This window comes from Panthera onca, chromosome B1 (genome assembly GCF_046562875.1).
Source record: "Panthera onca isolate mPanOnc1 chromosome B1, mPanOnc1 haplotype 2, whole genome shotgun sequence".
NCBI lineage: Eukaryota > Metazoa > Chordata > Mammalia > Carnivora > Felidae > Panthera > Panthera onca.
In genome coordinates, this window is record NC_138342.1 from 47198557 (window position 1) to 47270645 (window position 72089).

The 72089-nt window shown below is 34.9% G+C and overlaps 1 pseudogene; it reads right to left on the reverse strand.

Moving 5' to 3' along the window:
- Nucleotides 1-24773: 24773 nt before the first annotated feature.
- On the reverse strand, nt 24774-25174 carry LOC132693101 (small ribosomal subunit protein uS12 pseudogene; annotated as a pseudogene).
- Nucleotides 25175-72089: the final 46915 nt, after the last annotated feature.

The following is a 72089-nucleotide window of genomic DNA, read 5'->3' on the forward strand; positions in this document are numbered from 1 at the left end:
ATATTATATAAAAGTAACTTAATATTTGTTTTCAACTTAAGGTAGAAATCCTCCTAAAGACCAAAATATTTGCTTTTTTTCATATCCTGGCTCATATTTTAACACTATCACAATTACTTCATTTCTTCAAATAAAGACTAATCTTATCTAATTGGTTTATGAAGAAGGAAGCCAGTGAAGTAAATTGCCTCGACTGACTCAGTGCTTGGCATTTTGAAGACAGTAACTAGATCATGGTAAAAGTAAAGGACATCAGTTGTATATTTAAACAGTATTCTTTGGTCTAGAGAAAAAACTCTTATCATCTGCATTGCATCAGGTTTGATGGCAGCAAGATTTCTTGGCCATTGAAATTTAAGTAAAACATGTGTTACTCCATTTTAGCTTCCATCCGTTGCTTAGCTATAATGAGTTTTTATATACTGTGGAAGATACCAGATATAGATTTCGAATCTGGCACTTACAGTACCTACTGGTTTGACTTTCATGGGAATAATTTCTATATCAACTTATACTTCCCTTTTTTCATTTTGTGTTCACTTGAAAAATACTCTCACTCTGCTCCTAAGTCACAAGAAAATACGAACATGTAAGAAACAGTGGTATTACACTATAAAGCCTTCTACGTAATATGAAATTAGAAACTTCTACCAAACTTCAAGAAATTATCAGGGGCTCCTGGGTGGCTCAGTCACTTAAGCGTCGGACTTCAGTTCACATCATGATCTGGTCCGTGAGTTCCAGCCCTGTGTTGGGTTCTGTGCTGACAGCTCAGAGCCTGGAGCCTGCTTGAGATTCTGTGTCTCCCTCTCTCTCTGTCCCTCCCCGGCTTGTGCTCTTTCTCTGTCTCAAAGATAATGATAATAAAGAAATGAGCAAACAATATAATTTTAAAATATTGATGAAAATGACCATTCAACACAATATTATTAAGAGAAAACATTTATACATTAAGAAATGCAAAGCCAAGGACAAATGTGAGACGATGCCACTCTAGACTCAAAATTATAAACACAAGATTTTTCTGTGCCACCTACATGCCAAAATACAGTGGTGAATTGATACCTGGGGAAATATTTGCAAAATGATAGACTCTGCCAAATGGAGACTCATTTTCTATCAAAACTGGCTGGTTGGCAGAAGAAAGGTGGTTGGGGGGATAGATGAAATAGGGAGGGCACTTGTCACGATGAGCATTAGGTGATGTATGGAATTGCTGGATCACTGTATTGCACACTGGAAACTAATATAACACCTTATGCTAATTCTACCGAAATTAAAACAAAAACTTCTTTTAAAAAACTGGCACGTTTATAACATTTAAATACTAACACACTATCATTGAGTATTCAATGTTATTTAGCCACTGACACTATTTTTACCTACACCACTTATTCCTGACTACAGAAAGAAATGGAATATTTGACAGTGGTTCCTTTAAAGGTGGGGTGTGGGAGTGCTGACAACATGGACTCCATCTTTGGACCTCCATCTTGTTCTCCCCTCTGGCACACAGATGGAGTGCTTTACATAAGTAGTAGGGATCTTCTGGCGCACAGATGGCACCACTTTAGATAACTATCCTGCGACCTCATCACCACACCCCTCCCTCCATAAAAGCTGGGGATTAAGGTCTGGAGGGTGGGAGTGGAGAAGGGCTGTGTCATATGGTTGCTGTAGTACCCTGTGGGTCACCCACCTGATTGCCCCCACAGTAAGTTACCCTGAGTTAAAACTCTGTAAATGGTATGGAGTGGCTCACTTCATTTTTCAGTATTCAAGTACCTGCTCAGGAGGGAGGATACATTACTGACCCTCAACCTTCTACCAGTGCGGGGAGGGAGAACAGATGTTAAATTCAGTGATCACCTGTTCCATTATAAATAGAAGCCATATGACATATAATGAGTACAGTTGTTTTGTTTGTTTTTTAATGATTACTTCTTGACATCATTTATCTGAAGTTTTTGAATGTTACCTCTCTCCAGGAAACTGCCAGTATGGTTAAGCTTCTCGAAAGGAGAATATTTTATAAGCTCAGTAGGCTTATTACACTGTAACTCTCTTAACTCAACATACAATGTGAAGTTTAAAAAGACACTGAACATTCCTAGAACCATACATCACATAAATATTTCACAAATACTTTTTCTAAAAAAATATGGTTAGGCTGTTGAATATGTATATTTGTGCATCCTTTTAGATAGGAGATTGAATTCTTGCATTAGATATTGCAATTTTCATGTGTACTTACTATGTATGTTTGATGCATTCTGATTTTGACATAAGTTGATACTTGAAATTCATTTTAATGTGAATTTCTGTCCCTGGAAAAGCTCAGCATTTAGTGAAATCCTATCTACTTGTTTTCCAGGCATTTCTTTGTGTACCACTCCATTAAATAGACCATGATAATTTGATAGCAAAGATCACACTTAAGTTATTCACTTTTGTATCCCTAACGCCTAGCAGTTTTCTTGACTAGGTAGTAAATAAACATTTATGAATGTAATTGATTTTGTAACTAATTATTTGAAGGAAAATATACCTAAACTCTTATAGTATTATATTTTATCAAGGATACATATTAATTAGTAAATTTTTAAACTGAGTTTTTAAGATAAATGCAGAAACTTCAAGATTGTTGCATGAGAATCATGATTTGCCATTTGGAATAATAACATAGCCAAATTGGAGGTTTAAGTAATTCCTCCAGGGAATCAGGGGTATGTGTTGGGGTGAGAATTTATTTCTTCTGAGATGCTATGTGGCACATAAGTTAACTTTTAGCCTTGAAGGAGATAAAAGCTCCTCTTAAGTATCACTCTGCATATCATAATTCTGAAAGGATAAATCAGAAGCAAGAAGGTATTTTGCTTTTAAGAAAGAGGAATATAATGAATTGATCTAAGATGGTATAATTACATCACAGGGCAAGATGAATTGTCTGTATCTTACTGAGATAACTTGCTTTCTTCCAGAAGCTGGAAGAGGTAAGAAGGGGACCTTACCTACTTTTAAGCAAGTGCTTGGTCATCTGGCACTGTGGCACTCTTCTTTCCTTCCCCCATCTCTAGTATTCACCCCACTTAAATAAACACTCTTCTCTCACATTGATAAGACAGGCTAAAGAGAACACTCCTAGGAGCTTCTTCTTTTATGAGACCTTAAGATGTCATCTTTTACACAGATATGGTATATAGAGGCAATCTCCATACCCTCCATATACATGTTTTCTTACTTGGTTACTTAGCACATAAACCAAATACATAAGTATATTTGCAATGGGGTTAGGGAGAGAGGAGGGGTCAGCATATATGTAAAAAAATGTTTGGTCCTACATTTTCAAGACTAACCATTGAAGTTCCTAGAAATATTCCATATAAGGATATAAACATTTTTTCTAGCCCACCATAAGGGTGTTTAATGTGAACTGAGATAAACTTTCAGTGTTCTGAGTGTGTTATTGTGGTTGTCTTCAAGAATTTCATTGGAATAGACACCTATGCCCTTGTTTAACTTTATTCACAACTGAGATTAGGCATCTACATAAAAGACATTAGAAGAGAGATGAAACAATCTGACAGGTTAGAACAATAACAGCTACCATTAGATCCCTAATCTAGTATTCTTGTAAAAGTCTGTGAATTTCCACTAAAAGTTTAGGGGGAATTCTTTAAGTAAACACTTGTACCCAGGTAATATATTACCAATATAACATAGTCTCTTTTCCTTGAAGTTTGCAATTTATATAGATGTTATAAAGATGACATAACATGATATTTACAAATGATATAAACAAAAAAAAATCATAGAATTGTCAGAAAACATAATAAAATCCTCTTTACCTCATTGAACAAAAATATAATTAAAACAAGGTATCATTCAATATCCATCATGAAAAGAAAAATTTCAAATTGTGAGACTAGTATTGGGATGCAAAAAAGCAGAAGCATGTACACTGTTGGGAGTGTAACCTGTTATATCAGTTTTAGAGAGAATTGGGCAATATTCAATAGAATTGAATATTTGTATACACTATGGGTTTCTAAAGCCTACAGAAAGTCTCACAAATATAAACTGCACTATGATCCATGAACACGTGTTGTCACGACACAATTTCTGGTAATAGACAATAGACTCAACCTCAATATTCATCAATAGGGGAAAACGGATAAATGGTGGTATTTTATGTAATGGAATACTATTCACAATTAATTTGAATATACCAGCTCTGTTGGAATGGATGGATTCAAATGGGTGGATCTTGAAACAGGTTGAGTGAATAAAGCAGGCTGAAAAAGAATTTTCAAGCTATGATATGATTTATGTATATGATTTATATATAATATACATAAATTTAATTTTTAACATATGCATATTTAGTAGAAATATACATGGACTGGAGAGGTATGCACCAACTTGGAGAATAGAAAGAGAAGCAATATGATATAGGCTAGGTGATTCCAATTTTATAATCATACTTTTGAAAATAGTATTTGGATTAAATATGGGAATATATTTATGCTTGCTAGGTATACCTGTTCTAGTTATAATGTCTCCATATATTTGTGTAGAAGGTAATATTCCATAATTACAAAAAATTGCCCTTAACAAAATGAGCTGGCTTTTTGTTTGAGAATTTGTTCATTTTCTCTCTCTCCTTAGTGTAGAGTTCAAAGAGGAGAAGGACCAAAATTCTTAGAAAAGGCAGATGGGGGGCACCTGGGTGGCTCAGTCGGTTAAGCGTCCGACTTCGGCTCAGGTCATGATCTCACGGTCCGTGGGTTCGAGCCCCGCGTCGGGCTCTGTGCTGACAGCTCGGTGCCTGGAGCCTGTTTCGGATTCTGTGTCTCCCTCTCTCTCTGACCCTCCCTTGTTCATGCTCTGTCTCTGTCTCAAAAATAAATAAACGTTGAAAAAAATTTAAAAAAAAGGCAGATGGATAGCTTATACATTGTTTGATGTTTGTTTTGTATTTTTTAGGAACAGGGATATTTCACATTACCATTTGTTTCTTGACCTGCTGTAATATAAACATGCTTCAGTAAATTTGCTACAAAAATGTGTGTACGAATGTGTGTGTGCTGATACTAGGGTGTATTAGAGTTGAGGGGAGAGCTTGACTTTTGTATCTACATGTGTGCAATGCAAAAGGGGGACACAGGATTCCCAGAAGGAAGAGAGGCTCCAAATCAATAGGAACAGTGGCTCAGAGGTGGAGATCACCATGCAAATATAAACCTCTCATGAATTATTTCAATTTATAACTTGATTCAAGACATGGGTTTTATCACTTAGCCAAGCATACCTATATTTTCAGGTATAGCATAACCTTGTTGCCACTTTGGTTTTACATGCAAGTCATTTTTCTAGTAACATTTATTGTGGGAAACTGATTTACTCAAAAAACTCTGCCACCATTGCTCATAAATCATGTGTGTATTTCCTGCCAAAATATAATGCATTTTTGTTTTATATTGTATAAGCACATGCTCAAGGCACAAAAACAAAGGCACACCAAACAACAAAGTCCAACATTTTATTTCTAAATACTCTGCAGGGATCTGCATATAAGAAAGCAAGACATTAAAACAAAGTCTTCTCCTACAATGTCCACTTTTCAGCTCTGAGACACCATTGGATAGTAAACTCTATTATTGTGGAATCAAAATTATTCCCTTGGTGGGAAATCTTTCTATTGGGGAAGGGAATAGAGATGTGTTTATGTTGAGGATGTCACAGTATTAAATATAAATAGCTTTTTAGGCCTCAGTTGGCAAAATACAAGAAAAATGTTTTATGCCAGGATAGGTGTCATGTCATATGTTGGCAAGTATTTAATCAAGTACCTGTATCCACCCCAGAATATCCTTTTAATGGATGTGTTACACTTACTGTGAAGAAACTCAACTCAATGGAGGTCCATTAAAACAATTAGTAAGGTTAAGACTGATGAAAATAGCAATATTTTATTAAAATTATGTAGAAGTGATAACCATAAAAGGTAGAAATTACAATTTGAGTCAAAGGATACATGATCAACTTATAAATGTTCCCTTTGTGAGTAATAAGCCTTTGGGCTTCATTTTTCTTAGTTTATTTGAGAATTATTTAACTGTACAAATTCAATTATAAGTTGGATAGCTCTTGATTACTTCAGCAAATTTCTCATTTTCCCCATATTATCCTTGATAAACTGAGAAATTTTTTGTCATGGAACACAATAATAGTTTTGTTTATTTTTTTAACTGACCAGTGATAAGGATTCACTGACTGTACTTTCTACATACTGCACACACTCTCAAAGAGAGGTACTTAGAAAGTGTTTTAATTCAGCAGCTTGCTGGAGGGAAAAGCTGAACTTTTGCTTTTTGGTCTCCTTGTGATCAGTGAGGGGAAACATACTTAGGATTCCTCTATGAAGGTGCTCAAGGTAACAACATAAATATAAAAAATTGTCCATGTAGAATCTAGTAATGAGACTCTGTGGCAATAATAAGAATGTCTGGTTTACTTAAAATGTGCAGTTTTCTTAGGTTAACATGCAGAATGCTTTCGAGTGAGAACCCATGATAGGATGTGCATCACAATACTCATGTCTTAATAAAAGCACAGGATTTTCAGTCATCAGAAGTGTATGCTGTCCTAAAGTTTCTCAATTAATGTAAATCTTAATATGTTCATAGACAAATTTTAGTATAGCCGATAGATTTGGTGAGTAATAGGAAATAGGAAATACTCCTAGGAAATTAGGAAAAACTCCTAGGAGTTTTAGCCACATAAAGCTAAAAATGATATTAATTCAGATAATCTTTTTCTCATATAAAGTGACACAATCACCCCACCCAGGTCTCCTGATTAAAGATAATACTGTAGTTCCAACTGAATTAGAAATGAAGTAAACTTGGACTAAATGAATCATAAATCAATAAATACCTCAGCCTGCTGCCTCATGGTTTATTGATTCACAAGCTGTTTATCCCACACTCATTGTGCTTCAGTGCAATTATTGTTTAATTACATTTTCTGTATGTACCAAATTGTATTTTAGATGTCTTTCTAGACCAAACAATTTCAAGCTCTCTGTGTACTTACTAACCATGGGGTTTGTTTATCTTTTCTTCTTCAGTATGCTAGCCTTGATTTCTGCTTGTATACCAGACACATCTCACAATAGGACCTGTTAAAGCACATTTAACAAACTCTCCCTAATTATAATCATGTTTATTGTTCTCATTTTTTACATCAAAACTGATTTGAAATGTAACAGATGATGTGTGTTAGACAAAATATAGCATCTTATGTAACCCATAAAGCTACTCAAAATTACGAATCTAAACCATGAAATCTGTAGTTTTATTCAGCATAATATGAAATGGTCTAGGACAAGGATATAATTAGGAATTGGCTTGATGTTGACCATTTAAGATATTGTTTTTAAAAATAATGAAGTGTGGAATATTCTTCCTAATTTCATATTATCTCATATTAAAAATGTAATCTTCAGTGAGAAATCCAGGGGTAGCAAGTAATTTCTACCTTTATATTCTGAGGCAAAAAGGAAATTAATTTTTTTTCCTAATTAAAAATTTCTAAACTAAGAACCCATGAAATATGTCCTGGTTGAAGCTCTTTAAAACATCTTTCAGAAACAATAACAAATAGGCTGTGAAAGCTTAAAAATAGATTACTTTCAAAGAAGATATGGACTACACTTGATCTTGCCAAATGGGAGCAGATTTCAAAGTTATATTGGGGATGTAACATCATTTATATCATTCCTCAAAATGTTACGACCCATCTGTTACTTTTATCCCTATCAGGAGACTGAGGTCATTGAGATCTTCCATCAGAGGTTAGACCTGATTTATGTGTTAAGAGATAAATAGCACCAAGTTTACCATAAGTTCAGTAAAACAGCCTTACTGCCAGAGAAGTCTGTTTGGGAGAATATGTTCTTACATGGTCTTACACCCTAAAATTAGAGTGTATTTTTAGATTTCAAAAATTCACCAATGTCAGAAACTGTTAGAAAATGTTTGGTTGCCAATATCTTACCAAGTTCAGGGGCTCCTACCTAGATCATGAAATAAGTAAGAAATGTCCTGTTCACATTTCTTAGTACACAAAGTAACAATTTGGCATGGATATTTCTGCCACATTAGGTCCATGCTTATTTTATAAATTAATTAACAAATGGATGACTGTGCCAAGATTTAAGGATCTCTAAATGTGAATCAAAAGTAGTTTTGCATAGTATTTCATTGATTCTAATTTAATTATAAGGCAAGTAATTATAACAATTGAATGAAAGCTGATTTACTCAGTTCTAATGATTATACTTAGATTCAAGGATTATATTTGTGTGCATATGTGTTTATAGAGGTGTGTGGATGTTAAGCTAATGTAGAGAGGTGTGTTAGTTTCACTATTGGGACAGCATTATTGGATCACTTCTTTCTGTAACTGCACATGCTATAATATAGTCTATTAAGTGAAAAAAATATATACTATAAAATTCTTCTAATTCTTCATCAATTTCTGCAGATGAAGTTATTTCTTGATTTATACTTTGGGAACCATGTATCTGGGAGAGCTGTTACTTTCTGCTGAGCACAAACCACATGAAACCTCTTTCCATGTATATGTAAGTACGGAGCTATCACACATCCTACTTGATTTCCAAACTATAGGTAGTGTTGTGGCAGTTGAGTTTAAACACATACATTGAGAGCAATGTATGTGTGAGATATAAACTTGTCGACAAAATAAATTTTCACCTCTAACTGAAATGTCCTTGTTACAAGCTTGTTTCCATTTCCGATATATCCAAAATTGAGACCAGCACACTAGGTATCAACTTCTCTACCATTTCAAAGTGATGTGCTGTACTTTTAAGCAGAACTTGCAAAAAAGAAAATGGTCAAACCTGTTGTTGTTTTTGATGGTGGCCGTGTCTTAATGTTTCTAATATATTCTCTGCACTGCCATATGGGTGGTCTATATTCCAAAAATTTTATTTGGTCATACTATCTTATTTATAAACATTTTTACTCTTATAGTATTTCACTGAACGATTGGGTGTCAGTGGAGATTAAAGAAGGGGAAGAAAATTTTCAATCAAATAAATTTAAAGATGTTGCTCATTATAATACGTTCTTGAAATTTCCCAAATATATAAGTTTATAAATGAGTTGTATAAATTCCAGAATCAGGAAATTAGAATTGATTATTGCAACTATTTCCCAAGTGTATTTGATGAATAAATTTTTAATGAAAATCTATTTTTATGAAAATGAAATCCGGTTACATACAAGCTCTATAAAGTAGATAAGTATGTTTCATATTTTAATATTTAACAGAATTCTTTGAGGGATTTTGTTTCTAATATACAAAATACTACAAAGTTTAAAAAACAAATTTTAAACAGATTTTAAATCCTTAATTAAATAATTGATATCTTAATTAAATATTAAAATCAATACAAAAATATGCCAAATTACTTTCTCTTTCTTTTTTAAAATTTTTTAATGTTTGTTTATTTTTGAAAGAGAGAGAGAAACAGAGCATTAGCGAGGGAGGGGCAGAGAGAGAGGGAGACAAAGAATCTAAAGTAGGCTTCAGAATCCTAGCTGTCAGCACAGAGCCCGATGTGGGGCTCAAACTCACAATCATGACCTGAGCCGAAGTCGATGCCCAACCAACTGAGCCACACAGGCACCCCACTTTCTTGTTCTTTCTCATTCTATATAAAACATAATACAATTGAGCATTTTGAGTGAGAAAAAAATACATTAGGAAAAGTAATGACAAAATGATATTTTTTAATTTAACTGTTCTGAGCTTATGAATCTCTTATCCTTTATTTTCAACTCAAATGTTCTATAGTCTAAAACTGCATTTTGCAATCTATGTAGCAGTAGTAATATAGAATATTTTAAATGAGCCCTTTATATTAATGGTTCTTTCATCATTACATTGTTGTTTTGTAATGAGATAAAAGATGGGGTGTTTTTCAACAATATATTTTTTTAATAAAGATTCTGAATTTACTGTCATTTGTCTTTCTATAATATTCTAGAAATACTATTCTAGAGCAATCAATGCTGAAATCAAAATACTTTACATAAGATAGCTTCACTTGGTCAATGTTAAGGTTTCTCTTTCTTTTCTGGAGCCTTGGGGATCACTAGTCTGATTTTGTTTTCAAATTAAAAACATTGCCCCTAAAACCATTATTCCAAATTGGTTTTTATTAAACTAAATTGATACGGTATTTGCTAATTATCTCCTTTTTCGCATTTGAATGATGAGTGCAGCATTAGCCAGTTTTCTATGCAGAAAGTTTCAGTACTGGTATTTTTAAAAAGTAGAAGGAAAAAACTTACCTAGCTCAAATTTGATTTACACATATATCTGTGTGTTTCTGCTGAAATTAACTTTTCTTACAACCACCTTTGGGGCGCCTGGGTGGCTCAGTCGGTTAAGCGGCCCACTTCGGCTCAGGTCATGATCTCGCGGTGAGTTCAAGCCCCGCGTCGGGCTCTGTGCTGACAGCTCAGAGCCTGGAGCCTGTTTCAGATTCTGTGTCTCCCTCTCTCTGACCCTCCCCCGTTCATGCTCTGTCTCTCTCTGTCTCAAAAGTAAATAAACGTTAAAAAAAAAATTTAAAAACCCCACCTTATTTCGTATATGGGTAAGTTTATTTTTTATCAGTAAAAGTACGGTGGGGTTGTGATGATCCCAAGTCACATAATTAAGAATGAAATCATCTGTATATGGACAATCATAAGTACTTCTCATTAGCAATTAATGTAAGTAGGAATTAGTCAATCTATAATATTACAATTCAAAAACCTGAAAAATAAATATGTGAAACCTGAAAAAAACTTATGGTAAAACTGAAATTAAAAAAATATGGTTATGTGTTAAGACAGCCATCTATGAAAACAGAAAAATGACATAAAATGACCTTAGCAAGGTTTAAAGTATTAATTACAATGGTAGTGTGTTAAGACTTTAATGTGCATATTTACCCCATGTGGCCTGTTGGCCTTTGTCCATACCACTTGATGATATAATGAAACCAAATTTCACAAATGAGGTAGCAAGGGTCAGCACAAGAGGAGAAAGCTTTTAAAAGACTTGCCTGCTGCGTTTTTATTAGTGTAGGCTGCTAATTTCTTTAGCACTCATTTCCTCTCTGCCACTACTAAAGTGGTGTTTGCACCGGACATTTGTGGCACGCACTCATTAATGTATAGATGATCACCCTATTTAACAAGATAGACTTATTAACATTAAAATAGAGTAACTAAGGATCATCAATGAAAACTATAGCTGATAAACTCAATACTTTATTGGATTTGTTCTGTTATATCTACAAAATTCTCTGAAAGGCTCAGTGTGTCTGAATAGCAAACACTAATGTAAGAGTATTGGAAAGTGAATAGTCTGTAGTGATCCTAAGACACTTGTGTGGCAGTAAGACAGTGAGATGGGGAAGGGAAGGCAGCAAATATGTTAGGTTATTAGACAAGTGGACACTGTGTGCCTTTATTTTTTTATTTTTATTTTTTCAAGTTTTTATTTCAATACCAGTTACACACAGTGTTATATATCAGCTTCAGGTGTACAATATAGTCATTTAATGCTTGCATACATCACCCTGTGCTCATCACAACAAATATACTCCTTAATCCCCATCACCTATTTAACCCATCCCTCCACCTACCTCTCTGGTAACCATCAGTTTGTTCTCTGTAGTGAAGAGTCTGTTTCTTGGTTTGCCTCTCTCTCCTTTTTTTTTTTTTTTCCCTTTGCTCATTTGTTTTGTTTCTTAAATCCCACCTGAGAGTGAAATCCTGTGGTATTGTCCCTCCCCTCTTGCACTCTCTTACTCTCAAAATAAACAAACATTTAAAAAGAAACCAAGGAGATAAATATCCCTGCCTTGAAGGAGTTTATGTTGAAATAGTGGCATATAAACACTGAACAATAAAAATAAGTAAAATACGTAGTGTGTTAATGGTATGAATGCTTTGGAAAAAAGACTAGAATGTGTTGAGAAGTGGGGAACTTGCAAACTTAAGTTGGATAGCTAGTAAAAGGAGCCCTCTTTCCCAGAGTAACATTTGAGCCAAGTGTGAAAGTAATGTTGTAACTCAGCAAAGTTATGTTGATGACTGGGGGAATAGTATTCCAGGCAGTTGAAACAGCAAATTTCTAAGGATCTGAGATGGTACATGTATATGGCAAGTTCAAGAAACAGCAGAGAAGGGGCGCCTGGGTGGCTCAGTCGGTTAAGCGGCTGACTTCGGCTCGGGTCATAATCTCGTGGTCCGTGAGTTCGAGCCGCGCGTCGGCTCTGTGCTGACTGCTCAGAGCTGGAGCCTGTTTCAGATTCTGTGTCTCCCTCTCTCTCTGACCCTCCCCCGTTCGTGCTCTGTCTCTCTCTGTCTCAAAAATAAATAAACGTTAAAAAAAAAAAAATTAAAAAAAAAAAAAAAAGAAACAGCAGAGAAAACAGTGTGGGTGGAGTGGAGTGAGTAGGAGGAAAAGAGGCCAAAGTGCCTGTAAGGAGTGGGGTCGGGCCTTCCAGAAGATTGTAAATGGTTTGACTTTTAATCTGAGTGACATAGTAAGGAAGACATTGGGGGATTCTGTGAAGAGGAGTAACATGCTATGATGAGTCTTCAACAGAAAAAGACTTTGCCGCCTTGACAACAGACCACATAAAAAAGTGAGGGAGACCATGACAGTCATCTGGATGAATGATAATTATGGTGTAAACAGAGCAGAAGTGGTGGGTGGAGTTGTTGAAAAAACGTTTAGACACCAGAAATATTTTGAATACGGAAAGGCATGCTAATGAGTTGAATGAAGGGCATGAGCAAATGAGAAAATGAGAAAAGTCCAAGCTCTTTGGCCTGAATCAAAGGAAGAATAGAACTGTCATTATCTCATATGGAGACATAGCATAGCAGAGTCAAACCAGAAGTTTGCAATACAGTGGAAAGTCAGTAAAAAAATTATTTTTTGATCAATTTTGTTAAATGCTACTGATCAGTTAAATAAATGTCAGCTGAAATTTGGCCATGAGATTGAACAAGGTAGAGGTTGTTGCTAACTTTGACAGATAAACCCTTCGAGGTGGAAAGGTGAGGATAAAAGCCTGATAGGAGTAAGTTGAAGAGATAACAGAAGGATAGAAATTGGAAACAATTTCCAAAAATAATTTTTTTTTTTTATTTATTTTTTTTGGGACAGAGAGAGACAGAGCATGAACGGGGGAGGGGCAGAGAGAGAGGGAGACACAGAATCGGAAACAGGCTCCAGGCTCCGAGCCATCAGCCCAGAGCCTGACGCGGGGCTCGAACTCACGGACCGCGAGATCGTGACCTGGCTGAAGTCGGACGCTTAACCGACTGCGCCACCCAGGCGCCCCCAAAAATAATTTTTTTCTATGGAAGAGAGAAAGACAATCTACATCTTTTATTCAGCATTTTGTTTCAGAATATGGATCTGTTTTCACTATCCTAAATCCACCACCTTAATCTTAGATAATTACTCTTGTCTATGACTTTCTACACCCTCCTGAGGAAAGGCCTCACCTTTTGTTAATTCATATACATATACATATTCATATACAATTCATATACATGAATTCATATACAACTTCTCTCTGTTACTACCTCAGAATTCTCACATATGAGGAATGATTTCAGGCACCTTTGAATATTTATTTTATACATTGCTTTCTTCCAACTCATGCTGAGTTGATAGGCAACATTTTGTTACAAATCATATTCCTGGAATTCAGAACCATGTTCAATTGCTGGAAGAGATATGGAATAAATGAGTTAAGAACATGGAGAAACCCTCAAATGAAGACTCACAAAATCTGCTGACAAGGTTCCATGAGTTTCCTCTAATTCAGATCTGGCCAACAGCTCAGCTTTATCATGGACCTTCTTGAATTTATGTGGGCTTCACCTTATCTCTCTTTACAAAATAATAATAATAACAAATAATAACTGTTTAAAGGCAAAAAACCAAAACCAAACAAAAACAAAAACATGGGGAAAAAATCTCTTACAACTATCCTAAACTCATTCCTTGAATCAATCCCAACCAAAGTTAACAATGTTATTGCATTTGACTTGTCCTCTTTGCCCCTCTATCTGTATGTACTGCTATTATTATATTGTTTCTACCACTCACTATGTTTGGGGCAAAATAATTATATTGACTTACATCTTTTATTTTTAATCGTTAGCTGAATTATGCTATAGAATTATAAATTGATATTATTTTACTCTTCAAAACCTACAAACATTCACATTTGAAGAAAACATAAAAGGTATAAGTGGCTGCAGGTTCAAGCAAGTGAAAATTATTAATGGCACCTCACACTTTTGTAGCCCGACCTGTTGACCCTCAGTGTTCATTAGAAATTCATCAGTACCAGGCTATCATCTCTTCTCTGCGTCTTCCTTTTTTTCTGATCTATTGGCTTTAGGCCAAGGAGAGATTTTCTTTAAAAAAAAAAAAGCCTTTTAATTAGCTCTTCACCCTCCTGATAGTTTCAGAATAACTCATAAAAAAGAAAACTTCAGAGCATAGTTCATTTCTGAAGAAATTCATGAAAAAGTGAAGCTATCCAACAGTGCTATTCTCCTAAGAAAAGTTTTAGGCTGTGTGTGTGTGTGTGTGTGTGTGTGTGTGTGTGTAGGCTATAGGCAAAGATAATTTTTATTTTATTATATGAGACATTTAAAAAATTCTGACAACTTCAATACTTTATTTCTTCATGTAATAAAAATAATAGTATCTTTTTGAGTGTTCACTATGTGTCAGACATTAAGCTGATCCCATAAAATTGCTTTTTTTCATTTAATCCTCTGAATAACAATATTTGATAATATTCTTGTGCTCATTTTATAGATAAGAACTGAAGACATACATGGCTTAGTGGCATATCCAAAGTCACACGGTCAATAAGTATTACAGTCTGAATGTCCAAATAGTCCGTCTTATTTTAAAGCATAAATTTTAAGCGTTGATGATATTGTATAGTATCCTGTTATGAATATTCTATGTGTATTCATATAAATAGAAGTCATAAAAGTATCCTTAAATCTGTCAGTTTATAATTGATGAAAGAGAGTTTAATGTCAATGAACATATGTTGATATTTCATAAGTGAAGGAATGAAACTAATACCTCTCTTGTTTTTCATTGGCTTCTGTGTGGGAACATGTATATAGTTAGGGAAGGGAGAGGATTTGTCAGTTCAAAGGGCAGGAAGCCTATAGTTTTATCAAATTTTTTTTCTAAGCCATAAGAAACTAAATGTGAATCCTATAATAGAATTCATCTGAATTGTTAGTTCTTGGAATCACTGCTTCTTTCCCTACTGTATTGAAAGGCAGGGCAAAGAGGATCAGCCAACTGACAAGCTGGTTTACCAAGAAAAGGTAATTTGCTTTCTTTGTTTCTTCCATTCAAAGTACTGGGAGGGTGTCCTCTTTCCTGCTCCTCACCAATCCCTCCTTGCCAAACCTGTGGAGACCAGAATCAGACTCTTCATCATTTCATACCATTGTCCCATTGTCTTTTTGGTTTTTCTGGTGTGTGTGTGTGTGTGTGTGCGTGCGTGTGTGTGTGTATGTGTGTATTTAAAGAGAACATTGTTAGCTACTATAAAAGATAAACTGAGGTATAGTAAAATTTTCAAGACTTTATTTGGGCAAAATCAATTCCAATCAGGGCAGTGGCAAACTGGAAGTAGTTAAGAGTGCTCCCATGACAGGAGCTTAGGGAGAGACATTTATAAAGAAAAGGCAGAAGCAGGGCAAGGGAATTATTGATTAGCTATTGCTTAAAGTCTAGTTGTCTGTTTGTGATTGGTTGTCTTTAGTTTTGAGGTATTTACAGGCTTAAATTTTGGTTTGCTTACAAAGGCCATCAAGACATTTGCACCATCTCAGTCTGATGAACTCTATGTTTAATTAATTTAACACCAATTTAATCTAACACAAAGAGAGTAGATGTTGACGGGAATGCTTTCCTGGTTGTGTGTGAGTGGCAGTGGTGGGTTGGGGCTGTAAGAAGGTAAGGAGCTCTCTCAGCTGGCAGCCTGCTTGTAAAAAGTTGCAACACAAGGGTTGGTTTGTTGTTTTTGTTGTGCAGGGTTTTGTTTTTGTTTTTGTTTTTGTTTTGTAATTATTAAAACTTTTTTTTAGAACAGTTTAAGGTTCACAGCAGAATTTAGGGGCAGGTGCTGAAATTTTCCATATGCTCCCAGCCCTCAACACACGCATACCTTCCCCCATTATCCACACTGCCCACCAGAGTGTCACATTTGTTACAGCTAATGAACCTATACTGATACATCATAATCACCTAAAGTCCATAGTTTAAATGAGGGTTCACTCTTGGTGTTGTACATTCTGTGGGTTTGGAATCAAAAATTGTTTTATGCCTCAGACATAGACCCATTTTTACTCTATGTTCTATGTGTCTTTGGTAGTGTTAAACCGCTAAAACCTCAGTGCACCTCTCATCTAGTTGATTCTAACTCAGCAACATATGCTAATGGTCATACCCAAGCTCTTTTCTAGAATATTTCTCATTTTATTTTTTTTAAAGATTTATATCCACTTGAATACAATTCTCTCTCCTTTGCTCTCCCTCACTTTTTCTCACTCTCACATATACTTTATTTATAGATACCTTCATCTCCCAGGCTTCCATGGGAAATCCACTCATGCAGTACATTTTCTCTGTGCAGATACATGTTTCCATTTGTGAAGATACTCTGGGAATCAATTCTATCTCATTAGAGACTTTAAACAGTGAATGGATGTACACAGTCTTGACTTGATCCTTGTAATGAAACTGAGTTTTAATCAGCCTTTGTTTCCCATAGTAATTATTTATACTTTCATTGAGATATAATTGACAATAGATTACACATATTTAAAATGTATAGTTTGTTAGGTTTTTACATGTGTATACGCCTGCAAAAGCATCACCACGGTCAAGATAATGTCCATATTCATCACCTGCAACCATTTACTCAGGTTTTTTTGTATGTATCCTCCCTTCTATTACTAATCCCCAAGCAACAACTGATCTAATTTTTGTGACTATAGTAAATATTGTCTATTACTTTACATAAATCAAATTTTGTTCATTATACTTAGCGTAATTATATTTTCTATTGCTGAGTAGTATTCAATTTTATGGATGTGTAAAAATGTTTTTATTCATTTAGGGACACCTGGGTGGTTCAGCTGGTTGGGCGTCTGACTCTTGATTTCAGTTCAGGTCGTGATCTCACAGTTGGTCATGGAATCAAGCCCTGCATCAGTCTCCTTACTGGTGTGTGGAGCCTCTCTCTCCCTTTCTCTCTCTGTCCCTTCCTGGCCCCCTCTCTCAAAATTAAGAAATAAACATTTAGACATTTTTTAAAATGTTTCTATCAATTTTTCAATTTGTTTTTAAGTTTTTATTTATTTTGAGAGAGAACATGAGCCGGGGAGGGGCAGAGAAGGAGGGAGAGAGAGAATCCCAAGCAGGCTCCACACTGTCATTGTGGAGCCCCATGTGAGGCTTGAACTTGCAAACCATGAGATCATGACCTGAGCTGAAACCAAGAGTCAGTTTAACCAACTGAGCCACTGAGGTACCCCCTTAATTTTTCTACTGACAGACATTTGAGTTGTTTCTAGTTTTTGTCTATCGCTTATAAAACTGGTTTGCATATTCATTCAAAAATATCTTTATTTTCTGTTCTAAATGGTACATGTTACTATTTGTGGTTGAATAGCAGTTTCTTCTTCCAACATCTATAGGGCTCTGAATTTAAGGGTTTTATCTGTTTTCATTCATTACTGCCAGTCATTTCCTGGGTTCATCTCTCTTAATACCTTGCCAAATGTAGACAATAACAGTAAACATACATTATTAACATTTTGTATTTCAAACTGTAGCCCAGTGTTATTAGTTTATTAGATAACCTGAGTCCCAAATGGTAAAAAACAAGTTTTGCTAAAAGTTTTATTACTGTAAAATGTGAATCTGTATGATGGTGTGGGTCGAAGTTTTAGGAAGTGCTTAGAAGTCCTCTTTAAAAAAAATGGCACCAAATTGTACACACAAAATTAGGTATAAAATTGAATATTTATAGTGAGAAGATAAATCACAAAATAATTACAAATAAAATATATAATAAATACCAGAAGCATCACAAATTTTTAAAAACTTATTTATGATATACCTATAATTTTTCTGCCTTTTGACTTTTATTGCATTTTTAAAAATGTTTGTTTATTTTTGAGAGAGAGAGAGAGACAGAGCATGAGCATGGAAGGGGCAGAGAGAGAGGCAGACACAGATGCTGAAGCAAGCTCCAGGCTCTGAGCTGTCAGCACAGAGTCCAACGTGGGGCTCAAACTCACAAACCACTAGATCATGACCTGAGCAGAAGTCAGATGCTTAACTGACTAAACCACCCAGGTGCCCCTCTTTTAATGCATCCTAATATTACATTGACTTTTTATTATATTATTTTCCCTCATAGAATAGAAGAGTAAATCTATCTTTCCTTTACCATGGTAGATTCTTTTCTAAATTCTTGACAATTTGGGTACATAGAACATAAGACTTCATGCATAGAAATACTAACTGTTAGTAGTAATAGTACATCTTTTTGCCCTTCAAAATAAGGGAATTCTGATACATTCTATAATTCCACTTAAAAATGCATTGTGTGTTTATTGTTATATATATCACATTATTCCATGATACATGCAGGAGAGAACTTCAGTTTTGACTAGGCTTCTATAAAAAAAAATCTTTTGCTTACAATTTTATAATTGGAAAACTGGAAAAAATATTCCATATACTAGTTTCTAACTCCATATGTACCAATCGTATTACTCCTCCACAACTCATATTCTTCCAGTGACAGATGCTATAGGACACATTGCTATTGCATAATACCAGGTGAATTGGCACAGAGAGCGGCAGGAATATTCTGGAAAGCATTTCTCCACTGGCATGACCAACAAAACTTCGTTATAAATTTTGTTACAATCTTCTATTCTCTTTTTCTCAAACTAAATGTATCTCCAACTCAGTTTTCCCTTAGACAAATACCAGAAATGATTGTGGTAACACTCATTTCACTCAACATGAAGAATGTGATGGAGAAGTAGTTAGAGTAAAAAGAGACAGTGGTCTTAATAAAGTGAGTTTATAGTACCAAAGTTAGAACATTTTGCAAAGATGTCTGCTTGTAAAATCCATGTGAACACATTAGTAGGTTCCCTTCTATGGCTTTGGGATGGACTTATGTAGGTAGGGGGAACTGAAGTCTGTTTCATTAACTTCATATTTAACCTGTGCCTGATTCCCACTTTTCCAGCCTTTGCTAACATTTACCTTGTCAACTGCCTCACAACACCTAATTTACTGCTACACATTTTAGGCTTTTATATATGTCAGAATTTCAGATGTATGAACCAATCTCCCTAACAATCAGGATATACTAGGTTATGCTGTGGAATTAGATACATTCAAAATTTCAGTGGTTTAAAATAAACAAACCAAGTTTGTTTTTTGGGGGTTGATAGCACTGAGAAGATGTTTATTCATTTCCCCTCTTGTTTACTCAGGGACACAGTTGATGAAGCTCCATCTGACATGTGTTCCCATAATCATCCGAGCAGAGGAAAGAGAACTCAGGAGTTCATCACAGTGGGAATTAAAAGTTACAGTTTGCAAATAACGTGACATTTCCCTCTCTTACCTCAATAGCTAATGGAACAAACACCCAAACTTATGGGATTCAGCAGGTGCAGTCTTCCATATATCTAGAAAGAGTGGAAATCTGGTTGTAAGTGAGTAGCACAAAAGACTCCCACATAGTATAATAGGAATGTCAAACTTAAGAGATCAAAAATTGATCTCCTAGGCTACTCTGGACATCTCCTGCTGATTGTGCTGTTGTTTCAACATAACGTATTGTCAACCATATTTTATCATTGAAGTAAGCACGTGAAAAGAACCAAAACTGAAATGTTTCAAATTTTCTATTTATTAACTGCATTATTGTTTATGAAACTTCTTGCAACTTATGATATAGTAAAAATCAATAGCAGTCTTAACTGAAATATGATATAAACTCAGATATAATGAAGAAAGGCATATAGGAGATTTTTTTTCCATGACAGTACAGATGATGTATTATTTCCCTCATCAGAGAATTAGTTAATAGCAGATATTGGACTTCCCCGGTATTTCAAATCCCAACTCTTTCCATGCTTTTTAGTCTTTCCTCCTAGAAACTTGACCAAATAAGCAATAGTAATTCAGCCAAAAGTCCCCTTTTAGCTTGCAATACATTATTTCTTAAATTGAAATAATTCTGTGTTGTGTGTCTATTAGAATAATTTCTATCTCTTTGATGTCTTTTACTTTTTTGTTTGGTAATTTTAATAAGACACTTGATTTTAGTTAGTTAATTTGTTTAGGCTTTAAAATATGGTCTGATCTGGGAATACAGAAAGGAATGAAGCACAGCTCCTGCCATCAAGTATCTCACAAATAGAACCAAGACAAGAAAGTAACAGAGAAGAAAGAGAAGGGATTTCAGGCAGAGAAAATCAATGTATAATAGCATGAGAGTCTGAGACTACATTAGCACAGGACTGTTATTGCCAGTACACTGCATTTCAGTAAAATTGGAATGTGGGGTGTATATGCCTCGTTGTAGAGGTGGGTCACACAGCAGGATGAGGGAACTGGTGAGAGACAGAAGAGAAAAAAGTGAGCAGTGGCCAGATCATGAATGATTTTCTGGCCCCAAGGAAGTAACTAAGTTTATCTTGTGTGTGATGGGAACCATTGAAAGGAATACCATATTGGATTATCTCCCTCTTGTTCTAAAGTGCTTTAATTTTATTTTCTATTTTTATACTCAGTAAATGACTCAACCATTTTGATGATCTTTGTATAAATACCATCTTCCTGTAATGATCTTCCTTTACTTTTCTCTGTTTAACCCTATGATTCACGGTCTTTTTTTTTTCTTTATAATTTTTTTGAAATTATTTTCCTGTGATATAGAGTTTCATATTTTCCCCTTATGATTATTTTACATTAAAATGCTTTTACTTTCATTTTTTACAATTATAATTCATAAACAACAATTTTGTACTTTGTTTTTAGACAGATTAATATGGTAGTAATGTAGTAACTATACCATATTAACAACATTATATAGACATTGTGTAAAATAGAACCTTAATAAGTGTTTAATGCAGAAGTTAGCTTGTAATTCTTAGAAGAAAAATTACATCAGCAAACATGTTAATATTAATGACATTCAAACAGAGTGACTACTATGTGCGACATAGGCAGCTGGGCTTACATTTTAGGAAAACATAAGACATTTCTAATTTCAAGGCACGTTCAAAAACGCATCTTTATTATGGCACATCAGTGAAAAAAATTTAAATTGTTTTGTTTTTATTTGTAATAACTATTTTTACTTTACATTCTAACTGTTTCTTTTTTGTGGCTTATTTTCTTATTATAGAAACATGAAGGATTATCATAAAACAAAAAACACAATTCTACTTAGCCATGCTAGCATTCAGGCTCACCATAGATGCTGTAATCACTGTGAACATTTGCCAAAGTTAATAGTGGTTCTGTTCACCTTGCCTATGTGCACAGAAAAAAAATTAAATTTTGTATGACCATCTGTTATCCCTTTTCTTAATATAAGTGGTCTCAGATTTTTTTTTTCCTGGAGGACACGTAGTTTGTGAAGGGGCAACTATTTTACATATCAGCATGGATGTTCTTTTAAGGACTCATTAAAATGTGTCCTTGAGAGATGCTTGATTTTTTCCTTCTTTATGTTGTTATTTCTCCACATTAATCTAATGCTTTTTTCAAGTATACATTTCATAATGCAGCTTGAGAGTACGTAGGTGATTCCAAATTGATCATTCTCCATCTTCATAAGCTACTCTATGAGCTGAACATCCTATTAAACTCTCAAATTTTGACCTGAGATTATCTGTACACTAAGCATAATTTTAGCCTATGTGAGTGTCATAAAGTGAATGAAGAATCTTGTTCTCTAGCAATTGTGACATCAAAACTTCATTTTGGTAATCCCAAGACTTTGACTTTTCCTGCCCTGACCAAATCTCCTCTTAAATTTATTAATTATTATTTCAGAATGACTGCTTCACTAACCAGTGGTAGATCCATAGGTAACTACCCCATGCTTAACCCTGAGGAGTTAATAAATATCCATGTTTTAACTGCTGTAATATTTACAAGTAAACAGTTAAGTAATCATAACTCATCATGAGGTGTGTGAGATAAAAACGAAGCTTCTAGAATCTTTGAGGCAAAATATGTAAAATATCTAAATATTTCATAAAAATTATAAAGCTATTTATCAATTAAGGCTGAGGGGATAGAAGTAAAGAATAAAATTGCTAAATATTCTATTGTGACATTTATATTCTTTTCATTAGAATTTTGTAAGAGACATAAACACAAAATCACACCATTTTAAGAAGAACACAAAGACCTGGCGTTTTCTGGACACAGCTTTTCACATAACTATTTTAGTTATTGCATAAACACATAATACTGTCTATATATCAGGCAGCATTCTAAGTACTTTACAAATTGAAACTCATTAATTCCTACTAAGCTATGGATGAACTACTATGTACTTTATAGCTTTCATGTGAAGTAGCTACATGTTAAAAAAATGTTTTTAAGGTTTATTTTGAGAGAGGGAGGGAGAGAGAGAGTGAGTGAGAGTGAGAGACATAGAATCCAAAGCAGGATCTAGGATCTGAGCTGTCAGCACAGAGCCCAACACGGGGCTTGAACTCACAAACCACAAGGTCATGACCTGAGCCAAGTCAGTCACTTAACCAATGGGGCCACGCAGGTGCCCTGAAGTAGCTACATGTTTAGAAAGAACTTGTTAGTATTGACAGAGGGATTGTAGAAATAATGGGGTTCCTCATGATCAGTGGGTGATTTTTAGTGGTCCAGTGGGAGAACGCAAGAGCAGAGAATATTTTAATGATCATTTTGTCTTCCAGAACTAAGAACTCATTTCTCCTGCAGAAGTCTTGTGGGAAAAAGTAAATTAAAAAATATATGCTTTAAAAAGTATTATTTTATAAGAGAGTTTATTGGGTCACAATGTATTTTCATATATATTATTTCATTTGATTCATTTGATATGGGGATACTGTGAGATGACATTTTCTAACATTTACTGATGTATGAGCCAGACACTTTATTGAATCCTTACAACTTTTGATCATACCCAAGTAATAGAAGAGAAATCTGAGGCTCATATATTAAGCACTAGCAAGTGACGATACTTATAAGCCTCGTTAAACATAAATAAATAAAAGATGCTCAGGAAATAAAGCAAATAAAGGGCCAAATCAACTTTTGCCAAAATCTATGTTCTTAATCACATTGTTATTGTTATTGTTTAATCATTATTTTCATAGCCCCAAGATGAAAAAACAAATAAGAGTTATGTCTTTGCCACAATTGCATGGATAGTCACTGGAATTCAAGCCAACAGTAAAGGCAGTGTGACATAACAAAATGATATGCCATAAAGAAATAGCCTTCCACAAAAATGCAGTTAGAAGTAATAAACAAATTTAGCAAATTTGCAGAATAACAAATCAACACAGAAATCAGTTGCATTTTTGCATGTTAGCAATGAACAATCTGAATAAAAATTAAGAAACCAATTCCATTTATAATAGCATCACAGAATAAAATATTTAGGAATAAACTTAACCAAGGAGGTAAAAGACTTGTACACTGGAAAATACCAAGCGTTGCTGAAATAAGTTAAAGACAAATATAAGTGGAAAGTTTATTTCCTGTGTTCACTGACTGAGAGATGTAATATTGTTATGATGTCAACACACCCAAAGCAATCTGCAGATTCAGTGTAATTCATATAAAAATCCTGGTGGTGTTTTTTGCAAAAATATTTACAAAATTTTTTAAATTCACATGGAATCTTTTCAACTTTTCAAAGTTTATTTTTGAGAGAGAGAGAGAGAGAAGGAGAGAGAGACACAGAATCTGAAACAGACTCCAGGTTCTGAGCTGTCAGCATAGAGCCCAACGTGAGGTTTGAACTCACGAGCTGTGAGATCATGACCTGAGCTGAAGTCAGGCATTTAACTGACTGAGCCGCCCAGGCACCCTGTTTAAATTCACATGGAATCTTAAGGGACTGTTAATAGCTAAAAACAACCCTGAAAACAACAAAGTTGGAAGTATCACCCTTTCTGATTCCAAACTTAATTACAAGGTAAACAAAACAGGGTAGTACTGGCATAAAAACAGGAACAAAAACAGATGAAATAGAGATCCCAGAAATAAACTTTCTCATATATGGTCATATGATTTCTACAAGGTTGCCAAGACTATTAAATAGGGGAAAAGATAGTTCTTTCAGCAACTGGTTCTGACAAAACTGGATTATCTATATGCAAATGAATGAAGTTGGATCTGTACTTCATACCATATGCAAAAATTAACTCAAGATACATCAAAGACATAAGAGCTAAAACTGTAAGCTTCTTAAAAGAAAATAAAGACAGCTTCATGCTCTTGGATTTTTTTTTTTTTTGGCTTATGAAAATTTATTGCTGTCATGTTTTCACCATCAAAACTTATTATATTGGTCTTTCTTTCTTTCCTCTGTAGAAGTACAAAAGAGAGATATTGGCCACTTTGAGTCACCAGCATCATGACTTTTGTGACCAAATACAGCAACCAGAATTTCATCATTTTACTCAATAAAATCCAATCACATTTGGGTACAAAGGCTGTGATTTCTTCTGCCATTCTTGATCAGCAGGACCCTGACACATTTCCTGATGCCAGAATTTGGACTTTTAGCTTCAACCCCTACTTCTTCCAGTACAATTCCCTTTGCATGGCAACCACCTCCAAAAGGATTGGCCTTCAGGGCTGTGCCCAAATTGACTTTCTTGTACTGTTTATCATGCCACTTCTGATCTCATCTCCAGGATGGAGCTATCCTGGCAGCACAAAGGCTGTGACACTTGCCCATCCTTCCCGTGCCATGGGCCTGAGCAAAAGAGAGAAACAGCACAGGAAGGCTATGCTCTTGGATTTGTTAGTGATTTCTTGGGTATGATATCAAAAGCATGAGCAACAAAAGAAAAATTAGATAAATTGGATTATATCAAAATTAAAAATGTTTGTATATCAAAGGGTTTTGTCAAGAGATTAAAATGACCAATGGAATCATGAGGGAAATGCAATTCAAACCAAAATGAGACACCAGTTCGTACCTCTTAGAATGGCTATTACCAAACAAAACAAAACAACAAAAAAGCAAAGCGTTGATGAATATGTGAAGAAACTGAAACACTTGCACACTGCTAGTGGGAATGTAATATGGGATAGCCTCTGTAAAAAACTGTATGGCGTTTCCTCAAAAAATTACCATATGATCCAGGAATTCCATTTCTGGGTATATGCATAAAAGAACTGAAAGCAGTGATTGAACAGTTATGTGCACACCCATGTTCATAGCACTTTTATTCATGATAGCCAAAATGTGGAAGCAACCTAAGTGTGCAAGTCAATAAATGAATGGATAAACACAATGTGACATATATTTACCATGGAATACTATTCAGCTTTAAAAGGGAAGGAAATTCTGAAATTTACTGCAACTTGGATAAACCTTGAAGACATTATGCTGAGTGAAATAGGCCAGTAACAAAAAGACAAATATTGTATGATTGCACTTACACGAAATTTTTAAAGTAGTCAAATTTATAGAAATGGGGATGCACTTGTGTTTGTCAGGGTCCATGGAGAGGGATAATGGGTAATTATTGTTTACTGGATACAGTTTCAGTTTGGGAAGGTAGAAAAACTGTTTTAGAGATGGATAGAGGTGCTGGTTGCACAACAGTGTGAATGTACTTGATGCCACTGAACTATAAACTCAAAAATGGATAACACTGAATTTTTTATCATGGATATTTGATCACAATTATTATTATCATTTTTTTTTAAATTTTTTTAACATTTATTTATTTTTGAGACAGGGAGAGATAGAGCATGAACGGGGGAGGGTCAGAGAGAGAGGGAGACACAGAATCTGAAACAGGCTCCAGGCTCCGAGCTGCCAGCACAGAGCCCGATGCGGTGCTCGAACTCATTGACCGCGAGATCATGACCTGAGCCGAAGTCGGACGCTCAACCGACCGAGCCACCCAGGCGCCCCTATTATTATCATTTTAAATGGGAACATTGGCTAAAAAGGAAACTTAAAATCCAACTGAATTCTTAATTAAAAGCTGTGACTTTGAGCAGCTGGTCAAAATCTTCTCATTTTCAGTTTCTCTGAAAAGGAAAATGTAGATGATCTATATTCTCCAAGGTTATTGGGAGGCTTTATCATAATACTGTATGTAAAAATGTCTGACTCAAGATAGGCATGCAGTGATAGCTTCAATGTTCATCACACATCTGTGTGCTAAACACTAGTGTTTAGAAGCACTTGGGTGGCTCAGTCAGTTGAGCGTCCGACTTTGGCTCAGGTCATGATCTCATGGCTCATGAGTTTGAGCCCTACATCAGGTTCTGTGCTGACAGCTTAGAGCCTGGAGCCTGCTTTGGATTCTGTGTCTCCCTCTCTCTTTGCCTCTCCCCTGCTCATGCTCTCTCTGTCTCTCAAAAATAGACGAAAATGTTAAAAAAAATTTAAACATCAGTGTTTAGATGGGAGGTTATCTGCAAGGAAAGCTCCATTTGAGGATTTGAATAATAAGTAGATATTAATCACACAAGCATCTTGTAATGATTAAACTATTAAACAAGCATTTGTAATACAACAATGTCTTGAGAGACAAAATAAGCCCTGCTTTTAATGTCATATTTATCTTGTTCTTTTTTTAAACATCTTAAGACTGCTTCTAACACGTGTTATTCATAAGTCATATAATGCAAATGTTCAAAAGCTGGAGTTTTAGTAGAATTGTATCTCTTGCTCGGTTATTGCTATTGATATGTAAAAGACAGTAAGCAAAAGCAAAAAAAGGTCAAATTTGTAGGCTACCAATATTGGGAATCTTGGCATATCCTGAATAAAAGGAGTCTTTTAGGGCCCTGAGGTCATGGCTAAACGGCATCTAATGACTAACACTGGACTAAGACTTTTTTCCAAGGGGCAAGAATTCCTTATTTTGACAGAACTTAGAGAGATATCACAGTATACTGGTTAAAAAGCCTGGATTCTGCAATGAAATGTCCTGGGGACTAATTGTTACTCTATCTTCCCAGTTATATGCGTTTGAGTATGTTACTTCACTTTCTAGGTCTCAGTGTGATGATAAACAGAGCTGGTTCATAGATATGAGACACAACAGTAAATCATTTAACAAGGGTCATGACACTTAGTAAGTCTCCCATAACTTTTTTATTATGATGATGATAATTACCATGATTCATAAGATCTTATTATCTCAGAACATGGCTAGACACAGCCCACTTAATTAGAGTGGAATAAAGCAAACTGATCATTATTGGGCTTGAATCTATGCTGTTGAAACCAAGATATTCTGACATAGAGAAGCATCTGGATCCAATGGAGATTCTTGATAGATGTTTAATCCAGCTGGTATATCATTAATTATCAGTAGGTTATGGGACTAGACAACAGGCAAATAATCAAGCAGTTTGAAGAGAACAGTATTGGCTGAAGGTGATATTGCAAAAACATTAAGGGGCAGATGGAAAATCATAAGGACTGTAAAATCAAGTTTTTAGAAAGCCAGGCAGGCAGGCAGACAACATTAGAATACTATAAGTAACAGAAGCCCTGACACTAATGTGGGATTCAATCAAAGAACTTCAGTTCTTAGTAAAAACTGGAAAAATTAAACGTCTTTGTTTTAGTTTGAGTTCCCCCAGGATTAGACTGAGAGAGAAGAAAGCACCAATAGTATTTGGAAGAGGTAGTAAACACCAGTAGAAAAGTACCAGTAGAAAAGTCAGTTAAGCATTTGACTCTTGGTTTCTGCTCAGGTTACGATCTTGTGGTTTCGTGGGTTCGGGCCCTTGTCAGATTCTGTGCTAGCAATGTGTAGCCTGCTTGGGATTCTCACTCTCCCGATCTCTCTGCCCCTCCCACACTTGTGCTGTATCTCTCTCTCTCAAAATAAATAAATAAACAAACAAAATTTTAAAAAAAGTACAGAAGTAAAAATGGCAGTGAGGCAGCTTATAGAATATGCTATCAAGCCACCTATGCTGTGGGTAACTAGGATTTAACCCCATTGGAACATTATTAAAACCCACTTACTTCAAAAAGTAAAGGAATCAGGGGCACCTGAGTGACTCAGTCCATTAAAGAATCTGACCCTTGATTTCAGCTCAGGTCTTGAACTCAGAGACCCTAGTTCAAGCCCCATGTCAGGCTCCATGCTGGGAGTAGAGCCTATTTAAAAACAAAAACAAAAACAAAACAAAACAAAATGAAAAGAAAAGGAAAGGAATCAGAAGATTTATATAGCAAATACTGCCAGCCATCTGTGAAAGACTGGTGGTTTAAGGAGGGGTAACAACCTACCTTGGCCTCAGAGGAAACCCTAAGGCAAAACAATGTAAATACTACCAGTTGGAAGGTGTGCAGGCCTGTGGAATATATTTATATATAGTAAAGGACCATAGCTTTAAGGAAATAATCTCTAAAGTTCATATCACATACATTTGGGGGTCATATCCAACCCACCTTTGAGCACAAATCCGCTGTTCACAGAAATAGTTTCTTTCCTTTCCTATTTTGCACCACGTACACCTTGTTATGTTATCTCAAGTTCCCTAGCAAAACTTTGTTTTTCCTGCATGCTTGTAACCTTTATCTGAAACCCTGGGGCCAGATGAGTTTTGAAACTAGGAATTTTTTTGAATTTTAGAAAGGAAATTACCATTGATATTCTATATATTTAAAATATTCTAGTGACATTTGGAGCAGCACTCTGTAAGTAAATATGTTCTTTTTTTCTGGTGTCTCAGGAATGGTTCTTTACATTAAGTGGTATCAATATAGGTAGTAAATAGCCTCACATCAATTCAAGTCAGGGTTATGTTTAGTCTGATATAACTGGGCTGGACACAGTGTGGAATTAAATCTAGAAGAAGCCCCCAGCCTCCAAAATGTTCATCACTTACATGATGAAAAGTGCAGGTGGCAGGGGACATCTAGGTGACCATGAAGAAATGGAAGTTTCTGAGGTCAAGGAAGTGTCTTCACTGGCAAGAAGGAGTGGGGGCTCTGGAACTAGCATTGGATGTTATTAGTTTGTTCTTCTATTGAGTTAACTCAGGTCTGCTGAAACAGCACTTTGTAGTCTACCAAAGGAAACGTGGGAAATGAGATTTCAGGGATATCTAAATTTGTTATTTTTTAGATATCAACTTATGAAAAACTTCTAAATTTTAAAGCAGTTTTGGGATTTTGGAATTGTGGATAAGTGATAACTATACAGTAGACCGACATACTGAACCTGTCTTTTCCATTTTATAAAATTCAACAATTTAAGCAATCTCTCCCCCACAACTGACACCACCATCACCTCTATTTTTACAATACAGAACACTGAGATCTTCTCAGGTATAATCTTTAGAACTATATATCTCAACCTTTTTTTTTTTCATTATTGTCCCCTTCTCCAACTAGCCTTTTTTGACCATTTTTTCCCCTAATTGCCCATCTCTATAACACTTAATACCAAAGATGTACTGTATATATGTTGATGAACTGAGGCTATTTGGAGGACTTCACATCATTATAATATCTAACATTTTTTATACCCCAAGAACCAATTTTTGTCCCCTTGGAAGCTGTATCACTCACATTGAACATTCGTGCTTAAATTAGAGAATACAAATGTCTACCAATGTGACAATGTGAAAACAAACTTATTTGGTGTGTCATTTAAGCCATTTTGTACTACTTTTAATCAGTTTAATTGTTTTAGATCACTCTTAAGTATCCTTAAAGAATCAAATGGATTTTTTAAATATTCAATACAAATTGGAGGATGTGGGTATGGTGAATGGTCACAAACATACATTTTTAAACTAATTAATTTCTTTCTGTTGAATGAAATATCTACATGAAATTAATGCAAAGCCCTTTTGGAAGGCGTCAAGTACTTTAGAACTTTTATTTATTTTAGGTTTTATGTATTGAAAATTTCTACCCCAACTAATATTTTGAAAAGTTTAATGATAAGATGAGAAAGACTGGATAGATATTTCTGCAGAAAACTAACAGCTTATAAGGTAAAAATAAATCAAAATTAAAGTTAAATCACAAAATCTAGAACAAATATTTTGCCAGGAGCTACATAAAATGTTTTAGAAAAATCACTGAACTTGACATTAGAAGAGATGGCTCAAGGTGTGACTTAGCCAGCTTGCTATTTCTTATCTTCTTCAATCTCTGTTCTTGTTTATAGAATTGGAATTATGATTATTCCAAAGTGTATTTATGGGACTGAAATGAGGAAACCTATATTACATAGTTTTATAAATTCTAAAGTGTAAAAATATAGATATTCATTGAATTATGTCAAGTATTAATCATTAGAGCTATGTCCAGTGTAACTTGAAATAAAGAACAAATCTGAGAGGCTGAAGTGTCATGCACAAGACTTCTCCAGCTCATCTATTCCAAATCCTCCTGCTTTAATTGTTTTTTAAATATAACTTATTGTCAAATTGGCTTATATACAACACCCACTGCTCATCCCAACAAGTGCCCTCCTCAATGCCCATCGCCCATTTTCCCCTCTCCTCCACTCCCCCCTCCATCATCAGTTTGTATTCTAGAGTCTCTTATGGTTTGCGTCCCTCCCTCTCTGTTATGCTTTAATTGTTTATGCTTCTAAAATTTTGTGTTTGATTATAGTTAACATGGCTTATCCTTCTGTAGAAGTTATCTGGCAAATGTGTAAGCTTCTGTGTTTTGATTAATAGAATTTTGCTGACCAAGTAAGTTTTAGAGACAATTGAGGCTATCTTAAAAGATGAAAGTCTCTGAGAATATTTCTGCCTGAGTTTGCACTTCTCAAAGCAGTAATTCTTAGCAAAAGAACTTGTCAACATATGTACCATTTTCTGGATTCAGCCAAGTATCTAATGCAACTTTTCTCATTAAGGATCTTTAGAAGTTTTTTTGCCCCTATTATTCTAAAATCTTTAAACACAAAACCAAAAACCTGCGTTACAACAGAGTAGTGTGTGGGATGTGACTCTTTCTATTTTGAACTATTATAGCATTTTTCTATCATAGCACTTTCCTCAGTGTATCATAATGGTTTGTTTACTTTCCTGTCTCTCTCATTAGACAGAGAGCTGCTAAGAAAACATCATTTTCCACTGAGCCCGCAGCACAGTGCTTGTTAATACACTCAGTATTCCTTGAATTAAATTGAATAACACTTTGTACCTTGTTGGCCCACATTTTAAATGACATTCTGTTATAGTAATATGTACATGTTTTATTCCACTATTATATTCCAAATTCCTTGAAATATGGAGCTATACCTTTATTCCCTTATTGGCATGGAGTGAACAAAATATTTGGGGGATTGAATGCTGAATGGCACTAGAGACAATTGTCATTGCTTCTGCATGGTGCCGTGACAGCACTGTTGTTTTCTTATAATCGAGTTCCTGATAGCTCAGATCTAACAGCCACCAGAAATTCTAAGCCACGGAAGGAAAAGGAAAAGGAGACAAGAAAAGAGACAACTGGGCTAAAAATACTGAAGAACAATAGATTTTAAGATATATATACCTATTGGGTAGTGGGGCAGAGAAACATTTGTTTTGAGCACATTTTCAAATAATTGAAGTCAACAAGATAGAAGTCATTAATTGCAACATCCAAACCATCAAATATCAGAATGAAAGTTAAAAACATGTGTAATATCAGAAATCAATCCAAGTGTGAGCATGAACGTGAATGGTCTGAGGATGGACACATAGAACTCTAATCAGATTACAGAGACATAGAGTTGTGTTATAAAAAATAAATCAGTTCTGGGTCTTGGTTCAGCATTTAAGGAACTTGGAAGTCACCACTCCATCCCAACAACAAGTAAAAATCTGAACAGGCTGAAAAATCAACAACTCATCTTGGATCCATAAGAGAGGGGAGGATGCCTGACAAACTGCTCAGCCAAAGATTAGAGATTCAGATAGACCAAAAAAGGAAGGCACAACTCAACAGAACAGAGACTCAAGAGTGGACGCTGCAATGGGAACTGCCAGGTAGGGAAACCTGAACTGAAATTGATAAATTTCTGTAAGATCAATGTGGACAACTCCAGGGGGACTGTGTCATAAAAATGCCCCCACAATTTTTGTGAGATTTACCTCCAGGAGCTCAAGCAGTTTCCTTCAGTAAATATCTGAGAAAAATCCCCTCCTGCTTCTTGCAGGAGGAAGAGAAAAGGAAACATTTTGAAACATACCAGAGAATTCTGTTCATCCTAACAAGGCACGCCTTCAGGGGAAACTAGTTAACCAGAGCCTAACCTACTGGATTATTTGTTAACCAGAGCCTTACTGACCCGGGGGAATAAAACTATCCAACTCCAGTCAGCACTATCTTGCCAAGTGGGAGAAAGGAAATATCCAACTTCAGCCCACTGTAGCCATTCTGTCCTACCTGAGGCGGGGGAGAAAAACCCAACAAAGACTTGTAAAGTTTACAGTCCAGAGGCACAGGCTCACTCAAAGACCGGCACCTAATCACAGGACTATAGAACGCTTCCCCTCCTTCTATATCTTACCACCAGTTATTAAAGGCCTATTTAAAGAAGTTCATTTTTCCAAGTACTTCATGTATAGCTCTCAGAAGGAAATTACAAGACTTGATAAAAGGCAAAAAACAGAACTGGAAAGGACAGAGCAAGCTTCAGAACTAGACATGGCAGGGATACTGGAATTTTCAGACCAGGAATTGAAAATGACTGTGAATAACTTCAAAGGGCTCTGATGCATAAAGTAGATAAAATGTAAAACAGGTGGGCAACATAAGCAGAGAGATGGAAATCCTAGAAAGAACCAAACAGACATGCTAGAGGTCAAAAATCCTGTAAAAGAAATGAAGAATGCCTTTGGTGCATGTATTAGTCAGGGTTTTCCAGAGAAGCAGAACCAGCAAAATATATAGATATATGTATAAGAGTAGATTTATTATAGAAATTTACTCACCTGGGGCATATGGGTGGCTCAGTCGGTCAAATGTCCAACTTCACTCAGGTCATGATCTCCTTGTTCATGAGTTCAAGCCCCGCATCAGGTTCTGTGATGACAGCTCAGAGCCTGGAGCCTGCTTCAGATTATGTATCTCCCTCTGTCTCTGCCCCTTACCTAATCACTCTCTCTGTCTCTCTCTCAAAAATAAATAAACATTAAAAAAAAAAGAATTTTACTCACCTGATTGTGGAGGATGAGAAATCACACAATCTGTCTTCTGCAAGTTGGAGAACCAGAGAAGTTGGTGATATAATTCAGCTCATGTCAAAAGTCCTGAGAATCAGGGAAGTTGATGGTATAACTCCTTGTCCAAGGCTGAAAGTGTGAAAACTGGAAGGGACACTTGTGATGTCCTGGAGTCTGAAGGTCTGAGAAAAAGGAGTTCCAATGTCCAAGAGCAGGAAAGGATGAATTTCCCATTTCAAGAGGAGAGAGCAAGAACCAGCCCTTCCTTGGACTTTTTTCCTTTCTATTCTCTTCTCTTCTCTTCTCTTCTCTTCTCTTCTCTTCTCTCCTCTCCTCTCCTCTCCTCTCCTCTCCTCTCCTCTCCCCTCCCCTCCCCTCCCCCCTCCCCTCCCCTCCCCTTCTCTTCTCTTTTCTCTTCTCTTCTCTTCTCTTCTCTTCTCTTCTTTTTCTCCTCATTCTCTTTCTTTATCTCTCTCTCTCTCTTTCTTCTTCTTTGTCTTCTTCTGCCGCTTTCTCTTCCCCTTCTTTTTGCTCCTTAACCATTTGGATGGTTCCAGAGAGGGTAATCTTAATTACTAAGTCTACTGATGCACATGCCTCTTCTAGAGGCACTCTCACAGACACATCCAGAAAAAAACTGTTTGTCAGCCATCTGTGCATTCCTTAGCCCAATCAAGTTCACTCACAAAATTAACCATCCCAGTGGATGACTAGCAGATTGGATACTGCTGAAGAAAGAGTCTCTGAGCATGAGGATCTATCAGTTGAAACCTAAAACTGAAAAGCAAAGAGAATAAAGACAAGAAAGAAAGAAAGAAAGAAAGAAATCTAAGGACTGTGAGACAATTACTAAAGGTATAACAAACACGTAATGAGAATACCAGATATATAATAAAGAGAAGGGAACAGAAAAAAAAAATGTTGGAACAAAATAATGATAGAATTTCTCCAAATTAATGTCAGACACCAAACCATAGATTTAGGAAGCTCAGAGAACACTGAGCAGAATGAATGTCAAAAAACACTACTCCTAGGCATATTATTTTCAAATTACAGAAAATCAAAGATAAAGAAAAAATCTTGAAAGAAGCCACAGGAAAAAAGTACCTTACCCCTAGAGAAGCAAAGATAAAAATCACATCCAATATTTTCTCAAAAAACATGCAAGCAAGAAGAGAGTGGAAAGAAATATTTAAAGGGTTGAGAGGGAAAAAAAGTCCAACCTAGAATTCTGTATTCTGTGAGATTACTTCTCCTGTGAAGGTAAAATAAAGACTAACTTAGACAAACAGAAATTGAGGGAATTTGTTGCCAGTGGACATTTCTATGAGGCGAACATTACCCTAATATCAAAACTAGACAAAGACATTACAAAAAACAAAAAGTACAGAACAATATCTGTCATGAACAAAGATGCAAAAATTCTCAACAAAGTCTTAGCAAGTAAAATCAATGCTGTATAAAAATAATTATACACTATGACCAAGTGGGATTTATCCCAGGTATGAAAGGGTAGTTCAGCATTCAAAAATCAATTAATGTAGGAGTGTTTGGAAGATGGTGGTGGAGTAGGAGGACCTTAGGCTTGCCTCATCCCACAAATACCACTAAGTAACTTCAAATCATCCTAAATACCCCAGAAATTCACCTGAAGACTGGCAGAACAAACTCTACAACTATGGGTTGAGAGGAGGTCACATTGAAGAAGGTAGGAAGTGCAGAGATGCGGTTTGGGAGAGAAACAGATCCTGGGCACTGTGGTGAGGAGGGAACCCCAGTTGTGAGAAGGGCATGAGACAGAATAACATGAAGTCCAATCGCATCCCCACAATAATTGGCTTGGAAAGTGAGAGAGGGTGAATTTCGTGAGTTCTTTAAAGACTGAAGTTGTTCTCTTTTTAATTATTTTTTTAAATGTTAATTCATTTTTGAGAGGGGGGAAGGGCAGAGGGAGAGGGAGACACAGAATCTGAAGCAGGCTTCAGGCTCTGAGCTGTCAGCACAGATCCCAATGTGGGGCTCAAACCCACGGACCACAAGATCATGACCTGAGTTAAAGTCAGATGCTTAACTGACTGAGCCACTCAGGCACCCCTAAAGCCTGAAGTTTTAAAGGGCAGCAGACTTGGCTGAGATAGAGCTCACAGGGTATTGTGCTGCTCTTAGAAGACAACCAGATAACGGGCAGACATTCAGGGTAGAAACAGCAATCTGAAGAGTGCCTGGGGCTCACAGTGGGGAGGTTTTCCTTCATCTTGGAATGTGTACCAGAGAGACTGTGTCCACGGAGAAACCCCACTAAGAACAAAGGAAATGGTTGGCTCCATTTCCCTTCCCTGACCCTCAGCATAAGCACAGTACCACCAGTGAGAACTAGAACAGTGGGAACAGTCTCTAACTTGGTTTCACCAAGCCCTGCACCCTGGGTTCCAATGGAACTGCTCCTTCCAGTCAAGCTTGCCTCAGTCTCCCTCCCCCAAAAGACCAGACCAAATCCTTGCTCACATCGCGTCATCCAACTGGGGACTTTTGTGGAGTCTTGGTTCTGGTGGCAGTTGGTGATAGATCTCATTTCACAAACAGACCACAGCCCATTTAGTTAAAATATTCAGGCCAGGGGCCAAACTCTGCACACAACAGACAAAGACAGCCTTTGCAGAAGACTTGTCTGAAGGATAAAACATCCAGGACAAAGAAGCAGAGCATATACAGCACACATTGGAGACACTCTTGGAAGCTCTAGTCCCTGGGGACTGGAGGCACTACATGGCAGGGCCCTGCAGGATCTCCTCTTCATAAGACCATCCCCCTCAAGAACAAAAGACATAACTGACTTTTCTAACCCAGTAAACAAGCACAGAGGCTTAGACAAAATGAGAAGACAGAGATTTATACCAAATGAAAGAATAGGACAAGGCCATGGCAAGGGTAATGGGGATTAAGGAGTGCACTTGTGGTGATGAGCACTTGGTGATGTACAGAATTTTTGAATCACTGTCATGTACACTTGAAACTAATATAACACTGTATGTTAACTAACAAGAATTAAAATTTGTAAAAGCCAAAAAAAATCAATTAATGTGATGAATCACATCAACAGACTAAAAAAGGAATATTATTCAGTGCCAAAAATAAATGAACTATCAAGCCATGAAAAGACATGGAGGAAAGTTAAATGCATATTACTAAATTAAAGAAGCCAATCTGAAAAGACTATATACTGTATAATTGCAACTATATAATATTCTGTGAAAGACAAAACTATGGAGCCAGTAAAAAGTTCAGTGGTCGTCAGGAGTGGGATAGGGTAGGAAGGATAAACAGGTGGAGCACAGAGGATTTTTAGGACTGTGAAAAATATTCTGTATGATCCTATGATGGACTCATGCCATTATATAGCTTTCCAAATATGTAAAATGTACAACCTCAGATATAGACTCCAATGTCAACAATGGACTATGAGTGATTATGTTGTGTCAGTGCAGGTTCATCAATTGGAACAAATGTTCTCTGTGGTGGGAATGTTAAAAATGGGGAGGGCAATGTAGTTGTGGGGTCAGGAGGTGTTTGGGAAAAAAATCTGTATTTTCTTTTAAATTTTTCTCTAAGGGGCACCTGAGTGGCTCAGTTGGTTAAGTGTCTGACTCTTGATTTTGGCTTTGGTCATGATCTCATGGTTTGTGAGATTAAGCCCTGTGTCAGGCTCTGTGTTGATTGTGGAGTCTGCTTGGGATTCTCCTTCTCCCTTTCTCTCTGCCCCATTCACACTTGCTCACTCACTCTCTCTCCCTCAAAATAAACAACAAAATAAACTTAAAACTATAAATTTTGCTCTAAACCTAAAGCTACTCTAAAACATAAAATCTTTTTTTTTAATTTAAATTTCAGTTAGTTAACATACAGTGCAATATTTCTTTCACAAGTAGAAACCAGTGATTCATCACTTATATACAATACCCAGTGCTCATCACAAGTGCCCTCCTTAATGCCCATCACCTATCTAGTCCCTCTCCCACCCACCTCCCTAAGTCAACCCTGTTTGTTCTGTATTGCTAAGAGTCTCTTGTGGTTTGTTTCCCTCTATTCTCTTTTAAAATGTAAAGTATTCAAAATTAAAAAAAATAGAGACTATAGCTTTTATTTTCTCTATCTTGATATAAAAAACATACTTTGTTGTCGTAGATCACATATAGCCATGAATATTTAAAGTTATATATGTAGCTTATTTACATATTCTGTTGGTAAATCTACATGATTTTAGATGATTAGCTTTGGGGTTTATTTAGAAATCTTTTGCCTTTTGCTAAATTGTGAGTTGAGTGCCCTATATTTTCAGGCTCACTCAACTCAGCACTCAAGAATAGGCCTGTGCCTTCATTTCCGCATTGCATAATAGCCTTAACTTGTTAATAATATATTTCCTCCTTGATGTAAGCTGAAGAAGAATTAAGTATTTGTCTAAGAAAAAATCCAGACCTGAGTTGTTAAATTAGCTGCCTAGTTTTCAGTGCTATGCTGCATATAATAGTGGCACAATAGTGACTGGAATGTGAGGGTTCTTTCTTTTGAATTATTAGAGTGACAGTTAAGGTGAGGATTAATCTTTTAACCAACATGTCTCATCTGTAAAGTAAAGTGAGTGGCCTTCAGTGTTTCTGGGGGTTCTCCCGCTCAAACGTTATATAACCTATGGCAAAATGGGAGGGAAAGGACAGCTTCTAATAAGAGCGAAAGAAATGATAGTTAAGAATCCACAGGACATAGGTGTTAAATTTATATTTGTAAAGTCACTGTGTGAAGAACTAAAAAAAAATTAAGTGATTTCCTTTTTAAAACAAAAAGAAATTGAGAGGACAGGAACTCAATAGTTTGCAGTGCAGATGAGTAATTATTCAGTGAAAGAGTGATACAAACTTGTTTTCAACAGGGTCACAAACAAGAGATAGTTAACAGTTAAGAGCAGCTGGTAGGCTAGGGGAGCCTGTGTGGCTCAGTCAGTTAAGTGTCTGACTCTTGATTTTGGCTCAGGCCATTATCTCACAGTAATTGAAATTCAGCCTCATATTGGGTTCCATGCTGATAGTCCAGAGCCTGCTTGAGATTCTCTCCCCATCTCCCACCCTGCCCTTCCTGTGCTCAGGCACTCATAAGCACATTCTCTCTCTCTCTCTCAAAATAAATAAATAAACTTAAAAAAAGAGCAGCTAGTAGACTTGCAGAAAATACTAGTGAATTAAGTCAAATTTATGTAATTTTTATTTCATTGCAGACTTTTCTTTAACAAACCATAGAATCGAGGATTACTGAATCACACATCTAAACAGAATCTTAAAGGGCATCTACCATCAGGTTTACTAATCACTAGAGCCTTGGCTTTTTCCCCCCTCTATTCTACAATCAAGACTATTATTTTTTATGTACTGAGGTACTTTGACATTTTGTATTGGCTATCACTTAAACTCAAATTATCACTCAGGGCTTCCTTTTTCTTTCTCTTTGTCTTGTTTAAGAAAGCATCTTTTATTATTATTGTTATTAATTTCATACTTTAAACATTCCATTTCATTCTGAACATGAATTTTGTTATTTGTAACCACGGCTAAAAGTACTGTGCTTCCTCATTGTTTTAATTGTGACTCTCACAAGAAGTTCTATATAATGTGCTGTGTAAAGCATAGAAGATGTGTATTTATTTGTATTATTAGCACTGAATTTAGATGCAGCAGTCTTTTGTGTTTCATGCTCATTTCTTTCCACATGGTCAATTCAGAGTTTAGGACTGGACTGGCTGCCCTCCAGGACATCATTAGTAGTGACCTTGTCACTTAATGTTAACTATATACCTCATTCATACCATGGTTGAAAATGGCTGAAAGCCAGTGCAAGTGAAGCATTGAAAACCAGGGCTGAGATAGGCAGGTACAGCCCTCATTTCCCACACCTGTCAAAATAATGTTCAGATCTCCAACTTATTGGATCTATTTCATTATTTTTGGCCAAATCTGAAAGTATGCTCCAAATTCTTTCTCAAAAAATTTCTGGCCCATAAATACCAAATTTCAAAAAATGTGAAATGTGTAACATTTTAAGGATCATTAATCTTTACATAATTAGAAAATTGTAGGGGTGCCTGGGTGGCTAGTCAGTTAAGTGTCTGACTTTGGTTCAGGTCATGATCTCACAGTTGGTGGGTTCGAACCCCTCGTTGGGCTCTGTGCTGAACTCTTCCTCAGAGCCTGGAGCGTGCTTCAGATTCTGTGTCTCCTTCTCTCTCTGCCCCTCGCCTGCTCGTGCTCTGTCTCATTCTGTCTCTCAAAAATAAATAAATGTAATTAAAAAAAAAAAAGGAAAATTCTACATCAGTAACATAAGTTTAATATTGTTCACCATGTAAAGAAAAAAAAGGAAAGGAATAAAGAAATGAGTGTCAATGAGCAAGCCTCTAACTCTTATTTAATAAGACTATCTAACTATCTTATTTAATAAATATCTAACTCTTATTTAATAAATATTCACCAAATTGGTACATTTAATTCTGTTATCTAAGTATTGAGTCAAATCTCTTTATGATTATTATTTTATTTTGTTCATTTACTTCAAATATATGGTCACTGGTGTGTATTCTTTTGTGCCTGTGCATATTTCCATTTTATCCTTAACACTGTCCAATGTAACCATCTTTATTGTATTTCATTTTATATCATGTTTAAAAGAGAAATGCCATATGAAAAAAAAATCACTAACATTCTATTTCTCCCAGTAGTTATTGTTAAAGCCAAAGATAAATGGAAATATTTTTTATCTATACCACAAATCAAAGATTAAATCATTCTCAGGCCATTAGAAAGCTAAAACTTTTTAAGAAAAAGTACAAGGAACTCCAACCCTTCTAACAAGTTAGCTACCAATGTTGATTATCAGAAGACCTGAAGTTTATAGCAAGTTTTTCAAATGCCTAGGAAAGAGAGAAAATCTCTTTTGAGACATGTCCGCTGAGTTTCAATTTAATCTGCACTTAACTGAAAAGTTATATAACTAAAGTACACAAATGTTTTGGCATCTAGAGATAACACATTTCTTCATGTACTTTCAAACTGATATCTCATAAATAGGTTCTGAATACTTCCATGACGAATATCATTTAAAAGCCAATATATAAATGTAAAAAAAAATGGCTTACATTCAATGAGGTGGTTGCAAAGAAAATCAAATATTTAGAGAAAGATATCTAACGGAGACATGGAGAGATAATAACAATTAATATTAATTATTTGTAGTTGATTTCTTCACTTATTCTAGTTGGGAAAGAAGATATTAAACAAATACACAAATGAATCTCATGTAAAAATTCTTCTGTTGGGTACAAAATGGACTCACATCCAAATTTTTATTGCAAGTAAGGCTTTAGTCTGTTTTGTTATTGCCAATTTCAAAATTTCAGCATATACAGAATACCAAGACCAAAAATATCTACATGTCTAACTTGAATTGATAGTAAAAATATTTTATATATATGCATATACATACATAAATATGTCCATGTGTAGTATGGTATGTGTGTGCATGTGTGGCTATTTAAAGCAAAGAGGAATTTATTCCATGAAATTTATAAGGAATGACAGTTGTTCACTGAACATCTAGAATTCTTACTCTCTAAAGGTTGAGAACTATTGGACTGATTCTGGATTCAGCCAGTAAATAGGTTTTGTTTGATCACATTAATTATACAAAATGAATTTGCCCGTTGTTGGACCTAACATCCTTTAGATGGCCACCATTAGTACCACACCTTATAAAGTTATTTTTTTAAACATTAAAACTATTTTTCTGTCCCTGAAGGCATTTATGACTTAGAACAGAAGCAAAACCATTTCTAAAAATTTGCAAAAAATAACTCTTTTTTTAGGAATACAATGAAATATACAAATAATCTGCTTTAAAGAGCTAAAATTTGTCTATAAAATTATGAGTGGAGAATCCAGAGCTGAATTACAATTTAGGATATTATGACTATATAATATCTACACTGTGATGACAATGCATATTAATAATAAGCCATATTTCATGGTGTAATTAACTGTCAAAAGTTCATAGAATGATGGTCATTGTAGCAAGAAAATCAGATATTAACCAATGAATTTTTAGAATTATGCATGTTTAATTCTTTTTTTTGATGTTTATTTATTTTTGAGAGAGAGAGAGAGTAAGGAAGGAGGAGAGAGAGAGGGAGGGAGGTACAGAATCTGAAGTAGGCTCCAGACTCTGAGATGTTAGCACAGGGTCTGATGCAGGACTCGAACTCATGAACCACAAGGTCATGATCTGAGCCGAAGTCAGACGCTTAACTGACTGAGTCACCCAGGTGCCCCTGTGTGTTTAATTCTTATTTAACACAGATGAAAGTATGTATGTGTGTATATTTATAAATCTCCCCCACCCCCTCTGTGTGTGTGTGTGTGTGTGTATATGTGTATGTGTATATATATACAAAGAGTTAAATGTATATGCATGTATATATGTATGCAAGCACACAGCTGGTTAAATTGTATATATAAACCTAGAAAAGGAAAAATATAAAGGAAAAAATATAGAAAAAAATAAAAGACATCAACAATTTATAAAAGTCAAAGATGGTTATAATCATATGCAGTACATATATTTTTCTTATCAGTAATCAAAGAAATACATATTTTAAAATCTTGCTTTATTTTGGCTTATAGCATTAGCAACTTTTAAAGTCTGTCCTTACACTATATACATGAGAGTATGACTTAGTAGACAATTGTATATATTACTAACAGAGAGGCAAAGTGGTATGATCTTTATGATGGCAGATTGTCACATGCCTAAAACTGTGATATATGAAGTCTTTAGATCCAGAATTCTACTTTTTAGAATTTAACATAAGGAAAGAATTAGGTAAATGCACCAAGAAATATGTGCAAGAATATTCACCACAATGTTATGTAAAGGGCCCCCACTTGTCTTTAAAAAGGCACAAATTTTATTAAATTACATAGTGAAATATTAAAAGGGCATTGAAATAATGATTTGCGTAGTATCGTAGTAATAAACACTATATTCTAGGTTTGTATTCTAAGAGCTAAGTTTGTTTCAGTTGCTGGAGGAAAGTTATTAATGTAGTAGTTATTAATTAGTTATTAATGCCTATTTTCTGTCTTTATTAAGAGGGTTACTCATGGGGAAAGAAAGTGACCCAATCTAATCTCCTTGTAAATATGTTGATAAACAGACTCCCTAACACATAGACTAATAATGAAGGGAATACTTACATGGGATGATTTTAATAGGATGTCCCTGAGTAGGATTGCTTATGGTAAACAAATCTAGAATCTACACTTTTTTCAGGCCTGGATCCCGAGAAAATGCCATGTTGGCTATGCAATGCTTTGATGTATAAAGTGGTTATCAGTAGCAATCAGGTACTTCACTTAGAGAACTCATCTATTACTCTGGACTAAGAGAAAGAATGTCTTATGTGGTAGTGAAGGACCAGGAGTCACCATCAAAGTCTCACAAATCTGATTTGCCCATGACAGTTGATTTCTTGTGCCTTTGATACTAGATGTTATCTTTGATTTATGAAATCTGATTTGAAGATCTATACCACATTCAGCTAACACAAAGGAACAGCTTTTATAAATCTCTTTCCCTTCATTCTTTCACTGGAGGGGCTTCTCAGAAGAGTTGACATCTGAGTGAGATCTGAATGTTGAAAAATAATCCATGGAAATAGCATGGTTAAAGAGCCATGTGAAAATTTTAGCAAAGAATATTTGAAACCGAAATAGAGTAAGCTCAAAGGTTTGATGCAGTGGCTTTTCACTTTTTGGCCTAAGATCTCCTTTCCACTCTTAAAATCATTGAGGACCTAAAGAACTTTTGTTTTTGGTGATAGATCTATCACTATTTGCCAGATTAGAAATTAAAATTGACAATGAAAAATATTATTTTAATGGTTTATTTAAAAATAATAAAATCCTTACATGTTAAAATAAATAATATTTTTAATTTAATGATAATATCTTTAAAATGAAATAAATATGCAGAAGAATGTTAGTGTAGTGCATTTTTCAAAATTCTATAATCTCTGCCTTGATAGAAGGTGTCTGTGGGATATCATAGTTTATGTAGACTCTTGAAAATTTTGACATGAAAAATTCTCACAGATGAGAGAATGAAACTTAGCAGGCATATAATGTCTTACTATTACAATAAAAATAAATTTGACCTTGAGGGCTTCTTGAAAATGTCTTGGTGTCTCCAGGGGTACAAAGACCATGATTTAAGATTCGTAATCCTGAAAAGAGTTAATGTATATGAGAAAAGGATACAAGATGATTTTGCAGGAGGAATATGAGAAAGAGTGAGGTTGGGGGTGTAAAGGACATGAGACCAGAGATGTAGGCAGAAGAGAATCATATATGACCATGTCAATTAATGGTAAGGAATTTTGATTTATTCTTGCTTCAAAGAAAAACCATTGGAAGATTTTAAGAGAAGTGATGTAATCTGATTTATATTTTAAAAAGCCAACTCTGGTAGCTTGTGAGGAATTTAGTGGTGGGGGTTAGAATAGAAAAGGGCTATTAGTTAGAAGGCTTTTTCAATTGTAGGCCAAAATAACGGTAGCTAAATATAATAGGTAGCAATTGTTAGACTGCTCATACCACCATCATACGGAAACAGCACAATCTTCTGGTGGGAAATTTACCTTTTCTGCTTAAATCAGACTTACCTGATGAAGTTGCCAGTCATTATAGGGCTGTGCAATTTCTATGGGAATGGTGACCTCTTCCTATGTAAAGTCTAGTAAAAACTAAATATAAATTAAAGAGCATCAAAGAGAAGACTTGGATAGGAAATCCTGGAAAGAAGTTACACACAAAAATTGTAGTTACCCCTGAGAATCAGCTACCCATACTCACCTTTTTTTTGAGAATTTGGTTGAAGTAATAAGTTCTTCTTTCCCTTAGCATCTTCCAGGTGAGTGGTTATCTCATATTCAAACAAAAGAATCCTGATTAATATACAGAATTGTTCTGTAATTATTAATATAGAGTGGTACACAATATTATGTGAAATGAATAACCTGGATTGCAGAGTTGAGTATATTATTAAATTTATTATTAAAAAAAATAAGAAGCACACAAAGTCTGTCAATATGTGTGTGTATTTTATAAAGTTTTATTTATTTTGAGAGAGACAGAGAGTGCACAATGGGAGGAGGAGTGGAGAGAGAGAATCCCAACTAGGCTCTGCGCTGTTAGTGCAGATTCCCACAGGGGCTCAGTCTCACAAACTGTGAGATCATGACCTGAGCCAAATCAAGAGTCAGATGCTCAACCAACTGAGCCACGCAGGAATCCCATGTCTGTCAGTGTTTCACAGATGACAGCAATGGTTACCTTTGAATGGTAAGATTGCTCTTGTTTATTTTTCTCTTAAAATTTTCTGAAACTTTCAAATAACTAGTGTATTACTTTTAAAATTAAAAAGCACTAAGCATTTTCAAACATTATTAATTTTAACTATAATATAATCTGATCTTAATTATAAATCAAAATTTATTATAATGGGATTCCTCTGCCCTAAAGTTCAGGTCTTCTACACGAATAACATCTAATTTAAAATAAATGCCCAAATACATGTCCACATTGCAGAAACACCAGGTGTATCCTACAAGATATCCATATCATCTGTGAAAAAAATTAAAAATATATTTTATTGTCTATATTGTTTTTATTATTTTCAAAATACTAGGAATCTAAATACATTTAACAAGTACAACAAAAGATATTAGGCATCTTTTTTTTTTAAATGAATTCCAAATGTATGGAGTATTATGAGCAAAGGTTAAGAAATTCAAATTGAGTTATGAATAAACTGAAATATACTTGATTGTTCATAACTATTAGATTCACAATCAGTGCACAGTCCAGTAAGTTTTTTGAAGCTTTGTGCATACATTTTAATCTGAGTTAAGTATGTTAATGGCTTCAGCCAAATTATGAATGCTCCATAACAGAATATCACAAAGACAAGACTGTAGAGAACTAAGCTTTATTAAACAGAAATGACTTGATACATGAAGTGTCCTTGAAGTTCTATATTATATATATGACTTCTTGTATCTGCAATGTTTTTGAACATTTTTACTTTGGTTGTAACCAAGTGAAACATATACTTTTCCACTTTATAATCAGACTACTGCATTTTCTTTACATTCTTTTTCTTGCTATTTACATTTCTTTGGGAAATACACATTTTAATTTTAATAAGATGCAATTTGAGCGATATGATATGTAACACAATCAAGTACCACTTAACTCTTAAATATCTATCATTGTGTTTGTATTATACTTAGGAGCACATTTTTGGTTGATGTTTCCAGATACAAAAGACCATATTATGTACATTCCAAACATAAAAATGGATTTTTGGAAGCTTCCTAGAACAAATTGAAACCCCTCCCACCCACAAAATACATCATTTATAAGTTCACTGTGGAAAGCCAGTAGGTGGAGGCAAGTCAGTTTCTTATATGTCTATAGTCATCAGTTTGAATTACTTTTCTTGCTTAGCTGATTTTGAATGGGCCTAGGCATTGTTGTTGTATTTTTCAATCAGACAAAATTACCACCTGGCTCTGAATCTAGAATCTCTAGCTGTGGCTCATATTTCATTGTTACCATTGTGATTTTATTTAACTCTGCTAAAGAAACATTTCGGTATGAAACAATCTAGGTGTTTTCACAAAGAACCATCTGTAAAAGGCCTTTGCCAGAAATCTGTTAAATTTTCTCTTCTGTAATTAAATTCCAAACTTCTTTTTACGGAAACAATGCTGCATCATGGGGTCAAGTTTATTTTCAAATGATATTTGTTTTGATTCAGTACTTTTATCTGAATGCTTCTATGCAATTTAGATAATCTCCCAAAATTATAAAGCATGATAATCAATGGTTTTATATATACCTGCCCCTTCAACTTCAAGGCCTCTTGGAGAAAATAGAAAGGCGTATGATAGGAATCACCTTGTATGTTAGAGATATTGAGATTTATCTATGTATTATTCTCAAAACAGTATCAAGAAAAGCTTGATAATGGTATTATAGTAAAATGTGACTATCTTCTTACCTAGTAAATCTACTTCTAAAAGGCAATTATATTTTTACCACAATATTTGTTACACCATTGTTTGTGACAAAAACTGTTGAAATAACCCAATTGTATATCAGTAAAGGTGACATACACTATACAAATGTACATCAATAAAAGGTTGTGTGTGTGTGTGTGTGTGTGTGTGTGTGTGTGTATATATATATATATATATATATATATATATATATAATAGCAGAAAAAGAAGCCTTAAAAGAGGAAGTTGTCTAGTATGTGGCAAGATCTATACTATATAGTCATTAATACTGTGTGCATAGATCATACAGCCAAATGAGTTAATTCAAATAATCATCCACCCACCTATGTAATTGTACACTGTGAAATGTTTATCAAGGGGATGTGCAAGGACCAGTACACATAAAAACTAAGTTGCTAAGAAGTATATATAGCATTATCTTAATTAAATACAATGCTTGGAAGTGATAATTTTCAATATGCACATCAAATCTAAAACAACAATTAAAATGGGAGAGGAGGTGTAGGCAGATGGTGATCTGGATTTTTTTCTCTTTTCAATACAATTTAATTGTAGAAAAAATTCAATTGTAGAAAAAAAATTCAATTACATTAGTAGAAATGAATTTATAAAGTTTTTAAAAATTTTTAACATTTTGACAGGTAATTAAGAAAATAGTGTACATTATTTAAAAAAATCAATATTTACAAACTCATTGTTTTCTATTTTAAAGCAATTATTTGCAAGTTCAATAACACTGGAGCATTGATTTGCAGTTACACTGACTCAGCAGAAATGAGAGTGATCCACTTGTTTTCCTCAACATGAGGAACTTCCATAAGTAGAGAAAACAGAGGAGTTAGTGACTTGCCTGTGGACAAGAGTTTATTTCCAGAAATGTAGAAATGTTGTGTCTCCAGACTAGGAGTCAGCAAAATAGACCAGGTCGCATCCAGTCCTCGGCCTGTTTTTATAGGGGCTTTCCAACCAAAAAATGGATGTTATGTTTTAAAAGATTGAAAAAAATCAGAAGAAAAATATTTTACATGAAATATTTTTATTTTATGAAATAAAATCCTATGAAATTTAAATTTCAGTGGCCATACATGTCTTGATGAGGAGGTATTTAATACATTCACAATTTTGTGCTATCACCAGCCATCTGATTTCAAACCTTGTTATTATTATAGTTTTTTTTTTAGTTCATTTATTTATTTTGAGAGAGACAGAATAGCATGAGCTGGGGAAGGGCAGAGAGAGACGGAGAGAGAGAGAATCCCAAGCAAGCTCCACACTGTTAGCACAGAGTCCAATGCAGATCTTGAACCCATGACACTGAAATCGTGATCTGAGCCGAAACCAAGAAGTTGATGCTTAATTGACTGAGCTACCCAGGTGCCTCTGATTTCAAAACTTTTTTAATCACTCCAAGGAATAGTCCACCCCCATTCTTCTGTCCCTTCATCCTTTGGCAACCACTAATCTAGTTTATCTCTCTAATAATAATCAAAAATAGTAATTTATTAATATAAATCAAATTTAGGAATATTAATATGAATTAAGGTCAGTATATCTGTATCAATATTTATATACACATACATCAAACCATATAATACACTGATTTTTTAAAAAGTATAGCATTATTTAAATTTAAAATCTGTTATTTCAGTAGAAGATCCTTGAACCCTTGTTCCTCAAACTTCTTATTAGCATGAATCTTTCTTTGGAGATTAACTAATTTAGTTATGCTCTTCTATAGATATTTAATACTCGAGTCACATCTTTGTGGGTTTTTTGGTTAGTGTGAAAATAAAATTGTAGTCATCATACTACTTACTGAGTTTAAATTCTAATGGAATTAGAATTTATCCAGAGAAAAATGACATGGAATACTTAACTACTACTTGGTCAATAAAGATCGCTTACTACAAATATACCACAGATGAGAACTACATACCAGAAATGGCAAAGAGGGCCCAGGAAGAAATTTGCATACAAAATTCAAAACATATTGTAAAAAAAAAAAAACCTGGGTACAAGTTTATGTACCCAAAATAATAATTCTGTGAGGGATAAATTACATTCCAGAATATTCCCATTTGAACATAAACTGATGCTAGAAATTCATAGCTGTCAATAGTAGGATTTAAAATCCATTCTTTGTGAAGTCATTTGGATAATATGCTCATGATACTGGTGCTATTAAAGAAAATATACATTTTTTGATAATAGATTTCAAAATAGACCACTAAATACAGTCCAGCTTTAACCTCTTGCTACATGCAGAGCTTAGCAAGCCTGTGATGTGTAGACAGCGGGTAATACAGAATATACTCTTAGAGGCTAATTTTATGTTTGTGACCTGTCAAGAGAGTCCCATAGTTTTTTGTGGTTCTTGTGTTTGTTGTCAGGGGAGACATTGGAATGTAGGTCAAATCTTTCAGCATGTTCTTGGAATCGGTAACAAAAAGGCCTAGTTTGACACTGGGATGCTGCTCTGATCTTTTGCTTCCTTATATTGGAGAGGTAACATTTCAAACTGGTCACTTCTTTGATCTGTTGTTGAGTAAAATGGAGCTGGGGCAGCCCAAATATATATCTATTTCTAGTTTTCTCTGATATTTTTTGTTTTAGCTTTTTCTTTACCTTTGTTCAAATTTGCTGTGAACTTTTTCAAAAGTTTTTTTGGAGGTGCCTGGGTGGCTCAGTTGGTTAAGCATCTGGCTTTTGATTTCAGCTCAGGTCATAATCTCAGTGTGGTGAGATTGAGCCCCACGTTGGTCTCCAGGCTGGGCATGGAATCTGTTTAGGATTCTCTCTATTCTCTCTCTCCCTCTTTCTCTGCTTCTCTCTCTCTCAAAAACCTAAATTAAGTAATAAAAAATATCTAAAAAAAAGAAAAGTTTTTTTTTCCAACTTTATTGACATATAATGTGTAAATTTATGATGGACAATATAATGATTTGGTACAAGTATATTTTGTGAATGATCACCACAATAAGGTTAGTTACACCTCACCAGGTCTTCTATGTGTCTGGGCAAGCCTGGAGCTGACCCTGCAGCTCCCAGCCTTACCTGTGAGCCTTGCCTGCAACAGACAACAGGCTCCCTGTAACAATGCCCCCTGCTCTTAGACCCTGAACAGTGTGGGGCCTGCCCAGCCTTCTCTCTGTATCTCTGTCTCTTTGTCTCTGTATCACTCCTCTCTCCTGTCTTTGACCCTGCCTAGCAGAGCCTTTGTGGCATGTTCTTTCCAGTGCCTGAACTTCGGTAAGCACAGTGATTCAAGTTTTTTTTTTTTTGATTCCACATATAAATGAGATTGTTCGGTATTTGTCTGACTTATTTCACTTATCATAATGCCCTCAAGGGCTATCCATGTTGTCACAAATAGCTGAATAATATTCTATTTTAAACTATGTGAGTATTTATTTATTTATATATATGTATTTCCTTTCCATAGATCTGTCCCTAGATACTTAGGTGGTTTCTGTGCCTTGGCTAACTAAATAATGCTGCAATTAACATAGGGGTGGTGATAATCTTCCTGATAGAGTGACTTTATTTCCTTCAGATATATGCTCAGAAGTAGAATCACTAGATCATATGGTAATTCTATTTTTATTTTTTGAGGGACCTCCATACTGGTTTCCATAGTGCCTGTACAATTTACATTGCCATCAACAGTAAACAAAGGTTCCTTTCTTTTCACATGCTCACCAAGATTTAGCTCTTATTTTTCCATTAATAGCCATTCTAATAAGTGTGAAATGATATCTCAATATGATTTGATTTGTGTTTCCCTTATGATTAGTGATGCAGAGTACCTTTTCATATATCTGAGAGCTGTCTCTCTTCTTTGGAAGACACAGATTCAGATCCTTTGCCCATATTATAACTAAGTTACATATTTTTTTCTATTCAGTTCTATGGGTTCCTTATATATTTTGGATGTTAACTCCTTATCACATATATAATTTGTGAATATTTTCTCCCATTCCTTAGGTTGCCTTTTAATTTTGCTGATTGGTTCTTTTGTTGTGAAGAAGCCTTTTAGTTTGATGTAGTCCTACTTGTTTACTTTTCATTTTGTTGCTAGTGCCTTTGGTGTTATATCCAAAATATCATTGCCAAGACTGATGACAATTTTAGTTTTATTCATATTCACTCAAGACCTATATGTCTTTACGACACTTCTCTCTGGATGCTTTCAAGATTTCTTCTTATTTTGGTTTTATGCATACTGAATATGATAAACTTAGTTATAGGTAGGTACTTTTGGAAACTCCTGAGTCTGAAGTTCAGTGCCTTGTCATTAATTTTGGAAAAAAATCTTAGCCATTATGACTTCAAATATTTCTTTTGCTGCTCTCTTATCCTTTTAGTACGACAGATATATGTATGTTATACGTGATTTCTGGATGTTTTGGTCTTTTTTTGTTATGATATTTTTTTAAGTCTTTGCATTTTAATTCAAGACGTTTCTATTGTTCTTTCTTTAATATCACTGATTATTTTCTTAGTCATACAGTCTACTAAAGTGCCCATCAAAGGCATGCTTTAGTTCTGTTTCAGTTTTTTTATTTCTAGCATCTTGTTTTAATTCTCTTTAGCATTTCCATCTCTCTGCTATTTTACCCATCTGTTCTTGCAAGTTGTCTACTGTTTACATTACAGTCCTTAACATATAAGTGATATTATTTTAAATTCCTTGTCAGATAATTCCAAAATGGGATCATAACTGAGTCTGGTTCAAATGCTTGCTTTTTTTCTTCCAACTGTGTTTTCTTTGTTTTTGTTTTTGCATTTTGGCATGGCTTTTGATTTTTTTTTTCTTGGAAACCAAACATGAGGTAGCAGGTGAAAGGAATTGAGTAAATTGGGCTTTAGTGTGAGGTTTTACATTAATCTAGTCAGGAGTTGAGAACTGTTCAGTGTTTGCTGTAGCAAAGGTGTCAGAGGCTTCAAATTTTAGGATTCTTGGGGTTTTTTTTTTTTGTTTTTTTTCCCCTCTGTTTTCTTTGGACTTTCCTGTGAAGTTCTCCTCAGGATGAATCTTTCATTCTTTCAGCTGTAATTGCTGTTGTTATGCTGGAGTCCTGATATGGTGGTAAAGGGTGGAGGAGGGAGGGGCTTTATAATCTTATGATTAAACCTCAGTCATTTAGTAGGCTCCTCTCACTGAGTGCCATTCACGGATGTTCTTTACCTTGTTTTCTTCTGTAGGTGCAGAAGACTAGAGGGGTCTGGAATGGGAGGACTTCCTTATCTCAGTTGAGAGAAGGCTTTGTTAAAGTCTTTTCTTCTGGAGAATAGTTTTTTTGTTTTGTTTTGTTTTGGAGAACATTCTAGACATATTTCACAGTGTTTACTTTATCCCTAGCCCTGCCCTACCCATGAGGACATCTTTCCTGTCTCTTAATCATGAGAATGTGACATGTTTTTGGAGGTAAAACCTATGAAAATGTGGGCTCCCCTGCAGACACTGTCTGTCACCTCTGGGATTTCTTTACTCTCAAGCTAGTCCACAAGCTAGCCTCCAACAATTAGAAAAATTACCATTTACCTGTTTCTGTGGCCTCAGTGACTTCTGCTCAAGGTAAGCAGTTCACGGCTGTGAATCTGGATTCACTTGTCTCTCTAGATTACAGGAAGGGGTCTGCCCTGCAACCTCAGTTCCCTGAAGACTACAAAGAAAGTTAATGATTTTCAGTTTGTTCCACTTTTTTTCTTATTGTATTACAATTGTTTTCTTATTGCCTTCTCATTAGAGCTGAAATAAGTCTCTCTATTATACTTTCTATCACATGTCGTTGGAATGAATGTTCTGATGAAGAAAATTCTAAGGTTCTGAGTGGCTAAAATAGAACGTTGAGCATGTACAAAAAAAATAATAAACCCCAAATAATGCCAGTTTTATTGCTAAAGTGGTTTGCCAATGTCTTACAATATATGCAACAGATTATTTTTTTCTGTCACTGATTACACTTTTCACTCATGGCATATGCTGGAATCACCAATAATGTACACATATGCATCACATTCTAATTAATAGTATTAAACCATGTGGGTTAGGTATTCTGCAACAGTTACTTATGTCTTACATAATATTTTTATTCCACTACATATTTGCATTTTGACCTATCATAATGTTTTTTTTTCAAGTTTTTATTTAAATTCCAGTTAATGAACATACAGTGTAATATCAATTTCAGGTGTAGAATTTAGTGATTCATCACTTACATACAGTTGAGCTATTCTGATGTTCATAGCAATGTGTAGAAACAGGGTCACGTGACAATTGAAATAACAACAGTAAAACACAAAAGAGGTCAGTACAAGGACCAATGCGAGTTGCTACAGTAGGAATAGCAGAGGCAATGGGTGCTATAATTCCAGACAAAAGTTAAGGAGCTATTGAGTCTTAATAGAAAAGTTAAGAATTCATAAAAGATATTGAAGAATGGGATAAATGAAAGAGACCAGTGATAAAATTACATTCTAAGATTAGAAAGCAAGAGACAAGACCCAACATTTTTGGTATGAAGTGCAAATAGGATACCCCTGCTTGTTAAATACCCTGCTAATTTTTCTTAGTATACTGCAATTTGTTTAGCAAAATTCAGCAGTATGAATATGAAACAGTGGATATGAGAAATGTTTGAAGAAATGTGCTTCTTATTGTCTGTATAAAAATGTGTTTCTGCAATGACTATTGATTCACATATCTTGCTGAATTTTGCAGAAAAAAAATTATTGTTCTCAATAGGAGATGGCAACAGGAAGAGAGCAGAAATAATTTGAGAGATATAGAGATGATCAAATCTATAGTACATAAAAAATTATTTAAGGCTAATGAACACGCACAAGGACAGAAATACATACACAACTAGAATGAACTAAAATTGGATATTCTTTTAATATTACATATATTTAAATTTATTTATTTTGAGAGAGACAGTGCAAGCAAGGGAGGGCCAGAGAGAAAGGGAGAGTGTCTTAAGCACTCTCAGTGCAGTCCAAGGCATAGTTTGATCTCAGGAACCATGAGATCATGACCTGAGCAGAGATCAAGAGTTGGACGCTTGACCCGCTGAACAACCTAGTTGCCCCTAGACTTTAACGTTTTCTAATCATGATAATGGCTTTTGATTCACACTTTCTTAAATGTTATTGTTATTAAATTGTGACAATAAAGAAACATTTTTAATACAGAATTAATTATATTCTATAAATATCAATCTTTAGAACAGAAAAATATGGAAATAAAGAATGGCTTGTATAATACGGAAAACTTTCAGAATTTCATTGTCATTGTACCTCTGTTTTACATATAATTATATATTTTGCATCACGTTTATTTTTTAATGCTCTTCTTTAACATCTTATTCTAGTACAATTTTAGATTTACAAAAAAAGTTGCAGAGATAGTACACAAAGATCTCTATACCCTTCACTCAAATTTTCCTGATGTTATTGTTTTACATAATCATGGTGTTTTTATCAAAATCAAGAAATTAACATTGGTACAATGTCAAATTTGCCAGGTGGTTCCCCTTCCGCCAATAATGTCCTTTTTTACTGTGCTAGGATTCAATCCTGATTATCACATTATATTTAGTTTTCATGTCACCTTAAAATCCCAATGTATTCAATTTCTCAATCTTTCCTTATTTTTCATAGCCTTGCCACTTTTGAAAAGCCAGTAGTTGAGCATTTTGTACAATGTCCCTTGATTTGGCTTTGTGTAATTTCTCATTATGAAAGTGGGGTTATGGCATTTGGGGAATACAGGGAGGTGAAGTGCCCTTCTCACTGTATTACATTAGATAATACCTGATATTAACAAGACATTAGAGTCTGACACTAATTTTTGAAATTTCCCAACTATTATTTCTTCCAGTTTTTCTTCCTCCCAATTCTTATATAATAAGACATATTATTGTATGTGTATTATTATTGTAGTGTGTCACAACTCCTGGATAGTGTGGGGATTTTGTTTTGTTTTTGTTTGCTTATTTATTTGTTTACCTTTTTTCTATTTACAGTGTACTTGGGGCAATTTCTATTGACTTATCTTCAAATTCACTAATTCTTTTCTTTAATAATGTTGAATCTACTGATAATTCCATTGAATTTTTTTTAATTTCTCTTAGTGTTTTGTTGTTATTTCTAGTGTTCCAATTTTATTCTTTCTCAGAGTTTTCACATCTCTACTGATGTTACTCATCTGATATTGAATTGCTTATCTGATATTGCCTCTAAAGTCCTTCTTGGATACCTTAAGGCAGAATAACATTTGAGGTCTCAGCATTTTAACACACTTCTGTAAAGTAATTATGTTTTTATACCATTTTATTCCGTAAAAGTAATTATGTTTTATATGTTTTATAAAAAGTAATGAACCTCACTAGAACTAGAGCTACCTAAGGGCAGGGAGTTTGTTTTTCCTTTATTTTAATCCTTAGAAATTATCACAATGATTGGTATAAATGTTTGTTGAATTAATGAAGTTTGATCCAACATTTTTATATAGCTCTTAAAATATTTTTATTGGGGCACCTGGGTGGCTTGGTTGGTTGAACGTCACACTCTTGATTTCAACTCAGGCCATAATCCCAGGGTTGTGGGATTGAGCCCTACATGGAGCCCCATGTCAGGCTCCATGTGAGCATGGAGCCTGTTTAAGATTCTCCCTCTCTCTCCCTCTACCCCTCTCTCCCACTCGTGTGCCCTGTCTCTCTCAAATAAAAATTTAAAAAATATATTATTATTGACATCCAATATTACTACACCATATTGAGTATAATAAGTATATAATGAAGGCCTAGTACACTTACTGGGACATAGTAGAGCCTCACTAGGTAAATGAATCAATGAATGACTATTTATGTTTATTACTAAATTTCTTTCCTTATTTCACTTTTCAAACTGTGAAATTGCTAATGTGTAGAAGATATCCCACAATTCTAACTTCTTTAAATTCATCATCTCAGAGTCATAGTTTTTATTTTAACATTTCAATGTTGAGTTTCCTTTTCTAAATTAGAGATTTATTGTGGGCACAAATTTTATAATAATCCTGAGGTTCTTCTTTGTTAAAATGGAAACCTTGCCATTTCATCACCAAAAGATTACAGTAATAATGAACTCAAATAAAATATCTGATTGCTTTTGCAAATATTGTGCCCTGTGCAGAGTGCACCTTCTGAGAGAACATATCAATAGTAAAAAATCATTTGAACCACTATTTAATATAATTCAGACTAAACATTCAATCTGTGAAGATGTTTTGCAAATCTTAGCATAATTGTTCTGTTAGATGTATGAAATACACCTTCATTCTTGTGTCTTCAGTAATGTAAAATTTGAGTTTGTTTGCGTATTAAATGTGCTTATGCTCTTGGGAGTCCTTTGAGATACTTATTTTATGATCATGTGGTAATTGCTGTCAGGACTTTGCTTGATAATGATTAATAATTATAGTCTCATCTACTACTTCTCTTTGTAAAAGACCTTTTTCAACATTAACACTTTTGACTTTTTTAATTGCTTGGATTAAAGCTAGAAATAGGTGGTTATTAATGCTCTGTACTTTCATGCCTGGAGCTTGAAATGTTTGCTTTCTCAGTAATATTCAGCAAGTTTACATTTCCCTCAGTAAATGTGACTTTAAAGGTGGTTCCATAGTGGGTATTAATTTGGTATTCATAAACCTGTCAGCTACACTTAGTGGTTTCTTGGTGTTTGCTGAATCCTCTTTGATGCATCCATGTCATTGTAATTATAGATTTTAACTGGGCTGCACAAATTCACCCCATTTATTATAGAAAGGAAGAAACACTATTTATAAAATTGCCTGCTTTTTCTTCTCTTTATACAAAATTTAAAATGGTGGCTTTTGGACTTGTCATTCAGATCTGCCAGGGAATGTCAGTGGTGTGAAGCAATCTAGAGAATGCAGAGCTATACTGTAGAATTAAAGGTACTTTTGACATACAACCTCCCAATTAGGCAGGTCACCTATTGTTGGTTTCTGGAAACAGTGAAAAATAACATGATCTGAGAACAATTTGTATTGACATATATGCCAGGAAGGAAAAACATTACTTATGGAAAATGGGTTTTGCACAATAATGTAACCATGAATAAAAATGTAACAAGTTGTCATTATCATTTATGCATATTGCATTCTGGTATTATGCATAAATAAATAGGCATATTTATACATGCATATATATGCATAAATATGCATCTATCATGTATAAATACATTTATATAGAGGGTGATTAAAATATATCAACTCGGTATTAAATTGTGTACATATAATCCTCTACCTCCTTGTACTATGAATCTGAGAACAAATTGAAACTTCTTTCACATTTTTTTCTAATTATTCTATGTGGACTAACAGCTGGAAGTCAAACCCATAGTTTTACCTTTTATGGTTTTATCCTGACATACTTCAAATAAAATGAGGGTAGATTAGTGAGAAACTTGGCAGTGATGAGAGAAAACACTTTTACATTTTACACATGCAAAACTTATTTGAACCTAGTCATTTTAATACTGACAGGAACAGCTGTGCTAGTGCTCAGGATTTGATAATGAGAGTTGTGTGTCTATAAGGCAGTTTCTAGAAAGCTAATGCTTGGAAGACTACAGGTACTTGCGTGTGGATGTGCACATGTATACACACAGGACGAGAAAGCATTTTCATAATCCAATTTCCACTTTCTCCATCATACTTTTTGTTGGGATGGGGTTCAGGGCAAGCTTCCCCCAAATATTCCACTTTATCATATTGGTTATTTGGAACTAAAATTAACTAAGAAATAGCCAATGCAAGGACACTCTGAGCATTCTTTACCTCCCTGGAAGCGGAAAATAAATATCCCATGTGGAAGGTACCCTCCCTGTACCAGGAGGAAAGGAGGTATCCTTATTGACAGAGAGAAGAATTCAAGGCCAAGAAGCTGTATAAACAAGCCTTGTTACTTTACTAATTCAGTACCCCAAGACCAAACTTCTTTGTCTTATCAGTTCTTCACGAAACATATTGTTTCTTTGTCCTAAAGCTATAAAAGTTGCCTGCTTCGGTCACTTCTTTGAACCTCAAATTTTTATGAACTCCTGTGCATACATAATTTTTTCCTATTAATCTGCCTTATGCCAATTTAATTATTAGACCCGCCAAAGAATGTAAAAGGGAAGAAAGGAAAACCTTTCTGCCCCTACTGTTGAAACTACTTTATAAAGAATACAGGCATATGTTACATCTTTACAGATTACTATAAAAAAAATCCAGAGTAAAAATTATTTAATCTGATAATTTGTGCTTTATTTTGTAGCATTCATATATTAGAATGTATTATAGATATACTTATTTGCTTTTGCTTTACAACCATTTATTTGAAGCTTAAAAATATTAACATTTTCTTTTATTTTGGAAAAACTAAACGATATAGAGTTTATGTGACTTCCCCAATATGACATATATATTAGTGGAAGAATTAATGACATGTACCTCTTAATACTTACATAGATTTTGTTAATCTCTGAGCCATAACCTTATAAATTGATCACTGAATCATGTATTGGTTTTCATTTTTCTCAGGAATATTTTTTATTTTATTTTTTATAAATCTAAGAACAACAGGGGCGCCTGGGTGGCTCAGTAGGTTAAGCGGCCGACTTCGGCTCAGGTCATGATCTCACAGTCGTGAGTTCGAGCCCCGCGTCGGGCTCTGGGCTGACAGCTCAGAGCCTGGAGCCTGTTTCAGATTCTGTGTCTCCCTCTCTCTCTGACCCTTCCCCATTCATGCTCTGTCTCTCTCTGTCTCAAAAATAAATAAACATTAAAAAAAAAATCTAAGAACAACATAACCTATGAGACATAGAAGGTACTCGGTAACTACCCACCAAAAAAAGATGGAATAAAACTGTAGGCTTTTTGATTTTGTAACATCATGACATTAGATATAAAAATAATCTTCAGGGATGACTAGGTGGCGCAGTTGGTTAAGCGTCTGACTCTTGGTCTGGGCTCAGGTCATGATCTCATGTGAGTTTGAGCCCCGCATCGCCGGGCTCTGCTCTGATGCTGTGAAGCCTGCTTGGAAGTCTGTCTCTCCTTCTCTGTGCCCCTCACCTGCTTGTGCTCTCTCTCTCTTTCTCTCTCTCTAAATGAATAAATAAATATAAAATAATCTTCAAAATAAGTTGAAATAAAAGACATAACAAAAGATAAAACAAATTAAAATTTATTTTCCAATGAATTGTCTTGACTATTCCAGCTTCAACTTGATTAATATTTTTGAGAATATTGCTACCCCAATCCCTACATATTAATAGGGAAGTCTATTGAAACACTTTTGTGACAATCTGGAGTATAGAACAGAAAATGTTAATATAGGAATCTGAAAGTATGTTAAATTGTTAGGTATTTTAGTTGAAACTTAGTGTAAATTGCAAAATTAATCTGAACAATCCATAATATAATCTGAATGAGTAGAAGCATACTGAAAATGTCTCTAATTGTTATTGTTGCTTTTCAACCTCATGAGCTTCCTGGGTGTAATATGAAACTGGCCCCTGTATGCAGAGGACAGGGGAGATGGAAGAAAGAGGCAGACCACTCCAGATTGGTAGGTGGCAGGCTTAATTAATAAGCAAAGGAACTTACTTATGAGAATTGTCTTGGGTGGCTACAAGATGAGTAGGTTTCTGCACCTGCCCACCGGAATCTTAAAAGTTAATTTCGATGCCTTATAACTGGGTTCAGTCACGTACACAGTCCAGATAGTCTTGCCACCACATTATTATCTCAAGGCTGTATCCTTGCATCTCAGGGAAGCTTCTGGAAGCAGGAGAGGTAAGGAGAACACGCATTCCAAGGATGGGAGAGGCGGTGAGGAGCTGCTAATTGCCTGGATCCAGCTCAAGGGGCAACCATCAGTCACATCTTCTTAAAGACCACCCCAACACTAATATTAAATGAAAGCAGATATGTTCCAAAGACCTTAAAGGAATCAGAGAACATCAATGGCCAGATCCTTCTAATCACAATAGTTTTGAAGATTAGCAAAAACTGTAATTAATCACTATAAGAATTAAAATTTGTGAGATGAAGCAAATATTTATAAAGTGAAAAGAAAATATTGGAAGAAATAATTGCCAAGAGATTTCCAAAGTTGGTGTCACACACCAAAAATAAGTCACTGGGAATTGTAAGTAATATGAATATATTAGTTATCTTTCTCTAGTTATGCTACAATGATAACTCCCAAATTGTAACAGTATCAAAATTTATTTCTTGTTCATTTTATATGTTGGTATGGGTCAAAATTGGCTCCATTTATGGAGTCTTCACTCAAGGTCCAGACTGAAATAAAAACCTTGCCAGTTGGAACGATGGGTCAGATGTGACTTATGTCCCTTCCATGCATGTCTCTTCCTAAAGTCATTGTGGTGAGAAGTGTACTCCTTCAACTGGGGAGATGTTGTTAAGTATAGAACTGAAGACAGGCATGGGTATTGGGAACAAATTTGACAATTTTTGCAGAAAATTTGCAAAAGTATTTTCAAAAGTTCTCAATTCCAAGGATAGATACTTGGTTCTATATGTGACATTGTCAAATGTTGCATTTGATTGTGGATACTTTAAGGATCTTACGATATTATAAGACTAAGGAAGCCAATTTGGAAAAGGTAAATCACTATGTTCCCATTGAAAATCATGTATATAAACCATAGAAGAGTCTATAATACTTGGAGTTCAGACAGTTTAGGAACTTTAGTCTTGGGAAATATATTGGGGCTATGGGAGATTATGTGTCATTGTCAAGTGTGGTAAAGTATTTGGTCCACATCCAAAAACATACAGGGCATGACTAGCCATGGAATTAAGCAGCTGAAACCCATAAATCAAGAACACATGTTGGAAGACTCTACACAGAAAAGCCAGTGAGTGAGAAATGAGGGTTTGTATTTTCCTAGTAGATCTGACTAAAGGGCTAAGTAATAACTATATATAAAGACATATCCTCTGAGGAAGCACCCAATTATGACCTCAGAAATAATTATTTGATTTGGGTATTAAGTGAATCTCTGGACATTCTGTCTCATTATTCCACATTTCAGTGATCTTTATTGATACTACAAACCATGAAAGGGTTAAGCTGCTACTATTAGGAATTGGGCTGGTGTATCAAATAGTGAGAAAAGTAGTAGAATAATTCCTTTAAGGAATCTTCCAACAAAATTCCACTCACTACAGTATATCTTGAGACATTAATGTTCTTTTAAAATTTATTTATTTATTTTGATGGGGTACCTGGGTGGCTCAGTCGGTTAAATGTCCGACTTCATGCCAGGTCATGATCTCACAGTTTGTGAGTTCGAGCCCCACTTTAGGCTCTGTGCTGACAGCTCAGAGCCCCGAGCCTGCTTTAGATTCTGTGTCTCCCTCACTCTCTGCCCCTCCCCTGCTCATGCTCATGCTCTGTCTCTCTCTCTCTCTCAAAAATAAATAAACATGAAAAAAAAAATTAAATTTATTTATTTATTTTGAGAGAGAAAGAGAGAGAGCGCACATGAGCAGGGGAGGAGCAAAGACAGAAGGAGAGAGAGATAATCCCAAGCAGGCTCCACGCTGTCAGCACAGAGCCTGAAGTGGGGCTTGAACACATGAAATGTGAGATAGATCATGTCCTGAGCCACAATTGCTTAACCACCCAGGTGCCCCAGAGACCTTAATGTTTTAAGATGGTCTTAATGGCTAAATTATTTTGGAGGAAAGGGGAAAGGACTAATTCTAAATGATCAGTTGGTTGTCTATTACATTATTTTATTCATCTATCAACATATTTATTTTATGTGCTTTTGTGATGAAAGGATATTAGATTATGAAATATAGATGCCTACCTAACGTGGTGTCTGTTATATAATATTTGTTCTGCAACGTTGGGGGTAATAGGAATGTTTAAAACAGATAAATGATTGATGTTGATAAATAAGTGTACATTCATGTACATACATTCATGAGTGTATGCACTTTGAGATAATTATTTAAATTCTTTTTTTGAGAATTACTTAATTTCTTAATCTTAGTCTCTTTTTATGTAAAATTCAGATAGCATCTCTGTATTGGTTGAGAATGCCAGGTTCTGGGAGTTCAAATAATGTTATAAAATTTGTTACTCATTTCATTTATATTCTACCTTTATTCTGTATGTAGATTTCATTCTCTAATTATGCTTTTTAGATGCAGTAAGGAAGTTGATTTCAGATGGTCCAAATTCAAATGCAATCTACATTGTAAAATATGGGAATGAGAGGGTCTATCTTTCCAACCCTGGGAGGAAAACACATAATTGACTTGGCTTCAGTCAGACGTTCTTTCTTGAAATGATTATGTGACCATCGGGATAATGTGTCCCTTTTGAGAATGATAGTGATGATCATTGACACATCATCTTAGACCATATGGAGTTCAGGAAGGCTGATTCCCTAAAGGAATGGATATTGACCAAGAAACATATGTCCACTAACATTATGTATGATAGTGACATGAAAATGCATCTTAAATGATTAAAAATTACCCAGAGCCTTTCCAAATAAAAGAAAAATATGATAGTTTCTAACAGGTATTGTGGCATGAATATTTCTATGTAGTTAGAAATTTATTTTCAGCTCTGAGCTATCTCAAGTCTATTCTCCTCTCTAAAAGACAACCTGGAAAAACACCACTTATTCCTTCAACAGAAAAAACATGATCAAAGATCAGTGAAAAGCACAATTACAAGAAAAAACTACTAGACCACAATACAAATTTAAAAAGTAACCACTGGGACACCTGGATGGCTTAGTCGGTTGAGTGTCCAACTCTTGATTTCTGCTCAGGTTCTGGTCTCATGGTTTGTGGTACTGAGCCCCATGTCAAGCTCTGTGCTGACAACACGGATCCACCTTGGAATTCTCATTTTCCCTCTTTCTCTCTCTCTCTCTGCCCCTCCCTGTTTTCCTCTCTCTCTCTCTCTCTCTCTCTCTCTCTCTCCCCCTTTCTTTCTCAAACTAAATAAATATACTTTTAAAAAAAAGAAACCACTCTCCAGTATGTGGTAAAACACATTAGATGTATATTTATTCGACAAGAAGGAAATAAAGCCATCTTAGAAACCAATTGATAAGAGTTTTTATTTTTTAATTTATAATTTCACCTTTACCTAATTATAGAACCTAATTTTCTTGAGTTAATATTGAGTGTTATATATGAGGAATCATAGAGCTATGTGGATTAAAAAGTAATGGAGAAGCATGGAAGTAGATGCAACATATTGTCAGAAGTGAGATAAAGAGGTCATATGAGTATAAAGAAATTTATTTTAGTCAACCCAGATAAAATATTTCTACCAGTGCTTAAGAAAAAAAGACTTAATAAATCCATATGCCACATTATTATATTCATCATAGATTTTTCTCTCCATCGGGTCTGTTTCTGTTATCCTTAACTAATGTTTGCCAAATTGTGATAAAACTCTGATTCTTGTTCTTATGTAGTATTTTTTTTCTCTCTCTGGGAATATTTAGACTTGAATCTTAAGTCTTAGTTTTCCTAAATTTCATCATAATTAGATTAGGTATGGACTTTTTAAAAAAAATTATTTAAAAAGATACTAATTGGGTCCTTTTAAATTGACAACTCTGTTTGGCTAAAGGCATCTTTCTTCTACTGTTTTTCCCCCAATTTAATTGTATTTTTTTATTATTATTATCTTCCCCACTCTTAATTTTTAGTGTTTTTTCCCCATAACTACTTTTTTTATTTTTTTAACATTTATTTATTTTTTGAGAGGCAGGGAGAGACAGTATGAGCGGGGAAAGGACAGAGAGAGGGAGACACAGAAAACGAAGCAGGCTCCAAGCTGAGCTGTCAGCACAGAGCCTAACATGGGGCTCGAACTCACGAACTGTGAGATCGTGAACTAAGACACTTAACTGACTGAGCCACCCAGGTGCTCCCTCATAACTTTTACTAAATGGATCTTTAAATGTCTGAAAATATAGTTTTAAGAAATTAAAACTATTATCAAAACAGAATTCTCTCCACAAAACAGGGAAAAGAAAGAAAGCTTTTTTATTACAAAATGGCTTATGTGTATAGTGCAATGCACATTATAGGCAGTCTGTAAAAGAGACTACAAAGTTTAGACAGAATTTTACACACATTAGGTAGGTAAAACAGAAGAAAGAACAATGAAAACTTTTCTTATATCCTTGAGAGACACATGATTGTACCATGTGATAGTCTCCTGTATCTTCTGAGAGACCCTTGAGTTTATTTCAGAGACTTGTGTTTACATTTCTGTGATTCCAAAAGACCTGAAAAACAATAGACCAGGCTTACTACCATGCCCATTATGCTTCTGAGGAGACACACTAAAGGGGAGATGATAAAATGTCTAATTTTACCCTTACATTATTGATACTAGCTAACATTTGCTAAGCAGTTAATATCATCAAATACACTGCTAAGCACTTGGCATATATTAACTGTTGAGTCCCACAATCTCTCTAATCAATAGCTATTATTATATTACTACTACCACTATTAGTATTAGTATTCTAAAAGTGAAAAAGAAGCAGAAAGCCTAAATTGCTTGTCAAGGAGTTCAATACAATTCTGATACATGACATTAAAAACTCCTGACAGCTTCCATTTTAGATTTATTTTGCAAAAGAAACTTTATAACTTATATACACATTTATTTTGCAAGAAACTTTCATTTGGAAGAATGGAAATAGACTGCATGAGGCATTGCAAACAAATTATAATCTCTAGTTTTTTACTAAATACCCGGAGTATTCTTCCAACCAAATTTTAACCTGGGAGGTAGAAGCATGCAGAATCCATGATCCTAAAATGGGAAATCTGAATTAATCAAAGTTTTACCACCAGCCAGCTCCTTGACTTGTGCAAACATTCAAACTCTCTGGGTCTCAGGTTCTTTATCTGTACATTTAGAAAGTAGTACAAGGGCTCTCTGGGGCCCTTCCATCTTTAACAGTCATTAATTAAATCTTATTTAAACTCTACAGAACCCAGAGCTGCTTATAATGAGCTCATTCAGTTTGTGTGCCAACCATGGTACATTTTTGTTCACACAAGCCTTGAGACCATTAGGAGATTTGGAATACATTCAAGCTTTCTTACTATGAATGGATGGAAAGCTTCTATATTTCAAAATACCCATATTCTGAGTTTACCACAGATACCTTGGTCCTCAGGCATTCATTTGGCTTTTGATATTCTAGATTTTTTTCTATATATAGCTGCTTCAATTTCTATAAAATGGAGATAATAATCGCACCTAGTTCAAAAAGTTATAGTGAGGATGAAATTCATAAGACACACCAAATGATTAAAATATTACCTTGAACATCTACTTCTAAAATGTTAGCTGTTCTCATTAACCTCCCCAATGTGGTCATCTTATTCTCTCTTCACATAGAAATACATATGATGTATTAACAGTGCATTTGACAGTTGGTAAATAGATCCCACTGTGTAGCATGCCAAATATGTAAATTAAAGCATCTAAACTAATGTTCTAAAGCTACAATGTAGATGAATGTTTATTCAGAAATGATATCTTGATGACATTTCTGCCCAATGTGGAAAATTTCAAGTCAGATCACAATAAACGAAAATCTCTCCTTCTTTCTCCCCATGGCACTCCCCCTCCCCATCCCTACCAACTTTTAACATTTCCCCAGTACCTTAAACTTAGTGAAAACCAAAAGCCTGTCCTCAATGGATTAAAAATGTAAAAAAATAAACAAGCTACAAAAATAAATAAGCAAAAAAAAATATTTTTAGACAATTTTTCTTCTTTTTGTTTTTTTCATCTTTCAATAAAACTCTCAACCACTCCCATTCATATCTGTGTCATAGAGGCAAACTATAAAAAGGAAAAAAGTCAAACTTTAAAACTAGCTGAACTAACTGCAAATTAAATTTTGGAAGTGGTAAGTGTCCATTAGTATCAATAGATTAAAACCTTATTCAGAAATAACTTGATTAAATAAACCATAAAAGATTGAGAATAAGTTCTTAAAAGAAATCAACATCCAAGCAGAGAGTGATGTAGAAGGTCAGATTGGTAGGCAAGAAAAAGTCAGCCAAACTTGGATAATGGAAAGAAAACAGGCATTGTTTGTTTTTTTTTTTTTCCTTTTAGGGTTTTAAATAATTTTATGAAAAGGAACTAGAATTTTATTGAAAATCCACTGAATAGTCTTTAATTTTTGATGTGTACAATATAACATATAAAGTATAAGTTCAATACTTCTCTAATTTTGCTTTTGCTTTCATTAAAGACCACATTTGAGTAAGTGGAATTTTTTGTGGCTTTAACATGCAGTTTTTATTATTTATAGGTGACTCCATAGGTACATTAACATCTAATGATGAGAGATTAGATGGCATTATAGATCACTTAGCTCCTTCCCATAATAATTCTTTATCTGCTATCCAAGTGTAATTATATTTTGGAATTTTCTTTGTCATTTGGGAGGAGGTTTCATGTGCATGACAAGGCTCCACTTTCATACCATATGTAGTAATGTTTGTAATTGTAATATTATAAAAACACTCTTATGCCATCCACTGTGGTTAAAAGCAAGGTATGAAATACATTTTAGAGAATTTTTCTCAAGACAGATTTTTCTACTCATCTTTTACCTTTACATTAAAAATCCTTGTCATTAACTTATTTTTCTCAGTTTGTTGGTGTTTTCCTCCATGTTTTTTGAAAGTTGTAGCTAATAAATGAGCAGACTGGGAGATAATTAAGAAACTAATTTGGAATCAAGAAACCAAGTTTCCTTTCATAACCCTCTTACTAATACATCGTAAAACTTTAGGGAAACTATTTAACCTATAGGTGAGTTTGCCGATAATCTCTAACATCTTTTCTAACTTAAAATTCTTTGTCAAGTAAAATACTCCTGTACGTTGACATTATGGAACATGTTTGGAAGATGTTTCTTTTCACTAAAACATGACAAACATATAATCATATTATACATTTTACCATTTTTTCCACATTCTTCTGAAAAAAGACACGGCAGGCAGAGAATTGGTAGATATTCTTAAAAACTGTTATTAAAGTTTATAGTGGAGTCAGTTGGATAAAAATCCTGTGCTTTCTGAAGTAAAAGCTCTATCTTTCCTCACCTAGTGAACTCCGGAGAGGAAGTACTACTTTTTCCAAAGAGAGAGGAAAGCTGTAACTATAGAACTGCCATCACCCTGCCACAATTCCTACTGTCATGCTTATGTCAGATATGACAAATTTTGAAAAGGTCTGTGCAACTTATATCTACCATGCACCCCTACTCTCCAGACAATTCTAAAGCAAAGAAAAATTGAAGCTTTGATTTTTGTTTGGTGCTGGCTAAAACTGTGATGGTACAAAAACATCACTATAAAAAATGCTGATAGGTACTTATAAAGCAACTGAAGATTATGTGTGAAGCCAGCTATTTGATATATGAGGTAAACAGAATAACTGTGTGATTTGTAGTCTTTATACACACCTGGTGCAATCCCATTGGACAGATTATTCTCAAATTAAGGTAGTGCTACTTTACAGAATCCAAAACAAAATCATGTTATAGTAATATGATTTCAAGAATCACTGTGGTGATCTGAATTCTGAACTGGAATTCTTAAGTCAAGCCTCATTTTCAATTCCTTTTCTTACTATACTGTGTGTGATGACGATAGACAAGTCACCAACCCCTGGGAATTTGGTTTTCTCCTGACGATGCCTATCTTATGAACCAAGAGGGTCATATATACTTATGGATATTAAATAACATTGGAAATAATTGTGCAAGTTTTAATTTTAAATTTAAATGAACTTCTGTTATTTCATCAGTAGTGGTGAGTTGTTTTTTTTTTAATTTTTATTTAGTTTTGAGAGAGAGAGAGAGACAAAGCAACAGCAGGGGAGGGGCAGAGAGAAAGGGAAACACAGAATCTGGAGCAGACCCCGGGGTTTGAGCTGTCAGCACAGAACCAGACACTGGGCTTGAACCTACAGACCAGAAGATCATGACCTTAGCTGAAGTCGGCTGCTTAACACACTGAGCTACCCAAGGGCCCCCGTAGTGGTGAGTTTTTATCTAATGCCATTTTGGGTGGATGAAGTTGAAAAAACTCATAATTCCTATCTTCTTTAAAAGGTTATGATGTTTCTCTCATTCATTTAAATTGATTATTAAAAGGACAAATAAAGCTGAAATGAAAGGTAATAACACTTGTGGTGAGCATAGCATAACATACAGACCTGTTGAATCATGATGTTGTACACCTCAAACTGATGTAACATCGTGTGTCAACTATAGTCAAATAAAAAAAAATGTAAGACACTTTTACCTTGTAAGAAAAGAACATAGAATCTCCCCCAAACTCCAAACAAGCTAATGATCAGAAAGAAAACAGCTAGCCATGCTGACAAGACCAAATTACAACCAGTTTCTAGGCTTGTAAGCAGATGAATGGACATTACGGATGAAGAGAAAGTGGTCTTTGGAGCTTAAAATTCAGACTAGCCTGATTTTTTTTCTTCTTCTTTTAATTAGACCTCAGCATCTATAATCAGGTGTAGTTCAATCTTATTCACCTGTTCTTGGGCCTCCTGTCATATTTTTTCTAAGCTCCACCTCTGCATTAACAGATGGCTTTTACGTAGTATTACAAACAATTTTTCTAGAAATTCCCTTTGTCCTAACTTGTATTTAGATGATAAGAACTTTTGTCTCATCATCTTAGGTATTTTACAGAATTTAATTTATGCTAATGCTAATTCAGGTAGCTTTCTACTTTATATTTTGTACACATCAGAATAATATAACTTATAAATAGCATATTTTCAACTCTAAAAGAGCAGTGTCTTTTAAAATATTATGAAAAAATCTAATGTTGAGAGTTACACACGTGAAGAATCCTTTCTACTAAAATTATATAGCATGAAGTAAGCACAAAGCACTATGATTATTTTCCTCCATGGTTTTATAAATACATATATATACATGTATGTATATATTTATATTTATATAATTTCATTCTAATATTTAGTTTTAGTGTTATGTATAATATAGTTATATATATCTATATATAATTATGTTTTAAGTGATATTTTAAGTTTATTTTATTTATTTTGAGAGAGAGAGAGCATAAGCAGGGGGAGGGCAGAAAGAGAGAGGGAGAGAGAATCCCAAGCGGTTCTTCACTATCAGTGCAGAGCCTGATGCGTGGTTCAAACACGTACCACAAGATCATGGCCTGAGCCAAAACCGAGAGTCGGATGTTTAACTGACTGAGCCACCCAATTGCCCCTATAAAATTAAATTTTAAAATTTAATTTTAGTGTTACCAATAATGTTTTATCTGCCTGCCTCTGGGGATACTATGGATTTTAACACTATTCTTTGCCAAAAAGTGAGTTGAAGAATTTTCCAAGCTATTGGGATAATAATGACTTAACTAGGCAAAAGTAATTATGGTTAAATAATTTATTTGTATTTCTACCTATGTCTACCATTTAAATTTTCAATAAGTAACTTCAAAGACAACATATTTAAATTTTTGACAATACGTTATGTAAGGCAATGAATGATATTGAAATCTGCTGATAATTATTGCAGTTTATCATTAAAGCTGCATTAATTAGAATAGTAGTCAGAGACACAGAGAGAGAATTATTGGGGTTGATAATAAAAGCTACATTAATTGGTATAGTAGTATGAAAAACACAGAAAGAAAGACAAAAAAGAAAGTTTGAAAAATCACCCCAATAAAATATATTATTTTTTAATACTAAAAGAATTTGGGATCAAGTTAATAGAATTAAAATACTCTAAGTCAGACTGATGAATAGTTGCCATGTTCCCCAAATCCCAATATTTAATGCATGACTGGATTTCTGTCTGTACTCCACTATGTACATTCCATTTTGTATTTCAATAGTACAAATTCTGGTTGAATATTTTGTTTTAAGTGTAATATAAATATAAATGAGGTAAAATATTTTCTTTTTAATAAAATTAAAATTTTTTCTTACATACATACATACATTAATGGTAATAGACTGTTGGGAGCAATTAGGACCTATCTATATCTGGCCTTTGGTTTCATTTTATCCTGAACCATTGCAGTGCTAAGAATATATCAAATTTTCTTTTGAATAATATATGTAAATAGGTTGAAATTACATGAAAGTTTGTACCAAAACTTAAATGTATATTTTAGATACATTTGTAAGTGAAATGTACCTCTTTGGATAAGCAGCAATATAGTTTTAATTTTTTCACTTCTCATTCAAAAAAGCAACTAGGTCATCAAGGATAATGAAAATGATTTCAAAAACTACATTCTTAACTAAATCAGGACACAGAAATGCCTCCAAATCCCATATGTGGTAAAAATGTGGCCAAAAAGTCAAGCCAGCCAGCGAGATCACATAGGCAGTCAAGGAAGGGCCTTGAGGAGGAAAAGCATTTTGTGATTGCATATTTCAGAACTCTCTAGCATATATTCACTTCCAGAAGAAAACAAAATGCTTCATCCTGATAGGAATCTGCAGGAAGTGTAGTATCACCATTGTGAATTGAGAAGAAAGAAGATGAAAAGTGTGTGGGAGTGCCCAGAGGTGACTGATGTCATCATTGTCTCTACCAAATACGTCTTCTAAAAAGTGACTGCTCACACTTGAAGAAAGGGCTGTGTCTCTTGGTGGCAGTTGACTGTAAAAAAAAAAAAAAAAATCAAAGGAAACCTAGCTTATCAGTAGAAGTCCCCATGAAATTGAGTAGGTTCTAAGGGTCACAGGAGGGGTGGCTACACTGAAGTGGCATGAATTACCACTGTAATGACAGATGAGGGAGACCTGAAACTGTGAAGCCTGGAAAGTTCCCCTCTTCCTACCCTCCACTGAAACCTCCTGCTATTAGTACAGAGAAATTAATTCAGTCCAACACAAGTGCCAGAAAAGGAATACCCAAAGCTCCATAGAAGTCGTCTGGGGCAAAACATTTAAAAGGATCAGTAGAGCAATCGTAAACATAATAAAATCTCACCAAAAAAAGTTTCAATCACAGCAAAAACATGGTAACATATTTCGAACATAATTTATTTTTAATGAGGCAGTCAGATTTATGAAGTGGCACCAAGGGTAAATATACAGAAACTCAAATAGCAATTCGACAGAAAGTAGAATCTGATGACTAGACAGCAGTGTAATGTGAAACGGGTTCTAACGAAATGAAAAGAAAGAAGGATAAATTCATAAATAAAGAACAAATAAGTAACACAAAAAATGTAGACATGATAGCACAATGAGAGGGGCACCTGGTGGCTCATTTGGTTGAGTGACCGACTTCGGTCGGTCAGTATTATGGTACCAGAATATCCAAAACTGTGGGACAGCTACCTCCATAACTTACATGTAGTGGGAATACCAGAAGCAGAAAAAGGAGAGAAAGGAATAAAAAATATATATAATATATATATATTGAAGCAATAATGACAGAGAATATCCTTCAAATTAATGTCAGACCCCGAAGCACAGATCAAGAAAGCTCAGAGAACACTAGACAGGATAAATGAAAGAAGCAAAGAAAAGCAAAACCAAAATCTATCTCTAGACATATTAAGTAGGGAAAGAGTTAACATTAGGCAGGGAAAGATAAGGGACCTTCAGGGAGGCAGGGTGTACCTACAAGTAGGAAGCTGAGCAAGCATCAGTGGCAATGGAGTTTGGGGGGAAAAGAGGATAAGGTAAATGTGTTCTGGACCTGCCCAGGCTAGGTACCATGCATGGAGTCTCACAAACTTTCTGATAAAGTCCCAGTAAAAAGCCAGGGATAGGGGCACCTGGGTGGCTCAGTTAGTTAAGTGTCGGACTTCAGCTCAGGTCATGATTTTGTGGTTCGTGAATTCAAGCTCCACATTGGGCTCTGTGCTGAGTGACAGCTTGGAGCCTGGAGCCTGCTTCAGATTCTGTGTCTTCCTCTCTCTCTCTCACCCCTCCTCCCTCTCTCTTTCTCTCTCTCTCTCAAAAATAAATATTTTAAAAAATTTAAAAAAAAAAGCCAGGGACAAAAATACTTAGCAGCTACCCAGCTGGGATCCCTCTCACTCTTAAGAGCTTTATACTTTCCTTCAATAAATTCTATCACTTTGCTCACTGTCTGTTGTCCATAAGATTCATTCTAGACTCCATGAGACAAGGACCAGCATCTCTCCCAACCTCCTGTA